Here is a 72,089-nt window from a genome sequence, read left to right as displayed (position 1 = left end):
TGTTAATTGTGTATGTTTTCTGCGAGCAAGTGGCCATATATGTTGTGGTATACAGTGCACATGTATCTAAGAATATTTGCCAGCGCACATAATTGTTTTCCAAATAATCTCTTGCCATCAATTTTTGTTTACTATCAGTAGCACCTGTCTTTTCCTTTGGTGGTGATTTACTGCTACATTCAGTGTGTAAAAAAACAACAACCCCACAACACAATCTACAATTATTCAATAATTAATGGAAAAAGGGGTTTAGGTATTTAGTGGTTGCTTTGTATCTGACATTAATAAGAAACATAGAAAATTGAATTCCCAATCTTTCAATAGTCTCATTTTCTAAAATTCAAATCGCAGATCTGTGGTAGGTCCGTGATTGGTACAGATCACAAAATGAAGTTGAATGCCCTTTTCCCTTTTAACCTTTTGACTACTGAGTGAATTCTGCCATTCCATAGAGTGATCATCAGGTTCCAGTAAGCCATGGGTTAACCAATGATGAATAGTGCCACACATGTAGATAATTAGAAAATTCAGATGGCTATTTTACATGTATACTGTATGTACATGTATATCTTACAAATATTGTTCTAAAACATTTATTGGCTTTACGAATGATTTATTTATAAAGCAAAATGATTCTGTGGTCTAATTTACTGTTTTTATGAAAATGAAATATTCAATACACCTTGCTTTTCAATGCAATCTCTTATAGTCTTTGTCCCAGCATCATGATTGACTCTTGATTGCAAATGGTACAGATTATATATTTACCACATGTTTATAGATTTTAGATTATATTATAGCATGCTCTATAACAGAATTTGATCTGCTGCAGAGCTGTTCAGTTTTCAAAGGATTTTGAATAGTTTTCCTGATCAATTCGTTCTTTTCATATTTAAAAAAAAAAGCCAGCCAGACTGACTTGAAAGCCTGGGCCTTCAAGGACGAACGATGGTTCAGTGCATATATACAATATGCAAAAAATGTATAGAATGTTGTTTGATTTTCCATCAGAAGTATTAATTCTTGTTATTGTTGTCTTCGATTGGGTTTGAAAGGCTGGTGTACATGTTTAGTGCCATGTACTGTATATGTATGTATACTCTGAAATATAGGGAGTTTTGGGAACTACTGGTGATTTAATCATGCTTGAGAAATTGTAAAAATTTTGTTATATTCTTCTAGTCCAAAGAGATGTGTTGATTTATATGTACGGATAAGGCCTTGTTACTAAACATTTTGAAGACAGTGTAGGAAATACATGGACTTGAGGGATTCCGGATTTCACCCTCATGAGTGACTTCACCCTCTCCGAAATCACTATCGAAATTCTCCAAATGGAATGCTTTTTGATGACCATCTTTTTTCCCCCCAGATTTGCCCCAAGATCTGCCACAAACAATAAATTTAAAGATATTCAGAAATTTGATATTCTAAAAATGAGAGTGGCAGATTTCTGATATTTGCATTTACTGCATAATTGCGTGTGCAAAATACATAAGTAACCCTTGAAGTGAGAGACCGAAATAGTTTTTGTCTCACCTGCGAAGCAAGTGAGACTATAGGCGCCGCTTTTCCGACGGCGACGGCGGCGGCGGCGGCGTCAACATCAAATCTTAACCTGAGGTTAAGTTTTTGAAATGACATCATAACTTAGAAAGTATATGGACCTAGTTAATAAAACTTGGCCATAAGGTTAATCAAGTATTACTGAACAGCCTATTAGAGTTTCATGTCACATGACCAAGGTCAAAGGTCATTTAGGGTCAATGAACTTAGACCATGTTGGAGGAATCAACATCGCAATCTTAACCTGAGGTTAAGTTTTTGAAATGTCATCATAACTTAGAAAATATATGGACCTAGTTCATGAAACTTGGACATAAGGTTAATCAAGTATCACTGAACATCCTGCATGAGTTTCACGTCACATGACCAAGGTCAAAGGTCATTTAGGGTCAATGAACTTTGGACGAATTGGGGATATCTGTTGAATTCCCATCATAACTTTGAAAGTTTATGGATCTGATTCATGAAACTTGGACATAATAGTAATCAAGCATCACTGAACATTTTGTGCAAGTTTCAGGTCACATGATCAAGGTCAAAGGTCATTTAGGGTCAATGAACTTTGGCCGAATTGGGGATATCTGTTGAATTCCCATCATAACTTTGAAAGTTTATGGATCTGATTCATGAAACTTGGACATAATAGTAATCAAGCATCACTGAACATTTTGTGCAAGTTTCAGGTCTCATGATTAAGGTCAAAGGTCATTTAGGGTCAATGAACTTTGGCCGAATCGGGGATATCTGTTGAATTACCATCATAACTTTGAAAGTTTATTGGTCTAGTTCGTTAAACTTGGACATTAGAGTAATCAAGTATCACTGAACATCCTGTGCGTGTTTCAGGTCACATGTCCAAGGTCAAAGGTCAATGAACTTTAGCCGAATTGGGTGTATCTGTTGAATTACCATCATAACTTTGAAAGTTTATGGATCTGATTCATGAAACTTGTACATAAGAGTAATCAAGTATCACTGAACATCCTGTTCCAGTTTCAGGTCACATGATCAAGGTCAAAGGTCATGTAAGGTCAATGAACTTTGGCCATGTTGGGGTTTTTTGTTGAATAACCATCATATCTCTGTAAGTTTATTGGTCTAGTTCATAAAAAGAGGACATAAGAGTAACCATGTATCACTGAACATCTTGTGCGAGTCAGAGTAGTATGCAAAGTCAGCACTGCTGCTATATTGAACCGCGTGATGCAGGTGAGACGGCCAGAGGCATTCCACTTGTTTAACAATCAGCAATTGTCCCATTGAAAAAAATCCAAATTGCACTTGAAAATATTGTACAATACCTGAACCCTGTTTGAGGAAGTTATTATCTTTTGGGTAATTTTGTTGCTAGGGATGTAAAATTTACAATGTCTGAATGTCATGTGTCAAAATGTCAAGATAAAGTCACTCTCTCTTGGAGCAAGTGAAGGTTAGATCTACGGGGGGTAATGAACAGTGTATGAACAGACGAAACCATATTCAGCACAAGTTGAGAATTCTTGCTTGACCAAGGAATATGCCTTGTGCTACAACTGTATATTGCTGGTTCACACCAGTTGGGCTATTATCGATAACCTCATGAAAAAAATGAGTCTAAATGGCTCATCTCCAGTAAAATGTATGATCTCATTACAAATGTAAAGTCTACATGTACATGTATGTACAAACAGTAATAGCATTTTAGTATTGGGTTCTGCTGATACATGTATGTCACAATCCGCACATCAAAACGTAATAGACTATAATGCTATAAAGGTGTGTTATACATGTACTGTATGAATAGAATTAATCAATAATGCATCTATGTGGAATGAAATGAATCAATAATGCATGTTTGTGTAGTCAGGTGCACAAACTGTTGACCTGGACTTGGTACACAAAGCTTGGTCATTAATTGTAGGATAATTTGCGTGATCGAATGCTTTGATCAAATCATTACTTGCAATCAATCAATCATAGTTTACAATATCTGCCTGTTATGAAAGCGCACAAAAAACATTTTGGAAAAGGATTTAGTAACGAATCCTGTTTATTTGTTTTACACCATGCTTGATCTGTCAGTGATGTGACAAAGCACTGTATATGTATATCAGTAGATGCACATTGTCCACTCTCTGGGGAGTGTTACAGCTTGACAGTATGGCCTTTTCCTTGCTGATTTAACCCACGTGCAGAGCTGCCAAGTAGTACTGATTTTCAGTATTTAGTACTGAAAAGTGAGGAGAATACTGATAGTTTCTTGTAAAGTACTGATTTCTAAAGTTTCAGTTGTATGTGTGGTCCTATGGTATTTTTTTTAAATACTAATTTCCTCACTGAAATACTGATTTTCAGCTTCAAAAATACTGAAATTTTCCTTTTCAGGTTGGTAGCTCTGCACATGTAGTACCAGGTCTTAAACACATAAAAAACCTGGGTGGTGAGAGGCAAACATGTATCATTGCCAAGCAAACCCATTAGTGTTTTTAACATACATGTACCAGGTACCACTCCACACATTGCAACATGAGCTAGGTGGAGGGAGGCAAACATACGTATATAATACATGTATTTTGTCTTGCCAGAGCATGCCTGATTGTACCACCCTATTATGCACACTCTCCACGCTCTGGGGAGTATTCCAGACAGTGTAGTGTTGTGACACTATCCTTGCCAAGCAAACCCCATTGGCGTTTCTACCCTACCAGGTATATGAAACACCTGGGTTGAGAGAGGTAAATACAGATAAATTGCCTTGCCAGAGTCTGCTTGTTTCTACCACGCCATTATGGACATTATCCACTCACTGGGGAGTATTCCAGCAGAGCACTGGGGCACTTTCCTTGCCAAACAAAGTCCTTTGTCTTTTCCACAGTGCCATACATGTACATTGGAGAGTGGCAAGTGTACATGTGATTTAATTTGATCTTGCCATGACATGCTTGCAATGTGGTGGGATTTGATCCCTTGACCTTCCGATTTGCATGTCCATGGAATATTCTCATACAAACAATATGAGAGTAGGAAAAATCTGCCAAATATGATGAAAATGTGAATGATTTACTGTAGGCATTTATCACTGTGATAAGATTTTTTTCTCCATTAGTGATGTTTGCAATCAGATCAAGTGTGTACAAATAGACATCTTCATAATTTGATGTCAGTGTAGAGTGTATCATTTTGCAGGTCACTCATATCATTGCTTTCCACTACACGTATGTGTTTCAGTGTGGAAATAACTCATATCTTCCTCATATCTCACGTGGAAGTGTTTGCGTATGCACTCTCCTACTGATAGCACCTATCTCTTGACAGTGTAAACATAGACTTTGATCTGTTCACACAAATTTGTAGAGCGATACCTTTGCCACACTTTTGCTCTGAAGCTGAATCTATTATAGCAATCTAGAGTTGTTCTTCAACCCCTCATTGACAAGTATAAAGTGTCTCCTTGATACCGGGAATCAGGAATGAAATATGATATTCAAGATAAATACCAGTTGTGGTAACGACCTCAAAATGAGTTTAAACAGAATCCAATAACACATGGACCTACCCCATGAATAAAATAACCACCCGAGTTTTTGTAATAATGTGTAATATGAAATAAAGAATATGTACCAAATGGCTGTGAAATAAAATGCGTAATTGCTGAGAAATGAGCAAAATAATCACAGAATTTTAATAAAGATCTAGTTGTGCCTCAATATACTCTCCATAATTAAACTACAACTTTAAACCAGGGTTTGATTTAAATCTGAGTTCAGAATATGGGCCATGGTGCTTTTTTTTCTGTTCACACTCTTTAACAATTACTCATGTTTACATACATGTGTGGAGAGTGGCAAGTATAGATAAATGCCTACAAAGGACGCTGGTGCTACAGTGGGAATCGATTCAGGTGGGTGTTTCATAAAGCTGTTGAAGAATGACTGGTGATCCTTTCTTGTGGAAAATGGTATATTCATTAGCGATGGTTAAGCACATAAGACAGGTTCACCAGTCGTTCTTTAAGTCGCTCTTAACTTACAAACAGCTTTATGAAACGGCACCCAGGACCGTACGGTTTGATCATAGTGGGAGACTTTTCCATGAGTCCACGCAAGGGTCCTGTTACTAGTACATTTAGATTAAAATCGCATTGCTATCAGTTGTGATTACCCTGGAGACACAGGCTCAGCAACTAATTAAAAATCAAAGAATTGCCGGTAGAACATCATTGGCCAAGTTATTGTGAATATATGTTAGACAGGAATAACCATCTTATCTGGGGATTTATTAATAACAATTTCTGACGTTTTACTCATGCAGCCAATGTATTTTAGCAGAGACTGAAGCTTTTGGTGTACCTACCTGTACATGTACATGTATGCAGTAGGATCTTGCTAACATTCATTTATCTTTTAAGAATTTAAGTTATGATATTTGAGGCTTCATGTTCAAGAACTCTCGTGTCAATCAAACTTATGCAATCGAGCACTGGTACAATGTGCAGGTAGGATGGGCCAGAGTATATTGACATGTTCACACGGTACCTTTTTTCAATTACATGTAATTCTATAGGTTCACATGGTAATCTGATACTCTGTATGTACCTTTAACTTGCAGCTTGCTTGAAAAAGCTGTCTTAAAGAGAAATGCCAGTACAGTAGTTGCAGTTAACACTGATTTCATCAAACAGTCTGTAAAACCAGGCTTATTTGTCAGTATATCATCGAGGATCTAGATCTGGTACAGTTACATGTACATAAACTGAACTTTGTGAAATCTTGAAAACTACGCTGAAAAATGTTCACACTGAAGATCACCAACACATATAAGTGCACGTGGGACAGTGTATTATTATTGCTTTGACTGTGCTTATTTGCTAATTTCTAAGCAATTACACAATTTCTTCCAGAATCATTTTTGCACATATTGTTTATTCATACAAAATTCATGTACAAACAGACACTTTGGTGGCAATTTCATTGGATTCTGTACGAACTCATTTCGATATTGTTACCACAACTGGCATTTACCTTTAACATGTATGAACTTCTTCATGAGATGTGTGGTATCAGTTGGCAAATTTTGCATTTTAAGAATTATCCTGATTTGATTTGCATGACCTTTGCAGATACATGTAGGTTTAAATCTTTATGTGAACTTTACTAATTGCTTGATGGATATGTTGGTATCATGATACACAAAAAGCTCTCTTCCTGAAATTGACAGATTAGAATCTCTTCTCTGAAGGTCTTGTATTTTCGGTCCCAGTATTCCAATGCCAACCTAGTTTGGAGGATCTTGTTCTGTAATTTTCCAAAGAACAGATTTTTGGTGCCACATAATACTGTCTGTATGAAATGCTGATAGCACAGTTTTATAAAAACTGATGAAATAATTACTTTGGATATACAAAATGATTGTGATCATTATTTTGGGGGACCTCAGGTATGACTTAAGGTTATTATTTAAATTATTCAGTCATAAAATACATGTCTATTCTACTTTGTATGTTTAAAGCTTTAGCACCTACTCGTATTTTCACCCTGATTTATATCAGTTTTATTATCTAATAGAATGGGGCCAACTTCCATGGCATAGCTCCATCAGTTTACTGTGTCCAATCATCTTGCTTCTGAGGGATCATCTAGACTAGAATAATTTCCTGTTTGGAATTATAATTTCATACATTCTTTCACTACCTCTCTGCAGAGTATCATTTCTTTATCATATTCTGTAGTTCTTTGTTCCTCTTTATTTATAATATAATGTTTGGGAGATGCTGGTGTCACCACGGTACATTTGAGACATACATTGCATACACGTATGTGCATTATAAAGTTGTATTCTATAGATGAATGTACATTCTTTTTTCTGGTACATAGCATTCCAGATGTACTTGATTTATTATTGATAAAATTTTCACGAGTTCAAGTACTTTGACATTTTATCAATTTTAGTGTTATTCACCAACATGTCGATCTTGCAATGGCACATTATGAATTTGTCAAAAACCCATACTTTGTGTGTTCTCTTCAATGTTTGTGGTTTGTTAAGATTAATTTATTTTTTGTGTACACCAGTGGATATATAAGTTATCATATGGGAGAAAAAAACCCAAACTTGCTTTTTCCACACATTATGGATCCCTTGGTTTAACCGAAAAAAGTTTTAATTTTTTTAAGAGGATTGACAAGACTCTTTCGAAGTGGCATTGTCTGTTGGTATTAAATATGAAACACGTGGGTCTTGTTTCATGACTAAACCGGATACATCAAACCCTAAACAATCCCACAATCAGCCAATCAACTTGCATAATTTCAACATCTCAGATGATAACATGTAACTAAATTGCTGAATTGTATTGATTAAAAGTTTTATGAAATATGGTCCTAAGGCGAAATAGAGGGAAATTGAGCATAAGAGCCCCATGTACAAAAACTTGCAACTCCTTGCACTTGCACAATAAGAATGATGTTGATTATTTTTATACCACACTGCATACTATATGAACATTAGTACATGTAGTTGTTTAAACAGTGAAAAGAAGTGTTTAAAATCCTTAAGCAGCAAAATTTAAGTTTTGATATTTCTCAATAAATTAAGCACTTAAAATAAACTGTTTTAAAACTACTGAAAATTTAATGTACTAAACATAATTGTGTAAAATTTTAAACAATGTTTTTACTGTGTACAGTTGATTAATAATTGGTAAAAGTCAATCGAAATCCTTATTCCATGCGCTTATAGTGTATGATCAGTCAATATACTATCAATCAATAGGAATTGTTGGAATATGTAATCGATTGCAAATATTTTTTACTTTTGTGTATATCTTTCAAAATTATATTGTCAGACATTATTACGTACATGCCAATGTTTTGGGGTGAGAATGCGGAATAATTTAAACTTGTAGTCGGCCAATTTGTCTTTCCATTACATCAACTGATATAGGATGTAACTGCAATCCATTTGATTTATTTTGTTGAATTTTATTTTCAATGTTTTATTAATGGTGGCGGGATTTGCAATATATTTGAGTGACTATATGATTGATTATTGATAAAGTAAATGTAAGGAACATGTATAGGAAAAGGTTTTGCAAAGGTAGGTGCACAAAGTCAACATGTTTAATCCACGCGTATGATTTCTCTCGTCTTTATTTGTCCTTAAAAAGAGTGTAATCTGACTCATTTCCTTTACTATAAAGCTTGTTGAATTTGGCCTTATGAGCAATGTGGTGGCAATTACCTGTAGCGGATTATGCTGGTATGCCCGTTTTGGTTGACAGAATTTCCTCTAAATTACATGTACATTTGTAAATGTATTACAAGTGTATTACAAATGTCATAAGTCAGAATGATTGTCATGCTTGGTTTTGACCTACAATCCAAGTATGGATGCTTTCAATTCCCAGGGTTAAAGTGATTGATTTTGAGTAAATCAAGTAAACTTAGGATTTTTTATCCTTTTTTTGGGGGGGGGGGAGAAGAGGTGGCAGTATCCATCTAATCAGACCCATTGTTGTACAAGGAAATGCATTGCTATTTTTATTTCATTGGTAAACAATAATATATTTTTTTATTAGAAGCTATCTAATTTTATTTTCTTGCGTAGAATACAGAGATATTTTTGAAGGGTGGGGAAAATCCCCTGGTGACTTCAGAAAGCAAGTCAGCTTGCATGTCATTCCTGTACAATATTTGGATAAGTGACAAAAAGTCCCGATTTGAATTGAGATTATAAAAGTCCTTTTCAGCTTAATTTCATGAAATGGAAATCTCCTTCCATTTATGAATGAAAATGAGACTGGAAATAAGGAAATCAATAACCAAGTGGTTTCATATATCTTATTTTACTTTGATTTTAAAGGAAATTGATTGAATTTGAAGGAAGTTTATTTGATAAGGTATTCCTTGTTTCTATCACGTCGCATTTTATACTTCATTGAATTCGTAGTAGATATGACATGAAATGACATAATGTTTGTAAAGTCTGTCTTAATGAGAACAGAACTGTGTGATGAATTAATGGAACACATCGGGCAGAAATCTAGGGCATAATTTTGCACTTTAAACATTTAAACTCTAACTCGTTGGTTCAATTATATTATTCTATTAACTTCGAAATATTTTTTAGTTACATTCGACTAGAACATAGCCATTTTTTGAGTGAATACGGTAAGGTGTATGTTTCAATGCCTCAGTTGCATCCATTATTCTTTATATGTAGTGAATTTAACTAATTTTTGTATAATATATGTATGGGAAGATTTGTCCAGATAATTTTGTTTTTGGTGTGCTTTTCGGATTTTGAAAAGACCTAAATACAATGCCTTTTACTTATGTACATGTAATTATACAGGCACTTTTATGAAGAGGTTTGTCTGAATGCAGACTAGAATTGTAGGGATTCGATCTTTTCATCTATGAAATCGAAGCTATAAATAGAAATGATGCTCTTAGATGAGTCTGAAAGATGAATGTTTGCAAAAAAATGTCCCCAGCTCAAAATTAAAAGGAAAAAGCTCAGTTATAAATAGCTCTGACAGCATAGCAGTATCTGTATGTAGAAATCGATACTGAAATTGAATGGCCAACCACTTCATGTTGAATTTATTCTGTCCACTTCACGCTATGGTCTTGCACTACATCCTGATTATTAAACACTGTGTGGTTGATACTGGAGGAAAATTGAGGGCAATGTCCAAGGTTTATGTTATGTTATATGGTTCTCATTCAGGGAAAAAAATACATAGGGGCCAAGGGCAATTATTCCCCCAATTTAATAATACAAAAAATAAAAAAGAGCCTAAGGAAATCCTCACTGTAATGTTGCAGTTTTAGAAAGTAGGTTGGGAAATTTAGCCCCTGAAAATCAACAATTATTTTGTTGCCTGCTTGCATTATTTTCAAGTACATGTACTTGTCTGAATGTACAGTAAGTACATGTAAGTTGCATCAATTGTGTTGTAGTGGTCGTTCACAATATGGTTCAAGTTCAACGCTAAAAACTGACACCCGTTGTGGTCTGTCGATGGCCGCCACTCAGGTGTTAAAATTACACCCTAGAGATTGAACATAGCCTCAAAAAGTTTTAAAAGTAACACCAAAAGTGTTGTAATTACACCATGGGTGTTGAACTACATGTACATGCACCACTGTAAATCTAACTCTGGACTAAAGTACACTGGTTAACACCATTTTCGTTGATTGTCACATCCCTTTTAAATCTTAAAGAAGGGTGTGTACAAAGTTATTTCAGAAATACAGACAGTGTATCACAATTACAACTTCAATGCAATTATCACAAACTCAAGAAATATCTGTAAATGTATGTCCATGCACTGCTAGAATAGTTTTCAGGGGCCGATTGCACGAAAGGGTCTTTGCAAGGACCGTCTTTCGTGTCGCCCATCTTTTATGATGCGCCATGTGAAATGCATTTTAAATAAATCATCTGCAAACATATTTCATTCGTCCGTTAAATAAACAAAATATTTGTTTATAAAATGATGTGATATATCGTGAAATTGTATAAAATTTGATTTAAAAGCAAGCTAACGAATCTTATTCTTTATCATAAATTTCAGAAACACCCCCTCTTATTGCGTATCATAAAAGATGGGCGACACTAAAGACGGTCCTTGGAAAGACCCTTTCGTCCAATCGGCCCCAGGTTCCATTTAAAGTTGAATAGTTCCCTCTCAGTGGATCTCCATTTTTTCGATTCACCCTTCTTGATAATTTTCGGACCACAAAACACCTTTTCATGGTACTCTTAATCATAGCAGCTGATTTTATTTCACCTCGCCACCAGGAACAGCTTTTATTCCAAATTTCAAAATCATTATTTGATAATTTTTAACCTTTATATAGTATATTTATTGTATTTATTGTGTAACAGTGGTACATGTATGTCTCCGAGAATGATGTAAACAACTTTTCCTTGCACATTTCATGCAGGGTGATTTCACAATATTACTGTTGTTTTATTTGAATCAAGATAGTCATGATAGTTATAACATTGTTTCAAAATTGATTTCAAATATATTTTTTATTATGCATGTATACTATTTGATCATTTGTTTGAAAAATTACTTTTGTGATTGAAATGAGTTCAGTAAAGAGCAGTACCTCTTACATGTACATGTATGCTATCCAGCTATCACAGCAATATCATTATGTTGACTTTCTTTCCCATTAAAATACATTGGATGTATTAGTACAATAAAGATGGGAGAACATTATGAAACGTTCACCAGTGATGTATATCATTAAAATAGTTTTAGATCAGTAGGCGTTAAAGCATTTTCATTTCGTTTACGAACATAATCATAATCTGAACAGGTAATAGAAATCATTTAGTCATATCAACATTTAGTGTTCTTTCTGTCAATGATACTTGTCCTGCAATGAATATTATTTTACCACGTGTGTTTTCTTGTCTCACCCGATCTTGTTTGAAACAACAAATTGCTTCCACTATACTTTGCTGTAAGTATATAGCCAAACTATTCCGTTACTGAGGGCTAAATTCACGTATTTTATATTTCTGAAATTTGAATCGTGTCAGATTGTGAATTTACTTGATGTGCTCAAATAAACTTCACTGGTATCAATGCAATGTTACGTGTATGTTGCTTTTGCTGTTTCACTGTTTAATGGTTTAGAAACAGATTACACTCTAAACACACTGAGTAAAATTTTACCAAATATTGGGTAGAAAGGGAACATGCATGTTTGCAGGGTATTTTTTTTTACCACATATTGGGCTATTTCAATGCAACTTTGCGTAAAATAAAAAAAATATTGGCTTACCTTTTTATCTTTTTACCCAACCAGCATGCATGTTCCCATTTTACCCAATATTGAGTAAACTTTTTTTTAGAGTGCACTGATTTTGGGTTTAAAACAGATTAACGACAGACAAATACGAAAATATGACTGTGTAGTTTAGTGCAGAATATTGAAAAAAAAGTATCAAAGAAGAGAAGGAAATTACAAGAGAATTGCTAATATTGATTTTTGTACACTCAAAATGTTGGGAAATATACTGTCCTCACAACAATTGGTTCAAACTTTATGCAATTCTGAGTAGTTTTAAACCAATAATGAGTGTTTTGGGTGAAAACTACACAGTATTGTTTGAAAACTACCCATAGTTGGATAAAGTTTTTTTAACCAATATTATTGTTGTGTAGACAGTATGTTGCCCAACAAGAGTGTAATATCATGGACTATTTCGGGATACCCTGTCTGCAATGGGGGAAAGAAATGGAGGGGGGTAGGACATGGGAGAGATTCAGGGGGACACTGCCCCTGTGTGACTCAAAAGTCGTGCGCAATAAGTACCCTACGTAAAATACCCTCTTGTGCCCCCCCTGGCAATGAGGACGGAAATACAAATGTTTCTTGTTGCTGTGAAAACCTTTTTTTATTTTTTGCTTGCGAGACTTTTGGGGAAAGTTTAAGCAGCCCACAATACTTTGGCAGTGATCTGTACCGCATGCACGTTCGAGATTTTGTGTTTGTTGGAAACAGATTATAGTTCAGGGGCTCAGTTCGGGGGAAAAATATCCCCCAAATCGTTGAAATCGGGGGTCTTATATTTTGCGTTTTCCTCAGAAATACAATCATTTCCGGGTTGTTTACAAACTCTCCCCCAAGTATTCCAGAAATTGGTTCCAAATAGGGTTTGAATTTCACGCCGGTTCCTTTGTTTCAGTACATGCAGTAGGGGATAACTTGTCACTTTCCAAAACCTGTAATTTTGCTTGACCCCCCCTTCTTAAAGCCAGTGATCACGATAGAGGATATACCCCCAAACACAATTTCCATCCTTACTGGAGGGGGGTATCTCTTAAATCTGGAACAAAAAATAAGTGTGATCGCTTCAACCAGCTGAGTGGGCGGGGGGGGGGGGGGGAGGTAGCTATTATCTTTAGCCCCCCCCCCCCCTCGAATCCAGTGACCATATCAGCTGTTTCTTTACCTAACGGGACGATCACGTTGTTTGGCAACAGCATAACCTCTTTCCCTCATTAAACATGCGTTAACCAGGAATACCTAACAAAATGGGGTCAATTTTTCTGCTCCCCCTCCTCGACTATGAAATCCTTTAGATCCACCCCTGGAAATGCATGATTGAGGGTTATGATGTTGAATGTTGACCCATGTGTGTCATGAGCTAATAACAGCACACTACACAAACATACCGGCGCACTAATCGATCATCACTTTGATCATGTGCCTTGTAAACAGGTAATTCTAGTATGTCTCCACGCTCATGTTTCGGATATATCACATTTATTAGCTTCGTTATTATTTCGTGGGCTGGGTTCGAAACTTTCCCTTGGAAGGAGGGGGGGGGGGGGGGGGGTAGTTAAACGTGCCTTTAAATCGCCTACTAAATATTAGGAATCAACAACATTATGCACATCAAGAATAGGGTTCAATTTTGCGCACTAGATGTAACATTCGCAGCATCTGTTTGGATGAATCTGATTCACAATTAAGGTGAAAAAAAAATGAAAATAAATATATACCCCCCTCCTTGCACCCAGAAGCATGAGAAGTTGCCAATTTGCATCCTCAAATATATACTATTGAACATTTTACGTTGCATACATTTCAGTGTTCAAAATGTGCAGATTTGCACCTTCCCTAAAACGAAAGGATAGGCCCAAACTCTAAATAAAGAAGAAGTGAATAATGGATCTATCTGTGCCCTTAAAGTAGCATCCCACCTTCTTCGGAAGCAAAGTTGAACCACGGGAGGAGCTCCCGGTGGTGCACGATTTTGAATGACTCAAACTTACATCTTTTTCTTCCATGTAGTTTGTGGTAGGATGTGTTTTGTTATTTCATTTTTTTTCAATTAGCCATTATCACTTAAGAACATTATGGTGCAAAATGTTATCCCAAGGGACGAGAATAGAAGATTTCGAAGAACATAATAAGCTACCTACACAGTACAGTAAAAAAAGAATTATACAACGCTGTTTACTATATGAACCTTACAGTAATTGTTTAAACAGTTTAAACAGGTGTTTAAATATTAAGCAACAATGTTTAATTTTCAACATCTAATCTTCAATGAATTTAACATGATTGTTTAAACGGTTAAACATATGAGGTTCATATAGTAAACAGCGTTGTGTAAAATCTTAAACAGCGTTTTTACTGTGTAGCAGGCAAGTTAATTGACATTCAAAGAATAGAGCAAGCTTTGAAATGAATTAAAACAATATATCAATACAAATTTTCTTTCGGGGGCGTTAAGCATTAAGTTTTAGATCCAAGAATGGGCAAGTATACATGTATAGCTATAGGTGGGGATGAGGGGGGGGGGGGGTAGGGCTGTGACCCCGTTACACGACCTTTCGTATCGGAAAGCGATATGATTACGAAGGGTTTATTACTACTGCCCCAATATTTGGATAAAGTAATGTATCGTTTACAGGGCTACGTGTCTCTTGTACGTGAATTATGTCTGCAAAATTTACATCCAGACTTACATCAGTCTCAAAAACTCTGCATTGTTTTGAGCTGTCGCAACATGGGGGTGTAGGCTATAGCTAAATTAAGGGTGAGCCCCCGACCGCTACACACCAGCTAGCTTGGCCCCATTTATCACTCTAACATGCCTATCTACACCGTCACCATCTTAGATTTTGATTTGGGACAAAGTCCTATTTTCCGTTTCAGGCCTTGGATATTATAAAAAAATAAAGTTTATAGACAAAGGGCAACTGTGTTCAATGTTGTATTCTCATAACGGCAGAGACAGAGTATTTCTGGATCCATACACTCCAAAATCAGCTGATACAAGTGAAATATTGGAGAAGAATCTTTACTCCTGGGTCGTCAGGACCGGTATCGATACCATCAACAAAATCGTCTGCGGGATCAGAGCGAAAAGTCACCATGAAGTACCTCCTGTTTGCGTGCACTGTTTTTGGCGCCATTTTAGCCTTCATTTTCCGTACACCTGTCCCCGATGGGCTGACGGAACCTTGGAAATATCGTCTGCTGATAGCTACCACGTCAGTACAGGCTCTATTGGTAAGGAATAGATAGGGGAATGTTTCTTATTTTCCAGTTATAATGATATGAAAAAAGAAAGAAAGGAAAGGAATAGGGCTATAATAGTAGTCAGGAGTATGTCCATTGTTTTAGAAAATCTTACATAGAAAAAAAAAACAACACATCGTTTAGGCCGGTCACTCTAACAACAAGTTAAACTTTTAATTGTTTAAACTAAAGAAAAAATACAAATCGGTGTCTCTACTCGGCCATTTTAAGGGGTGATTTACCCCGGCTTCACACCCTTTTATTTTTGAGAGTGTAGACTGTGTAGTCCTATATGAAGACTAAATTTAAGTACTTTTATCTGTATTATGCCTGTATGAATACAAACAAGATTAGGTATTTCATGTAATATGAGCAAGCGCGAATCGCGAGCTGATATTTTTCTTCAATATGATTATATCGACCTGAAAACGGGACCCCTAATCATCATCATTTGAATTCAAGAACAAGATAGGTGTATCACTAAACAACCTAACGCGAGCACATCATGTCCTCATAATAGCTCTATGATTTCCTGTATAATGTATACTGAAAAGAACAGTAGATTTTAAGGACGAACTTATAGAGAGGTTAGTAAAAAATGCGAGAACACGATACTCTCAAACGATTTGATAAAAACAAATCATAAGGAATCAATTGGCATTATGATATATACAACGTGCTGTACAAAATATGTATAGATATAACGTATAAAATGAAAATATAGATAAACTAGCGTAAATACTATACTGATACATAAATAATTCTAATAAATGAAGCTTATTCCAATTATGAATCCTCCGAGTAGAAGTCATGTTCCAACAGTACATCTCATAATTATAAAATGGCGTCTGAAGTACAATATGGGCTACGACCTCGTTCTCACTGTGCATGCGATCCTTCAACAAGGTAACCCGTTCGTTACTGGTCGAAAACATCTTTGAAGCATTCAGAGAATGTTACGATCAAGACGATTGCCACGACCCATCTGATATGATACGATCTGATACGATCCGCTATGATCACTACGATTACTCCATGCACGATTAAGACCACTGTTTCAATCGTGGCGCAAAATATAATGACAGTGGGAACAATGGGTGATTTCAAGTTCGGTGTTGACCTTTTTGTGTTGGTGTAAGGTCAATTTTTACACGATTATCACACCAAACATAAAATGAAGATGGTCCCAAAACGTCACTCACTACTTGTTGAGATGTCAATAATGTGATCTGGGGCCCGTTGCAGAAAGAGTTGCGATCAAACGCAACTACAAAAATCTTGCGCAACTTGATTTTCAACCAACATGTATTTGGGACTTACGATTGCTGGTTTGACTTGTGTTTAAATGCAACTCTTTCTGCAACAGGCCCCTGGATCAGTTTTGCAAACTCTGAATAAGTTTTGGAGCTAAAGGGGAAGGAATCCAAATTTCAACACCAACACCGACACCAGGGCCAAAACCGGACTTGAAATCACTCAATAGGTATACGCCTATAACGTTATACGACTCGTGGCATCAATTGGCAATACTTGCCAAAGCACGTGCGATATGACACAGCTTTCCATAGGACTTTGGAATTGGAACTAAATCTGTTCATTATTTTGAACCTGGTGGATGCTTTGATTGAGTAATACCACGTGATGCAAGTTTACTGGGCTTTACAAACAGATCCAGAGAGTAAATTAGTTTGTTTATGTATAAAATACGATCACAGAATTATCTGTAATATAGATGCAAATCTTATACAACCACTTAAGTTCAGGAAGAGAAGAGCAAATATATCAGATAAGCTTATAGCTACTCGTAACCTATGGAGATGTTATCTCTATAATACCGCATCAGTTTATGTGCAAACATCTCGATTGGAAGTTGATTGTGATGATGTGAAGATAAAGATTGCATCAAGAAAAAAAAGGTAGTTTGATAAAAAAACGCGGACAAGGATGATGATGAGGGGGGGGGGGGGGGTGCAACCTCAAAACAAATCAGTCAAAATGACTAGTTAATTGGGTCAGCTGGGTGCAACTGCTATTCTAGTGATATTTGACCCTTTTCTAGGCGTATTTGAGCAGAACAGAGTTATTTTACTATCGCTTCAAAAATGTAACTAGACATATCAATTGCACCACGCTGACTACTGAACTAGTCAATTTAACTGATTTAGTTGTATAGTGTAGAGTAGATAGAGGTGGTGGTGCCACACAGGGTAGGGGCGAGCGCTCCTATATGATTTTTTTCTTTTAAATGGTGAAAAAACGGGAAAAGACACAAAAGAGGGACAAAGGAAAATCGGAAGAATATCATAAAAATGTGAGGTATTCAATTCAATTGTCATAATCATTTATTTTCTTCCATTTGTCACAATATAACAACTTATAACATATAATTTATCATAAAAGACTTTAAAGATATAAAAGATTTGTTAACAGAAGAAGGCACACAGCAAAAACTGTGGTGTTAACCGGTGTACATAGAGGACCACACCAGTTATTTTACACCGGTGTTAAATTTGTGGTGTTAGTTTTACACCTATAGGTGTTATTACAACACATTTTGTTGTTACATTTACACTCTTTGGTGTTATGTTTTTCTCTAGGGTGTAATTTTAACACATCAGGGTGTGGTCCTGTATTAACACCAATTAGTGTCAGTTTTAACACCGCAGTTTTTACAGTGCACGATTCCCTAAAAGCGTATATAACACGTATTCTACCGAGATTATACCGAGACATTTTTTTTTTAAATGTGACGTCTCCTTTCGATCGCGTTGCCCGTCCCCATAAAAAAAGACATCCTGGCATTGCAATTGCCCCTGATACGAGGTAGCCAAGAGGATCTCCCCATTTTTGCGACAATGAGCTATCATGGCTAAAATCTTGCCAGTGGGAATCTATTCTGGGTGTGTTACCAGAAAAAAAGGCAAAATCAAATTTCTTTTTTTTTATAGGCCCAGCCCTTCTATAGTGCTGGATTCGCAACTTGAATCATAAACGCATGACTTCAATTTTGAAAACCCCATCATGCATGATAAGCTATTGCTGATGATCGTGATCAGAAAGAAGAATCTGAAATCATACACCAACAGATGGCGTCATGTTATGTTAATCCATTTACCTACTGAGATACATGCTTCATGACAGAGCAGCAATGCAAGAGGGGAGGGGGTGACGAACGTGGGCGGACTGGGGGGGGGGGGGGAGGATGAGTGGAAATAGTATAAAATATTATATTTTTATTATTATTTGTTTGGCGTCACCTGGGCCTGGGAGGCGAAAAGCGAACTGGATCACTGTGACCCGCAGGTCTCTCCTCCCGATATAACTGATTGGGGGGAATGCAGGTGGACCACAGCTACACCGGTGTTTCCCCCTACTCTTATACGAATAGTGCAATGGGTTCTTAACGTGCAAAGGTGGCGACTCTCCTCTACACGGGGCCTCAATTTAACGTCCTATCCGAGGGACGGAGTGTTTTCTATTGTAACATAGCCTGCATCTACACTCTAAAAACAAATCAGTCAAAAATGACTGGTTAAAAGGGTCAGCTGGGAGCAACTGTTATTCTAGTCATATTTAACTATTTTCTAGTCATATTTTACTAGAACAGAGTTATTTCTGACTAGAATATATGTCAGAAATGTGAATATCAGTGATTACCATATCAGTTGCTCCCAGCTGACTACTGGTCTAGTCAATTTGACTGATTTGTTTTAAGAGTGTATGAAACATGGGAGAGACGTTTACACACAACGCACTGGCTTCAGTCATCCGCCCGGGGTGGACTCGAACCCACGATCTTTGGTTCGACGGGCAGACGCGTTACTGACTGAGCCAACACCGCTCTCACTGAGATCACAAATAAAGATCCCATGTCCATAGATATACCCCATCGAAATCCACTCCTCTGCAATTTGATCTTTATATACCTTTAATGTATTTGTATTTAAAAAAATAATGTCTATATTATCTAAAGATAGTTATTTGTTTTTGAATTTATTAGATTCAATGCATCTGTTATTTTGTTATTCATTTTTAAATGATAATCATATTTTTTTTATATACCTTTAATGTATTTGCATTTCAAAAAATAATGTCTATATTATCTAAAGATAGTTATTTGTTTTTGAATTTATTAGATTCAAGGCATCTGTTATTTTGTTATTCATTTTTTAAATGATAATCATTTTTTTGCATGACCTAAATGTATCCTTACTTACACAATTAATCTCACTTATTACTAGATAAACTGAGTACAAATTTGCATACATATTTTCCCAACATTTATATCAACCTACATTTTGGGGTCAGGACCTATTTTATTCATACATTTTTTTTTCATTCTCTTCTCTCTGTCCAGGCTAGGATTAGTGCCTACTTCCAACCGGATAATCCACACGCGTACATCCAAGCATTCAGGTCAATCCGGGACCTTACCAACGTACCTTCACCTTCAGAGGTCAAGGGGTCAAACATCAGGTCAAAGGTCACGACATTCGATGGAGTCAGGGTACGCCTCTACGAACTGATCAAGAAGAAAGAATTTCTTCAGCCGGCTTTGATATACATTCACGGGGGAGGATATGCTTTGGGATCACCTGGTAAGTTAATTAAAAAACAACAACAACAGCAACGAATGGGACAAGTTAAAGGGGAATGAAACCTTTGGAAAAAGTAGGCTTGCGTGGAAACAAAAAAAATCAAAGAATAAGAACAACGAAAGTTTGAAAAAAATCGGACGAATAATTAGAAAGTTATGAGCATTTCAATATTGCAATCACTATCCGCCCTTTGGCAATGCGACAATGATGTGTGATGTCACATGTGAACAACTTTGCCTTTGATGGACTATAAAATACCCCAAAAATGTCTCTTTTTACTTATTCTTATGGTGATACAAACTCTTTATCCATGACGTATTCTGCAAAAATCTGTTTTACATGCCCTCCTATAAAAGAACACATGATCTTCTGATAGGTGTGATAAAAGAGGCAGTTTAAGTGAAATATATACTAAAGTAATGGGGAGAATTATTCACAAGTGACATCACACATCTTTGTCGCATTGCCAATATGAAGATCTCCATAGCATTAGTGATCGCAATATCTAAATGCTCATAACTTTCTCATTATTTGTCCGAATTTTCTCAAACTTTCCTTTTGTTGTTACATTTACACTCTTTGGTGTTATGTTTAATCTCTAGGGTGTAATTTTAACACCTCAGGGTGTGGTCTTCTATTAACCCCAATTGGTGTCAGTTTTAACACCGCAGTTTTTACAGTGCAGAATATCCTCTGCTAGATCTTCTTGTTGGTATTGATCCAAAACTTTCACCCATGCACATACAATTCCTCCAGATATCAGAATCATCTACTTGAAGAGATTTCTTTTTATGTTTAAATGGCAGATGGATACGACAGACTGACAAGAGACTTGGCAGAGCGTCTCAACATGGTCGTAGTCTCGATAGAGTAAGTAGGTAGTGCAGTTGCCCAATTTATTATCTTGTTTAGGAAACAAGCTTGGAAAAATGAATGTAATACCCGGCCAGATTACGAGAAAAATCATATGTATATTGCAAAAGTCATTGATCTTCCAAAAATTTCAAAAACCAATATTAGATATGTATTTATGAGATCATGATGTATTTTTTTTTATTTCATCCATCAATGCTTCGGGTGGCAGACTATAATCAAATTCAGAGACCACTGACGGAAATAACGCTAATTTGATTGAATAATAATAATAAAAACTTGACGGATAAGATGTAGTGCAGTAGCGTTCTTACGCAGAAAACATGAAACAATTATCATTTGTTGGTATTATATGAGATTCAGCCAAGAAGGTGTGTTCTATAGAAGCCTAATAATGTATAAACTACAATGAATCAATGTTTCCTAGTGGAATTGTGCCATTGGCACCCTCAAAACCTAACTGAAATAATTCTAGCACTTAATAATTAATCTTATTTTCGTGATTATTTTTTATCTCTACTGCAGCTATCGTCTGGCCCCTGAGCATCCTTTCCCTGCTGGGCACCTAGATTGTCTTCATGCCACCTCTTGGTTCCTGCGAAACGCTCAAGACTTTGGCGTAGATGCCAACAGAATAGCCATCTCTGGAGACAGCGGTGGGGGCCACATGAGCGCTACTGTGTCTCAGGTTATCAACGATGACCCAACTCTTCCCAACTTGAAACTTCAGATCTTGATTTACCCTGCTACTCAGACCTTGGATCTGCTAACCCCATCTTACCAGAAGTACGACCAGGACTTCGGTGATGAGGGTATTCTACCTAGGAAGCGCGTAGCAGCATTCATCAGCATGTACGACCTGGGAAGGTCGGACCCACTCTACATGCAGCAGATCCTGTCCAACGAGCATATCATCAGGGAATTCAGGTTGAACTCTCCTTATATGAACTACGTGGATCACAGTGTCATCCCGTCTAACCTGCGCAAGGAGACGCGACTTTATCGACCTCCAAAACAAGGACCAGGAAACGAGTCTTTATGGCGTCAGGTCGAAAGCAAATATCTTGATTCACGCTGGGCACCCTTGCTTCGTCAAGACCTATCCGGACTTCCGCAGGCATTTGTTACAACGTGTGGTTTTGATAGCATTCGAGATGATGGAATCTTCTACGCGAAGCGACTGGAGGAGGCGGGTGTGAAAACTCAATGGAAACATTATCCTTCAGCTTTTCATGGTGTGATGTTCATAAACAATTTCTTTTGGTTTCAGGTTGGGGAAGAAATGACGAATGATATTGTAGAGTTTGTTCAAAAGAATATCTAGGAAATTATTTTTCCTTTGAGAAAATTGTGCATAAAGTAAATGGCTATGACATGTATGAGCAGGGGCATCGCTTGAATCCTGTTAAAAGTGCAATAAAAGCTCTATACTTTAAGATTAGTGAAAAATATAAATTACCAATTTCTGACTTAATACATCGGCTACATCCGCCTTCTAAAAATAATATTGTGTGCCTGTGGAAGCTTAACTTTAGACCATGTACAAAAACTAGAAAGAATCCAGAAAAGAGTTTGTAAAAATTATCTCAGGCAAAAGTTATTTAAATTATGAAGATGCTTTAAAACGATGCAAACTGGAAACATACAAAGATAGACGCGAACAATTATGTTAAGTTTTTACCTATGAGCAAAAATCTACTTTGTCAAAACTGGTTACCTGAAAAGAACGTTGTTGGTATGACTTTACGCAGTAAACAAAAGTATTTGCTATAAAAATGCAGGATCTCTCTTGAAGTGCAGATTTTCATTGTAATTGCATGTTATATGCTGGATTTTTCTTAATGTACCATTAGTTTCACCATTATTACATTATTGTTTTATGTTACATTTGCAGTTGTTATACATTTTTTGTAGATACATGCTATTCAGCTCTTTAGCTGCAGTATGTGTATGATTGTTTTACTGGCAATAAATAAACCATTAAATGAAATGATTCGTGATGGGATGTTATCCCCGGATAATTACAGTCTATTAACTTTATCATAGGAGTATTTGCCACATTCGATGAATCCGAGTGTGCATGTCTTGTATATTTTCAAAAGTAAGATTTAGAAATGGAGGAAATTCGATACATCCAAAATAAATGTCTGCATGTTTTGCACATCTTTAAAAGATTCAGTGATTCTCTATAAGGCGGTTCGTCAGTTATGGTAAATGCACATGGAAAGCACTGCCAATGACGATGGCAGATACAGAGGTTAAAGGCCTGGTCACACCGCCCGAGCGTTGTTGGAGCGGTCGTGGAGCGGTAGGGAGAGAGGATCGAATTTTGCTCACAAAATTTGGGAAAAAATTCGAAAACAAAAATCGAAAATGGTGAACGGTAGCGAGCGGTGATGATTTTTCTCTCCGCTCCACGACCGCTCCAACAACGCTCGGGCGGTGTGACCAGGCCCTAAAGGCATGGTCACACCGCCCGGGCGTTGTTGGAGCGGAAAGATAAATTTGTCCTAGGAGTTAGGAATGTCATGGGCACCCCCACCCCCCAAAAATGGTGAAATCGTGCACCCTTAAATATGGCATTAGACTAAATGAAAGTAGACCATATTGCGAGTGGACGAGTTGGCAGTAGACGAATTGGCAATTTACCGCCTGACTGTACATGGGAAGTCCGGGGTTCGATTCCCGGCCACGGCACCTATTCCTGTGAGCAAGGCATTTAATCGGCAATGCTCTTTTCTTTTATCCTACATTCAAATATGAGAATGCTATACGCATTCTAGATAACTAAGAGTGCACTTGTTAAAAAAAAACATAAGGATCTATGATTATGATCCAAACTCGGAAAGAGGTTTTATTCCCCCCTCCCCTCATATTCGGATAACGCATTGCAGGTCCATGGATAAAGACATAATAGGGAGTTATCGCTTCCACACCGACCAACGGATTCAAGTACAAACAAAATGTATTGTCGAATACCCTTCGTGACGAGGCACAACCAATCAGTCTTTGTCCAAACTTTGTGAGTCAACATGGCAACTTCGCCCCGGACTCGGAACAAATGATATTTCAATTTCACGTCAGCTCCGAAACTTGTATATTAATTTGTTTTTGGTCAATCTTTGTTTTCCTGGGCTATAGGGCAAAGCTGCTATTCCGGTCCACCAATTTTGGACAAAGACCTTTGAGCTGGGGATGTCTGTTGTGATCTGACCTGTTATGCAGTAATAAAAGGCACACTAAAATTGATATACATATCAAGTTCACTATCAGCCAATACAATTGCATGATTTCAGTATAGCTTCAAATCGTCATCTCATATTTGTTTTGATAACACGTTTTATCAACCGCGACCTATTATGGCCTTGGCTTATATATATATATATATATATATATATATATATATATAAAATCGAGTTTATATGGATTGAGATATTTCTATATTGTGGCCACTGTGTTTGAATGTCGTATTCTCATGCTGACAAAGCCAGTGCGAATCACCCCAAAACCGGCTCATATATTGATCGAGGAGTTAAATTGGATCAATATATTTATTGCATCGTCAAGACCAAAAAAGTCGTATTCAACGCCCTGTCTCGATTTCGAAATTTTCACCATGAAGAAGCTCCTGTTCGCGTGCATTCTTTTTGGCGCCTTTTTGGCCTTCCTGCTTCACACGCCTGTCCCCGACGGGCTGACGGAACCTTGGAAATATCGTCTGCTGATAGCTACCATGACAGTACAGGCTCTATTGGTAAGGAGTCAATCGGTGTTTCTTAATCCAAGTTAGGCGACTCGGGGGGGGGGGGGGGGGTGTTAAAAAAGACATCCTCGGGGGGGGGGGTGGGTCGGATTTGGAAAGGGTATGGGTGTTCTGTGGCCCCAAAATTTGACACAATGCCTTTAAAGGTCAAGTCCATCCCAGGACAATGTTGAATTGAATTAATAGAGAAAATTCAAACCAGCATAATGCTGAAAATTTAATCAAAATGGGTGGTAAAATAAAAAAGTTATGACATTTTAGACTTTCGCTAAGCGAAACTTTAAAATGTCATAACTTTCTTATTTTACATTCGATTTTGATGAAATATTCAGTGTTATGCTTGATGGATGTTTCTATTTTTTATTCAAATCAAATTTCTGTTGGGGTGGACTCGTCCTTTAACAACGAAAGTTGCTTATGAAGTACCAGTGGTGGTTGGGAACTGGAATTTAACATGAAAATGGGGGTCTAAATTGGAAACTAATACCAGGAATGAAGGGCTCAGAATCGGGGAGAACGGGTTGGTCAATGAAATGGGTGGAAATTAATTAATGATCTTAATGACTGCACATACACACACCGCCATTATTATGTGAGTGTCCCCACCCCCGGTGACATATTTGCATTATCATAAAAGATTTCTTATATAAAAAACAATCTGTCAAGCAATTTCATGATCATAACATTACAGATACTGAACTTTATCAATGAAACATTTAGTGATACCCATTCAATAAAGCTACCCTCGCCCCCATCTTTATGAAGATAGATACAAGAAAAAAAAATCGTGATCATGGATACAGAATCGCCCTCAAAATACTTCATTGATTCAATGAAGCGTTGTGGCCCAGTGGATTAGTCTTCGGACTTTGAAACAGAGGGTCGTGGGTTCGAATCCCAGCCATGGCGTAATTTCCTTCAGCAAGAAATTTATCCACACTGTGCTGCACTCAACCCAGGTGAGATGAATGGGTACCCGGTAGGAAGAAATTCCTTGAATGCTTTGAGCGCCTAGGCAGCCCAGCTAAAGCCGGGGTAATAATAATAGCAGGGCCCGCTGAGAGAACAGTTTTCGGAACTGAAGCGGCTTCCCTGGGTAAATATACCTATATTATTATTATTATTATTATTATTGATTGTATGGATAATTATCATTATTTTTTTTTTAATTTATTGTTTATTCATATATGTTTATTGCTATGTATTTATTCATGCATCTTTTATGGAGCAAGGCCTCATAGAAACATTATTTTCATACATACATTTTAAGAATCATTTTGTAGGATATTCTAGCATACATAATCCTACGTCTCTCTCTTTCTCTGTCCAGGCCAAGACAATTGCCTATTTTCAATCAGACAGTCCACGCGCTTACATCCAAGCATCCAGGTACATCCTTGCCCTGACCAACGTACCTTCACCTTCAGAGGTCAAGGGGTCAAACATCAGGTCAAAGGTCACGACATTCGATGGAGTAAGGGTACGCCTCTACGAACTGATCAAGAAGAAAGAATTTCTTCAGCCAGCTTTGATATACATTCACGGGGGAGGATATGTTTTCAATTCACCGGGTAGGCATAATCATCAGAAGTTAACTGACCGATCCAAGATTTAAGATATAAGAGGTCACAGAAAAAAAATCAGTTTCTTGAATATATAATAATGGAAATGATTAAGGACATCATTGATTAAGTTGGACGTAGTGACTGCTTTTGAGTTTCAGTTGAGTAAAAAAAGTATGGCGAGAAAGAAAGTTCTCATTTCCTTAATTGTGTGCCTTTTTGTGGCGGGGGTGTCCCATAAGATCCGCATGAAACATTAAGAAATGTAGTTTGCCGATAAGGTGCCAATAATGCCAATATTCGCGTCGGACGTGTTGCTATTGTCCCAAATCCTACTTACTCCTTCACTTATTTCTTGCCACATCTAGTTGAAAAAAAAAACTTAAAAGAAAATTCATTTCAATTTTTGTTTAATAACAGATACCTATGACAGGCTTACGAGGGATTTATCAGAGCGTCTCAACATGGTCGTAGTTTCAATCGAGTAAGTATTTAGTGTATTGGCACACTTAAGAGGAAATTTGACTGTACAAAACAAACAGGGAAACATTCAATCTTTAAAATATTTTACCTCCAAAGTCTTCAGGCAAAATTGTATAAAAGAGATTATAAATGCATATCTGAAACCATGCCAGTCATCTATCTTATTTATTCCACCTTTCTTAAATCTTTAAAAACATACTTGTTCTCATGTTAGATCATTTGGTTTAGGATAGGTATGTTGCAATGTTTTGTTAATCTTTCATTTAGTATTTATGTATTTTATTCTAAGTATACTTGTATTAGACTTCATTACCTCCTTTGTAAAGCGCATAGAGATTCTGTAGAATATTATGCGCTATATAAGCATCTACTATTATTATTATTATTATTCACTTTTTAACAGTCATTAATGTTCCCAACGATAGAATGAACAGAATCCATGGCAAGACCAGCACTATACAGCAAACACGCAAAAAACAAAGCAAAACAAAAACGCTGTTTAATTACTCTAATTATGAACCTAGTTTAAAAGTTTAAACAACCATGCTATTATTGAGAATTAGATATTAAAATCAGACCTTTAGACAGTTGTTTAGACTGTTGAAACAACTACTCTAAAAGGTTTATAACGTAAACAGCGTTTTACGGTGTGTTTTATCTGAATTGTATCATGAAAAACATTAAGGCGGAATGGGGTATGTTCTCGCAAGCGCAGAAGATTATAGTTTGTTCTATAGTATTTGGCTGATCTATGTGCTGCATGCAGCCAGGAATAAGTGACCTAGTGCTTCAAAATTGAAGTATTACGTGTAAATGGTGTCATGAGCAAAAACCTAAATGTAAGTGAGATATTCGAGGAATAAGTAATGCATCCAATATAAAATGGATCTATCTGTACACTGCAGCTATCGTCTGGCTCCTGAGCATCCTTTCCCTGCTGGGCACCTGGATTGTCTTCATGCCACCTCTTGGTTCCTGCGAAACGCTCAAGACTTCGGCGTAGATGCCAACAGAGTAGCCATCTCTGGAGACAGCGCTGGTGGAATCTTCAGTGCCACCGTGTCACAGGTTATTCATGATGACCCAACTCTTCCAAACTTAAAGCTTCAGATCTTGGTTTACCCTGCCACCCAGATCTTGGACTTTTTAACCCCATCCTACCAAAAGTATGATCAGGACTTTGGTGATGGAGGTGTTCTCCCTAGGAAACGCGTTGCGGCATTCCTAAGCATGTACGATCTGGGGCGATTGGACCAACTCTACATGCAGCAGGTACTGTCCAACGAGCACATCACCAAGGAATTCAGGTTGAACTCTCCATTTATGGGCTATGTGGATCACAGTGTCATTCCGTCCGAGCTACGTGAGAAGACCCGAATCTACATCCCTCCAAAGCAAGGCCCCGGGAACGAGTCTCTATGGCGTCAGGTCAAAGGCAAATATCTGGATGCACGCTTTAAACCTCTGATTCGTGAAGACCTATCGGGACTTCCACAAGCATTTGTAGCAACGTGTGGTTTTGATGGCGTCCGAGACGATGGAATCTTCTACGCGAAGCGACTGGAGGAGGCGGGTGTGAAAACTCATTGGAAACATTACCCTTCTGCTTTTCATGGTGTGATGTTCATAAACAATTTCATTTGGTTTCAAGTTGGGGAAGAAATGAGGAAGGATATTGTAGAATTTGTCCAAAAGAATGTCTAGGAAGTTCTCTAGACCTATTGAGAAGACTGTTCATGACAATGAGCATGGGACAACGTCTCGGGGGAGGGGGGGGGGGGGATGAGAGGGGGAATCATTTCTCATTTCTAAAGGGGGTCTTTGACGTCTTCCCCGATAATTCTTTAATCATTTGCTTAAGCCAAAGCGATGTTTGGCTATCCCCTTTGTTGGAGCCATTTGATATTTTCTGGTGAATTCAAAACAAAAATCTGGTCACAATTTTTAAATACTTCTCAGACTATATATGTTTTTGTGCGTTTGATATAATATCGATCATCAATGGTTCAATGGCAATGTTTGAATTTATAGACTGTAAAAAAATCATCTGAAATAGTAGTTTACGTTGAATGTATATAAGTAGAATTTATTATTTGCAATTATTTCTCGAATTTTTTTTCCCAGCAGATTTAACTTCTCTTTTAATATACATGATTTACTTGATTTATTTCGGTTAAATATACATTTACGAAAATTCACGTTTTTTGTATTAAGAAGTTGTTCATTTGTCAAAAATTTCAATTCATATACAAAATAAAATACATATCAAATACGATATCTTATCTTTACAAATTACTATATGAATACATTGAAAACTTATATAATTAACACTTTACATTTTCTCTTTTATTTCCCTTTAGTGTTACAATATAACATGATAATTCAATCCATATACAAAATAAAATACATACATCAAATACGATATCATATGTTTACAAATTAATATACATTGAAAAACTCATATAATTAACACTTTACATTTTGTCTTTTTTTTCCTTTAGTGCATACTTGATAATTCAATTCATATACAAAATAAAATACATACATCAAATACGATATCATATGTTTACAAATTAATATACATTGAAAAACTCATATGATTAACACTTTACATTTTGTCTTTTTTTTTCCTTTAGTGCATACTTAATAATTCAATTCATATACAAAATAAAATACATACATCAAATACGATATCATATCTTTACAGATTAATATATGAATACATTGAAAACTAATATAATTAACATTCTACATTTTCTCCTTTTTTCCTTTAGTGTTATAAAACCTAATAAACTCAACGTACTCATTTTTTTTCTAGTGTCAAATATTCACAACATAAGAGATTTTCCAAATACACAAAATTAATACAACCTAGTCGAATTTTAAGTCATTAACAAGGATTTTCCATAACCTACCCCCACACCTTGGCCTCATTTCTCAAATATTTCATATCCTATAACAACATCAGTCTCGGCCCTGGACCCTACCTACCCCCTCCCCCATCCCCACTCCCGACCTTTTTTTGTTTAAAATAGCCAAAAAGCAAGAAAAAAAAACACGGAAGCAAAACAAAACAATAATACAAACCCCCTTCCAACCCAATGGCTTGTGCTCCCCTGCCCTCTACCCCTCCCCATAACCCCCATGCCCTTCGCCGTCACAACCTCCCCGTTCCAATCGTGTGGGGGCGGAAAATTATTTTTCTTCCTCGTCTGAATGATATAAGAATGAAATATATGTGTATACGAACATATTATATTTATGAAATACACTCTTATACCTTAACATTCAAACATTGTCTGTTTCTCATTATATGTTAAAATGAAGATAATCCAGTAAGCCCTATATGGATTTCAATAAAGTTTAATCTGAGTTTGAATTTAGGTGCGCCATACAGGAGCCCCTCAGGGGCTGCGTCACGGGGAGGTGACCGCCCCTCTAAACTTTCTTGAATAAAAAGCTGTCCTGTAGACAGTCATAAAATAAAAGGGAAGAGGATATCGATAATCAAGAGAAAAATTGAGAGAATAAAGAAAAACAACACATTTTCCGTATTACAAATATTCAATTAAGGAACAGCATTTCTTCACCTCTACAAATCCCATATCAAAAATAACGAAACTCCTCGCTAGGAACGAGGAAAAGACACGGAGAGGGAAAATGAATGGCGCGTGCTTTTATGAGCGCGGCGCCACCGTGACGAAAAGACGCCAGTTTTCGGGAGGGAGAATTATTGAATCTGGTACCATGGTGGAGCGCGCTGCAATAACTGTAGGGGATGTAGGGGCGCCGCAAACCACGTACTCTACTGTACAAGTCGCTCTATACTCGGTCGCTCGCTGATTATGATATGGATAGAGCATGAAGCTATAATAGCTCCAAGGATAAAGTATATACAATGTGCATGTGAACACTTGAATGGACTTGCATGGGCTTAATCCTCGCCTTAATCTACACTGTCACTGACTTCGGATTTGACAGCACTTTGAAAGTGCCTTGCATTATGCATAATACATGCTGCGATCAATTGGTTTCGTGTATCTATTCGTCCGGCTGCACCCGACATTGAACGCTCTGCCAATTTACTGAGCGAGCCGAGTCGTAGTCTTGCTAGTCTATCTGTCTATTGTCAATTGACTGACCATCTGTATAGTGTAAGTAGGCCTACTGCACGGCGAATAGTCATCGTGAAAGCACTTAAATCTCCCCTCTCGTGAAAGACTCATTGGCTATTGAAGCAAAATAGTTAAACGTCCAGCAACTACACACGCAGCATACACTACAGGAATAAGTCATTTTGGCGTGGCCCTTACGGTCGATGTGGTAAAGTTTACGGGGAAAGTGATCGGATGGACTGAGCTTGATGTCAATTGTCAGACCAACTTGTACCGTCAACAGAGAGCAGTGAATTGATCAAGGTAAGAATGCATAAATAATTGTTCTTGAGTTGGTCAAACGAATCTCAAGTACATCATACTTGAGTACATATGCATGTAACTTAGCATCATACTGTACATGTGCAGGAGCATATGCATATAAAGCCATATATGTTATCTTCTGAGGGACCTAATTTACAAGCTCTGCTTCTCCTGGTCACCTCATCTTTCTTCTCTTTCCCGGTTGTATATCGAAATGTACTGTTGTATGATTATGTATTGTACAATGATATGAAGGAAGATAAATAAATAAAAAATAAATGTCTAAATATATGAATATATGAATATATGTAGTATATGTATGTAGACTACGTCTACGCTTGATGGGTCAGTAATTTCTTACTGTATTGCTTTTCATAAGTTAGCAAAATTATTGTAAATTACATTTTGTAAAATTGTAGATTAGGCCCTATCAAATAAATGATAAAAATAATTGATCACATTCGAGGTCACATTAAAACAATAGAAGAACGTCTACATGTAGGTTGTTGAAATATTGATAACGTCTACAATTTTACATTTTAAAAGTCTGTGCCGGGCCAATGAGATCTAACTTTAGAACTAATGATAAAAAAAAATAAATCAAACTAACAGAAATGCCGAGATGTACGCGCTTGATATGTCTATAAAGTCATGCATAAATTTTCGTGCAAATAACGACAGTTCCCATGTAATAAGGAACATAGTAAATCAAAATGAATTCATTCGAGTGTCATACAAAATTGTATCACTCTGACCCCGAAAGCTGCATGTATATTGACGAATTTACGTCTGCATGTCCACCATTAAAGGGGTGGTCCCGGCTGGAGGCATTTATATCTCAATAAATAAAGTGAAATTCACAAAGCAAATGCAGACAATTTGATCAAAATCGGATAACAAATAACGAAGTTATTGAATTTTAAAGATTTGGATTATTCCGGTGAAACTTTTCTAGGCATGTCTTTATGAATATTTATTAGGTGGGCTGATGATGTCATATCCCCACTTGTTCTTTTGTATTATATTATATGAAATTAGGTTTATTCAAAATATTTCTACCAAGATCTAAAACAATGGGATTGACAACTTGGGTCTATTAAGTGCATTAGTTATTTATTGCCGCACCTTATTTCGTCATAATGGAGACACATCATTTCCACATATGAACAAATGAAACATTTAGTATTTCATGTAATAACATAAGAAAAAAGGAAAGTAGGGATGTGACATCATCAGCCCACCTAATGAATATTCATGACGATGTGCATATACTGTTTTCACAAAATATTGATAAACTTAGAAATAATAACTTCGTTATTTGTTATCCGATTTTTTGATGAAATTTTCAGCATTTTGCTTTGTGAATTTTACTCTATCGATGTAGATATAAATATTTTCAGCCCGGACTATCCCTCTAATATATTCCAATACAGACCAGGATGGCATAAGGTGCGTTGATATCAACACGGGGGACATGATAGCGGCATACACTGTAAAAACTGTGGTGTTAAAACTGACACAATTATTGGTGTTAATAGAGGACCACACCCTGAGGTGTTAAAATAACACCCTAGAGATTGAACATAACACCAAAGAGTGTAAATGTAACAACCATAGGTGTTGTAATAACACCTATAGGTGTAAAACTAACACCACCAATTTAACACCGGTGTAAAATAACTGGTGTGGTCCTCTATGTATGCAGTTAACACCACAGTTTTTGCTGTGTATAAACACTGCAGCACCGCCAATAATTTATCAAAACAAATGTTAGATTAGCTAAAGATAACAGTATAAACAGTAAGTTCATGAAAAGCGTAATCCCTTAACTATCTCCAAGCTCTTTAAATGTGGATTTATTTTGATAATAAGTTATCTTTTTTTCAATATGTATGTATTATTTAAAATGAACACTTTGCAATGATTTCTTTGAATCCTGATTTCCATACACAAGTCATGTAGGCATATTGCACCAACTACATTAATAGTATGTTACCCAAGACATACAACAATTCAATAGCTTTTCTAGTATAAAGATAAGGACAAAAAGCAATACGATTTTTAAATTTAATGTGCAAAATTGCAACATAACGCCTACATACTACAAAGACATCTTGAAAGGAAGTGATGAGACTCTTCTTACGTGAAACTGAAATTGAACTATATACCGAAAGCGGAAATACGCAGAACAAAATGATTGACAGGGGCCGACCCTTGCCCCCTTTTAGCGGAGGATTTTGTCAGAAAATGTCATTATACGCCGTTGGTCATATAAGTAACCAATCTGTTGTTAAAATGTAATTATGTCCAACCGATAAAAATGGTTTATATCAGCCCAAAATCAAGTGTAATCTAATTTCTAACCAATAAATTGGTTGATATTGATCATATTTTGTGGTCGGACACAACTCATAATCGCCAACAAATCCATTACCTCACCCGTTCCTAAATGCAATAACCACAGAGCCGCCATTAGAATTTGACAAGGAGGAAGATGATCTTCATAATATGATAATCATTATGTTGTTGAGATCAGACAAGTATGGCGACCGACTGCTCTGCTCTAAATAGACATGAAGGTGACTTTGAGATATGCACAGTGCAGTATAGACTTCCCTCGACAAACGTAACAAATGACTCACCTATCTGGGAATGTCAGATAAGAATCCCGTACCTCAAACGATTTTTGACGTTCTGGTTAAACATGTTAGATGTGATTTCTTTCTTTATCGGGGCCAATTCAAAGCACTGCAGATGTGCGGAGGGGTAATACTTATCACGACCAAGAGACAAATTAAAGGGAAAAAGAAATAAAAAAGAAAGGTAAAAGGGTGAAATGTACGATTTTCTGAATATTATGTCAAAATCTATCACAATTGGAATTAGATTAAAAAAAAATGTGCTCGCTCACAATTCTTTCTTGATTTTATAAATAGTTTGCCCCATGCCATGTCTGCCCCCTCAAAATTTTTCAAAGTATCAATATATCAAGTTTCTATGGGGCAGGGCCTGTATGATATCACGATTTGCCGAAATTTGTAGATGATGGTGGCTCATTCACAGCGAAAACTGTGGTGTTAACCGGTGTACATAGAGGACCACACCAGATATTTTACATTGGTGTTAAATTCACAGTGTTATTTTAACACCTAGGCCTATAGGTGTTATTGCAACACCATTGGTTGTTACATTTACACTCAGTTTGGTGTTATGGTGTAGAGGGTGTAATTTTAACACCTCAGGGTGTGGTCCTCTATTAACACCTACTGGTGTCAGTTTTAACACCACAGTTTTTACAGTGTTCTGATCTCCTCTCCCGCCTTACAGAAAACAATTTTTTCAAACAATATCACATCATTCAGAACAATATTGTCTTGGAAGCCTCATATCGATAGTATATGTAAAACATTTTTTCGAAACATTGGAATTATTAATGAACTCAAACATTTTCTTCCTTCTCGCACTTTGTTAGCATTATACTACACCCTTATTTTATATAATAATTACAGAATAATTGCCTGGGGATGTGCAATACAAACTCAACTAAATAGAATATAACTTCTCCAGAAAACAGCTCTAAACAAAAAGTTTTCAAACACACTTTAGATCACATACTGATATCTTATTTTTTTTTTCTAAATAACATTCTCAAAGTAAGTGATATATATCTTTTCGAACTTAGTCAATTTATGTTCATAAAGCAAGGACGATCTCCCCGCTATTTTCTCAAATATGTTCCGTAAAAATGCATCCGTACACTGCTACCCAACAAGGCAACGACAATATCATCACCATCCTTTAACAAGAACTTTATTTGCAAAGAATTAATTTGTCTTCTCCGGGCCTGCCTACTGGAAATTCCTTGCCTCAAGATTTTAAAGAATCCCCTAATATAATTATCTAAGATTATGTTATATATATTTTATTATGTCTTGCAGTATTTTCGACCTTGTTATGTTATATTTATCATAATTTTGTACAATTGTGAAACGGAAATCAGTAAATCAAATCAAATCAATATTGTTTTCAGTGATTATTATGTATATGTAGGTCCTATACCCCTTATCGATCCTTCGACGTAAGTATATACTCAAGCGAGCTAGCTAGTTTGTTCCCTCCATATCCCACCTTGAAAAGACCATTTGGTACTAAATTATAAGAAGTATAAAAGAAAAACAACTCAAACAAAATCCAATCTACAAAAGTAAACATGAATATCGTGAGTGACAACGATAGGTCGTTCAAAAAATAATCAGACATCTTAATCGTTGCCAAATATTAAAATCTTATCATAGTATGATAACTTTCTATATGATACAGATTCGGTGTTAAAAAAAACGACGAACATAATGCTAAACACAAAACAGACATGTTGGTGGATTATAAAAACATTTAAAACATAATTATGCGATGATCTAAAGTTCAAAGTTCAGATTTATTTGTCTTTCTTTTCACTTAACATGCCCAATTATAGAATATACAAAACTTTGAAATTGGTAACATAAAAAACAACAGAGTAAGTAAGAATAGAAAACAAATGAAGGCATGTACATGAAAAGAATATTAGAACATCATAATAATGAATGAGGAAGATGAAGAGACTATAAGAAAACATCTTTAAAAAAGCCCCCTCAACAATGTCTTACAAAGTTGATACATAAAAAAATGATACATGTAGTATTGCGATACGTAAATACGATAGGTTAAACCAGGGATATCCCTGGTTAAACAAAAAAAAAAGAAAAAAGTGTTCATAAAGAGAATCAAGATCTAAAATTTCGATATGAGTGCATTTTATTTGTTGAGTGCAGTCTTTAGAGTAAATAAGAATTCCAAATACTTAATTCTCATTCATTATGACATGTGTAGTCTTGACCTCAGGGGCGGATCCAGGATTTTCCTAAGGGGTAGGGGCACATTTTCCCGACAAAAATTGACAAGAAAAAAAGGGTTTTCAACCTAAAACTATGATATTTCGTCCACGAAAATCTTTGACAAGCAAGAAAAAAAAAAAGCTTTTCATTTTCAAGGGGGGGGGGCATTTCTTTTTAATGACATTTTTATATTACAAATTTTAATTGTACCTCTAAAGGGGGGGGGGGGGGCACGTGCTGTCTGTGCACCCCACTGGATCCGCCAGTGCTTGAACTGATCATTTATCCACCTTTCTGTAAATATTTCTCTTAATGCAGGCAAAATGGTTCTAATAATGATGACGTCATGCGTAGTGGTCGGATTAATCATCATGCACCTGCGCAGCATCCGGGTCCCAAAGGGACTGTCAGAACCTGGGAAATATCGTCTACTGATGGCATCGTTGGTCATACCCAAATTTTTTGTAAGCTCTCAACCTCATCTTATCCGTTTGTTTCAAACAAACTCCAAACCGATTAGAATTTACGTGATGGATTTGGTCGGTTTCAGACTAGTTTCACAGGTGTGACTGTGACATCATGAGGAAGTTTTCGCTCCGTTACTTACGGCGAGTTCAAGAACACAGGAAATGTATTGAAAATTGCCCGTCAAAAGACAATGAACAGCTGTGAGGTCTTTGTTGACCTGCCGACGAAAAATTGCAGATATGTCGTTTGTCAAGAGTCCAGGACGAAACTGCTGTTTTCGACAAACTTTCGACAAAGATTTCTTGGTTGTGCTTTGGCATAAAAGTGCATTTGACAGTACGTTTTCTATGTTCTTGAATCCGTCGTGTGACGTGGAAGCGAAAATTCCTGCCTATTTACAACATGAAGACGCCCCCAAAGTAGGAAATAAAGCAGCATGAATATTTTGAACGGATTCAAAGCAATCTCGGATATCCTTAAACAAACACATAATACGCCTTATTATATAGCACTCAAATTTCGAAGGTCCTCTGTCTTTCTCAAGAGTTCATACAGAATATGTTTAGTTTCATTCTTGTAGTAATGTTCACGAAATCGCGAGTATATCATGTTCATTCACTGTAACACGTTGTTTAAGCCTGGCACTCTTACAACTAGTGCCTAAAGTTTGAAATAAAAGTTGTTTCAATTTTCAAACAAGTTGTTTCAATTTTTAAACAAGTTGTGTAGAACTTTGATAGGTTGTTTAAAGTTTTAATCAATTATTGCTTAAATCTTTTCTTTCTGTTTTTTTTTTACAAAAACTTGTAAAACAGAAAGTTCAAACATCTTATAACAGTGACGGGCTTTAAACAGCGTGCTATTTTTTTTTCAGTGCTGGATCTGTTTATCAAAGTACTAGTACTCTTTTTCTACTTGCAGGAAAATCTATATGTACTCTATCACCAAGGCAACATTTTTGCCCGTGTCAGAGCCAGGCGATTCATCATCGAAAACATCGAGCCTAAACCACTGGAGAATGTCAAGGGGTCAAACATCAGGTCCAGGGTCACATACTTTGATGGGGTCAAAGTTCGTGTGTATGAACCCATCAAGAGGAAGGAAGGTCTGCAGCCGGGTGTTATTTTCATTCACGGCGGAGGCATGGTAACGGGGTCACCTGGTTAGTATATGTACTTTAATCAGGAGAAGTTAAATAAAACATATTTTGGGATAAGGCCTCCCTAAAGACTCGTTTTACCGTGTAGACCTTGATAATTTCAGTAAAAAACGTGTGTAAAGCGCCCCCAAACTTTAAGAAAGGCAATTCAAAATATAGAAGCATGAGACCCTATCAAAGTAGTTGTATGGTTTAACACATCCTCTGCCTAGCAATCAAATGATAAATATATGTACAATCCCACCGCTGCCACCGCAAATGTGACTGCCCGGCTGAAATCAAACAAGTCGACCAGATGATTTTGTTTGTATGTTGTTCCGAAAACACAAATTGTAATACAGTTTAGAACGCTATCAAACTTGTATAATATTGACCGATCTAGAGTTCTAGGCCCATTCCATGAGAAGACTTTTTATGGGATGTTCAGGGTACAAGCAAATACGGGTTTGAAAATTCTAGGTTCAAATCCCTCGAGCAAGAAATATGCATCATTTAAGATCTATCAAAAATTATTTCAGGAGTCAATGAAATTAGTCTCAAAGAAACCGATTTTCTTGTGTTTGGTGGGATTTCACGACTTCATATTTTGACATTGGTAAAAAATTCTTACTTTTTCACATTTGAATTTTTAAATTGTTTTTGAGGTCTAAATTAATATCTAAGATTATTACAGATAACTCTTTATGTTTTAAGCTCAGTGGTTATTTATTATTCTTTAGCTCACATGGGTCTGGCTTGAATGTGTTTTTTTTTAATCGGCACAATTGACTTTGTGAAGTTAAACATTCACTCTGCATCCTACTTTTTAAATAAATCTAATTGTATGACATGTACACGTACCAGTACATTCGAAACGCTGTAGTTCTAAAAATTGAGCAAAATTTATCAAAATTACATTAATCGAGAAAAGAAAGCTCATCAGATAAAGGGTAAACTCTATGTAGGCTAAAGGGTATACTTATAAATTCTTAAAACAAATCAGTCAAATTGACTAGACCAGTAGTCAGCTGGGAGCAACTGATATGGCAATCACTGATATTCACATTTCTGACATATATTCTAGTCAGAAATAACTCTTTTCTAGTACAATATGACTAGAAAATGGTCAAATATTACTAGAATAACATTTGCACCCAGCTGACCCTATTAACTAGTCATTTTTGGCTGATTTGTTTTTAGAGTGTACTGCACTGCAAAAACTTCGGTGCTGATTTAACACCAGCCCGGTATTTATAGATGTCCACACCAGAGATGTATTGAAACACCAATTTCGGATCAAACCGATGCTGTTTTAATACTAATTGGTGTTGTATAAACACCTATCTCTGGAAGAGCCGTGGTGTAGTGGTTCTGACTCTCGCCTTGTAAACAGAGGGTCGTGTGTTCGAATCCCACCGCGGTCTAGCGTCCTTTGGCAAGGCGTTAATCCACACTTTGCCACTCTCGACCCAGGTGGTAATTGGGTACCCGGTAGGATGCGAAAGATATTGTATGTTTGATTTTGCCAGCGCCATAATGTGGCTGCGATGAATGCAAGGAATGCTCCCCAGGGAGTGGAAATTGTGCACTTTTCGTGCGGGATTGAAATGAATCCAATGACCGGGGTAATAATATGCTGTAACGCGCTTTGGGCCATTCTGGGAAAAGCGCTATATAAAAATTGGCTATTATTATTATTATTATTATCTGGACTAAAACCAAACCGGTCTCTGGTGTGGACGTATTGAATTCTGGGCTGGTGGTAAATCAACACCGGAGTTTTTGCCGTGTGACTCGGTCTAAATACTTTGAGAGACACTTATTGTTCATTAAAGGTCAAGTACACCTCAGAAAAATGTTGATTTGAATCAATAGAGAAAAATCAGACAAGCACAATGCTGAACATTTCATCAAAATCAGATGTAAGATAAGAAAGTTATGACACTTCAAAGTTTCGCTTATTTTTAACAAAATAATTATATGAACGAGCCAGTTACATCCAAATGAGAGAGTTGATGATGTCACTCACTATTTCTTTTGTTTTTTATTGTTTGAATTGTACAATATTTCAATTTTTACGAATTTGATGATTAGGACGTCCTTGCCTGAAGCACAAAATGTTAAAATAATGGAATTCCACGTGTTCAGGGAGGAATGAAACTTAAGTGATGTCATCAGTTCCCTCATTTGCATACCGACCGAGATGTGCATATAACTATTTTGTGAAATGAAGCGAAACTTTAAAATGTCATTACTTTACGTTACAACCGATTTTGGTGAAATTTTCAGTGTTATGCTTGTTGAATTTTTCTCTCTTTATTCAAATCAAGTTTTTGTTGGGGTGGACTTGTCCTTTAGCGAAGAAATCAAGTTCAGTTTACCGATGATCAAACTCCAATGATGTAATATTATTGTATGCTACCGGCCAGACTACCGTATGCATACTTACTCGCAAGATAGCGATGATAATCATTCACCCTCTTGTAATCTTACAAGGGCATTCACTCTTGTTGACTCAGCTATCATTATCAGTCTCCTGTGTCAACTCCGTTTTGCTTATTCCCCTAATTAAATGATAATCATTGCATAAAGAGTGCCACCAAAGCTTTTTTTTTTTTTACCTCGGGGGGGGGGGGGATTCAACCCGAATTTCGTTGCCCGGAACTTTATAGCTGTACTTGTTAATTTCAGCCCCCTCCCTCAAGAAAAAATACATAGATGATAAATAACTATTGATCTTGATGTGAATGAAAAGAAAACAAAAATATGTACAAATGACACCGTTTCATGTTTTTTAATTCATATTTTCAGATTCCTATGACGGTCTGACGCGAACAATGGCAGAGCGACTCGACATGTTCCTTGTTTCAATCGAGTAAGAATTGTTGGACATTATTGGACAAGTTATTCATCTTGATAGCCATTCATAGCAAGCTAATTTCATGTTTCCTTTTTTTTTATAGAAACGATCATGTTCTCAATACTCCAATGATAGCATAAGTTCAATAATTTTTTTGGCGCATTCACTGGGAAGGTGCTTAAGGCACGTCATAACAAAATTTTGTAAGAGGGGTAAATAAAAGTTAATTCTCAGTTTTCTCAAATATCCTGCACTAATAATAAGTGCTATGATCTGTAAACCACACCCATCATAAAGGCTAACGTAGACTTGTTCTCTCTCTCTTCGTTTATCTTTAGCTATCGGTTGGCCCCTGAGCATCCTTTTCCCACCGGTTACTATGACAATCTGCGTGCCACCACGTGGTTCCTCAAGAACGCTCACACATTCGGCGTTGACGCGCAACGGATAGCCATTTCCGGTGACAGCGCGGGTGGGAACTTCGCTGCCGGAGTCTCCCAAGCGATCCACGATGACGCCACCCTTCCCAACATCAAGCTTCAAATTCTTCTCTACCCTGGGCTCCAGCAGCTTGACTTTTACTCGCACTCCTACCAGAAGTACGAGGCGGAGTTCGGCGATCATGGTGCGTTGACGCGGGGGAGAGTTAGCGACTTCGTTGCGCTGTATCTGCACGGGAAGATCGACTCGACAATGGTGCACCGATCGGTGCTCCTGAACGATCACGTCTCGCAGGATCTGCTGGACACCTCGCCCGTCTTCAAGTACGTCGATCGGGATCTGATCCCGAAGGAGATGCGCGTTTCCGAGAAGCACGCCAAACAGCGGGAGGAGATGGAGCGCCGAGCCGGGTCGGACGAAGTGTGGAACCACGTTCAGGAGTTCTATCTCGATCCGCGTTTCGCGCCGATTGTCAGAGATGACCTGAAAGGCTTACCTCAGGCAATGATAGTCACGTGCGGGTTCGATTGTCTCAGAGACGATGGGGTGCATTACGCGAGGAGGCTGAGTGATGCTGGGGTGAAAGTACACCACAAGGACTATGAGTCGGCTTTTCATGGTGTGATATGGGCAACCAAAAATGTGCAATTCGAAGTCGGGAAAGAAATGCTTAGTGACGTCATTGATTTTATCTCAAAACACGTATAAAGTATATGAAGGAATTAATTTGTAGTCGAATTACTGAAGATCACAATCATGTGACTCATATACAGGCCTACTCACCGCGATGCCATTTGAGTGGTGACTGAAGGTGGAATTGTTGAATCACGAAGTCCCACCTCCCTCCTAGAATTCAATAACGCGTCGTATAACACTCTGGAGCTGTTTCCTCCAAATGTTTAATTATCGGGAGTTTCCGCTTTTACTCCGGAGAAACTCTTTGAAAATGCAATTGAAATCACAATAGAGAGCTGGGAGGCTTTCGTCGAAAGTTGGTGGACTGGGGCAGCACATCATCAGAAGATTTGCCTTGAAAGAACAATTGCAAATATGTCGTTGTCCAGAGTCAAGAGATTCTGATGCCGTCCCGGTCCTCCAATTTTTGACAAAATCCTCTCACCTCATCATTGTGATTTGACTTGTATTTTCAAAGGAATTGGTGCGTTGAAGAGAGTGTCCTCCTCGGAAATGCGAAAAGTTTTGCACCCCGGATGCTAAGCGTCATCGCAAGTTTCTACAAGACAACATACAAGGTATCACGAACTTAGCCTACATAACTATGTGATGGCATGATAATGTACAGCGGGTCACAAATAATTATCAAGAAATGACAAGGAACTTCATTGGCAATAACTCATTAGTAAAAAAAAAACGTACACTGGTACAAGTTGTAGTCTTGCCCAATAAGGTTAAATTTAATATAACTTAACTTGCTCAGCAATTTGAGCTCCACACCGCATTTTAGGAGTTCACCCCCACGGAGTGGATATCGTGTAAGTCTATGCATTGTTTGTATACTGAATGAATTTGCAAATCGTACCATGAATTCTCTAAGGGATTTAAATAAAGTTACTTGCTCTTCGAGCCAAAATGAATTAATACTTTAAGTGGACCAAATTTGTGTCACAATGGCTTAAAAGTATTAAAATCCTTATGTATGTTATTTAGAATTTATTGTGCTGTATGTTTAGGTTTAACAGTGCATCCTATTGTTAAATACAGTATATTTATAAAAATATATATATATTACCATTAAATAGCGAGTTGATACTATTTTATGCAATATCAAGCCTTTGAACACAAATAATCGCCGAGGCTTCTGAAATGTTTCTAAAATATACGTATGAAAAAACAGTACTCGAAGCAATTTATTATCACTATATATGTTTTGTGATGAGGACGTGGTAATTACACGTCAATCATTTTCCTTTTGTGTGTTTATACATGTGTCTTTCCAATTAGATAAAAACATGTACGAACAAATTGAACTTTATTTTTAACTATTCAGAAAGTCTCATTTAGGACTGTGTGTCTGGAAAACGAAGACCCGGGACCCGTAGCGCACTCGTATGAACATTCAACACTCTGTGTGATCCCCGGTCTTCGTTTTCCAGGAATCCAAAACCAGTTTGAAAAACGAAAGTCGAAGACTGGGGACCACATGACGTGTTCACACGAGAGCGCTACGCGCCCGGGTCTTAGGCTAAGGTCACCCCCCCAAAAAAAATAGCCTGCTCGGCGACCGGGCGGGGAATTTCTAGTCAATTTCGCCCGGGCGCCGAGCGGCGGCCGTCCGGGCACCAGTGGCTTTGGGGGCATCGCTCTGTCGCCGCTCAAGATTTAGCGCGGAGTTAAAATTCTGGCGACTACTGCTCGCTTTTTTACTCGTCGCTCGGTGTCTGGGTGGTCGCCGTCCGGGCGCCGACCTAATCGAGCGATCGATTTGATTGAAGCCTATGGTCTTCGTTTTCCAGAAACCCTGATAAGACTTGCTATCGAGTTTTTGATTTTCTATTTGATCGTATTGCGTGTGTAATTCATGCACACAGTATTGTATTCATGTTTTTGATTTCGATGTAATGTGGAAAAGGAATAGATTATGTTCTATTATTTTCTGTTCTTTTCTATATTCTACTCTGTTCTATCCTATTCTATTCTAATCTTATCTATATTTTGTCTGTTCTCTTCTTTTCTGATAAATGCATTAATAGAGCACTTATGTATTGTGTAAATGATATCTGAGACTTTGTTTCTCATCGATTGATACCTACATGTAATCATACTTTGAATACATTAGAATAGTTTAGAATTATGATCAACAATGACTGATATATCCCTCTCATTTCACGAGCCTTTCAAGATGAATGTACACGTATTTTTGGAATAGTGTGTGATGTCAATGTTACTTTTAAAAGGTGTGTGAAATTCAATTAAAATTAATGTAGCACTTATTGATTTTTGTCCATTATTATTATTACAGGTGGGCTATACAGAAATAATAATAACAATTTTCTATACCGCAAAATCGCAAAATTGCCTCTAAGCGGTTAAGAGAGAGGAAAATGAAGTATAAAGGAAATAGAAATACTTTGCACAACAAAATGTATCAAAACTAATATTACAATTTACAACTTTCTCACCAGATCATGAATAAATAAAGAAATACCATCAAATGGGCCAATAAACATATGATATGATCAATTTAAGATTTAAAAAGATGAGTTTTAAGCATAACTTTCAATGTATTAACACTATTAGCATTGCGAATTCGAATTGTTCCAAAGAAATGAAGCTGCATAAGAGAAAGAACGCTGACCGTATTGTTTGTGAGAAGTATGAGATCGAGAAAGAAGAGATTGAGAAGCAGAACGTAGATCTCGAACTGGCTGATATCGAGGAAGGAGTTCAGAAAAGTATGAAGGAGCTAGACCATGATATGACTTGAAAGCAAGAAGAATTTTGAAGGTGATACGAGAAGTAATAGGAAGCCAGTGGAGTTTGCGAAGCACAGGAGTAATGTGGGAAGAACGAGGGACACAAGAAACAAGACGAGCCGCGGTGTTTTGGATGCGCTGCAGCTTTGAGGTCATTTTTGTGGAAAGGCCAAAGGGAATTACAATTATCTAAGCGAGATGTGACAAAAGCATGAATAAGACGATGGGATGTATTCTGATCAAGAAACCTACGAATTTTACTTATTTTTCTTAAAGCTACAAAGGCAGACTTACATATAACATCAACATTTTGAGACATGTAAATAATAACAAAAAAGAGTGACGTTTCAGATTACTTCGCGCACTGTCTTATTTGATGTAGTGTCATCACCTTATCCTCAGGTTAAACTTCCCCCTTTAACTGTTCAGGAAAAATGAGAGAAATATTAGTGGCGCATGTTTTTTATTATTAATAGTATTTTTATCTATTTTATTAATTATCATTATTTTATTTTAATTTATTTTCTTTCTTTATTATTTATTATTATTATTATTATTTTTTCTTTCAATCTTTATTGATCAAAAAAATAAATCACAGTACAAATCAACAAGCTATTTACATGATTAAACAGAGCAGCACTTACATACATGTAGGTATATACTTGTCAAGACAGATACATAAATCAAATTAGATATCGAATCTCCACTTTTTAAAATGTACAGTTAATTTACCATTCTTCTTCGCCAAAACATATTCAATATCCTTAATACCTTTGATACGAGCTTTGAATTCCACAATATTTGGGGTTTTGTTATCAAATTTACAAAAGTGAACATAGTATTTGAAAGCAAGGAAAATGAATGTTAGAAAATTATCACCTTGAATACCAAAAATCTTTACAAAGGGGGAAAGAATAATATCCGAATGTTGTTTTTGGTTTATTATCGATAAAAGATCGTCCCATAAATGTTAACCACCGGACAATCACAAAATATACAGCGCGTCCCCCAAAAAATGTCCCTCTGATATGCGGCTTAATAACTTCCAAAAATAAAAATTATTCTCAATGAAATGAATGGATATAGGAAGCCCATCTCATGTACTAACTTCTATAAAAATTTCATTGATCTCGCTTCAGTGGTTTTGAATACACAGCCTATTATGTAACAGTGGTGCATTTCAGCCCATTCCAAGTTTGTATACATGCAACACTGCTTTGTGTTCTGCAATTTCTTGCATATCAACCCCCCTTGACCATTCTGAGCAAGGAGATATCACCTCTATCTCCTTGTTCTGACCAAGGAATTCCCTGATCTGAAAAGGGAAATCTCCATGATCTAACCAGGCTCATCAAATCATAACCTTCAGCCTGTTCAGAAGGGCAAAAACAGTATTTGACAGTTCATTTCATGTTTGATAAACGGGAGATGCACAATGATTGAGACAACGGGTCATGTCTGTTTCATGCATAATTCCAACAATACTGTATTTTTGTTTTCATTTCTATTTTTGGTTTAATTAGATACTGAGGTCAAATTCAATAATTCAGTGTAACTTTTTAAAAGAAAAAAGTCAAAATTTTCTTTGGTATAGTTCCTTTTCGCAAAGGGTGATTAACTTGTGGATTCCCCCTTTTTCAGCTTATTTTACTTATCCATCATTCACATTTTCTTTCAAGTTGGTGCACTGATTCCCCTATCAATCATCAAACAAACTAATTTTTTATGCTTCTTGTCCTTCTGAACATGCCCAAGTTTATTATTTGATGAGCCTAGATATGATTAGGGAATTATCCCTGCTCAGATCCTGGATGTAAGAATGGGGGTTAACATGCCATAGACAATGAAGAAATGCATCACTGCTGCAAACTTGGAATGAGCTAAAATGCACCACTGTTACGTAACAGAGTGTGTATTCAAAACCGCTGAAGCGTGACCAATGAAATTTTCATAGAAGTTCGAACATGAAATGAGCTTTCTACTCATGAACATTTATTTGAGAATCCTACCACATTTTAGAATTAATTCAGTCCTATGTCAGAGGGACATTTTTTTTGGGACGCGCTGTATGTACAATTGTTTCAGGGTCTCTTTTACAGAATGAACAGTTTGGGGAATCTTTTCTCTTGATTTTAAACAAAAATGCATTTAGGGCGATTGTCTTATGAAACACCTTGAAATAAAATGATCTGAGGCGGCTATCAATAGTACTCTTAAAATTCAGCAAATGTATTTTCTCCCAGTCTACTTTGTCGTTAGGAGGGCAGGAGGGCATGACTCTTCCCAAAAGGAAATACAATTATCTGGGAGACATCGATCGAAATATATCGAGTATGCATAACTGCTAACTTTCCTTTTCTCTAATAATTTATCTACAACTTCGGAATGGATATCTAAATCTGGATTATTATGCCAATCTAGCCATGGACCAGGAATATTTTGTAATAAAAAATTATATTTTCTTCTATCTTTTGCTGAAATTACAAAGTCGAGAACTAATTCCTCAAATAACTTGTAACCTGGATGGGGTGGATTAAAGAGATCACTTATAAAAACTATGCCCTTATTAAACCAATTTTCATAAAAGAAAAATTGTTTAGATTTGGATCTGATGTTTCTATTAAACCAAATACAATGTGAATAACCCAAGTACAAATAATCATAACCGAACTCTTTTCTGGAAGCTTTATCTCTAAACAAGTACCAGGTCCGGATTGAGTCTGCAAGTAGGGAACAATTTAAATTATTCAAAATTTGTTCAGGTGCATGGGCCTTCCACAAAATGTCCCTCATTGCATTAAACTTGTCTAAAAAGGAAACTTCAATTAATTTCCATCCACTATTGTAATTATCATTTAACAAAAATTTTACCCAAATCATTTTCTGAGCCAATGAAAATGTATAGGGATCAACCATCTTGAGCCCACAGGCAGAAAAGTCATTACAAAAATATTTCCTCTTTACTCTGTCCTTACCTCCATTCCAAATAAATCTGTAAAATAAAGTATTTAGATCTTTAAAAAAATTTGCTTGGAATTTTGATACACAAAACAGATAATAAATACAGCAACTGAGGCATTAATAAAGTTTTAATAACACAGATTTTTCCAACAAAAGACAAATTTCTTGAGCGCCAACAATTCAATATATTCTCTATCTGCCTCAGTTTAGGAACATAGTTAAGACTATACAGTGAATTAAAATTCAATGAGAATTGAATACCCAATGTTTTGAAAGAATTACCTCTCCATGTTATTATTATTATTATTATTTTTTTTGGGGGGGGAGGTAAGGTTCTCGTTGATTTGCAATTGACATTTTTTTTCAGTCACATTTCCCCGATCGGCACTCGAGGTTGATGTTTGTTTCTTTGAAGGGGTAGTCTTAATAGTCACTTCTAAGCTTTTTTCTTATAAATCAACATAGATTTACAATAATCTCATAAGCATTGTTTAAATGGCGCGAAGCGCGAGATATTTTTTTAGTTTTTCCATGTAATTTGTCCTAGTTTTTAAACATTTTGGACAATGTTTTTGATCCTAAACAAAAAGTGTATCCAACTTCGTTTTGATCTGATCAAAAAATTATCTGTTAACAGCAGCAGCTTGCAGTTATCCATAAAGATGGTACACATTTCTATCGGCAAATAATGCGAGCGCGAAGCGCGAGCTAAAAAATGTAACATTTTTAACCAAAGAATGGAAATTCTAATCACTTTTTGTAATCGTGAAAAGGATAAGTATACAACTGAACAATCGATTCGAAGCTCGAGCGGAAAAAAATAAGATTTACTCTCAAAATGGGTCACTCTATTCATGTTTTGTAAATCATGAATAGGAATAGTAACAGGAAATCTTCCAACATTAAAAATGCGAGCGGAAAGCACGAGCAAAAAATATTTGATGTTGTGATCTGTAACTGGATAATGATTTGATTAGAGAACAAGCTGCGTATCTGAATAAGCATGCGCGCGTGTTTCAGATTTCGATATAGAATTTGGGCATTCGAAATACATTTTTATCATGAAAAATCAATAATAAAGCGAGCGCGAAGCACGAGCTTAAAATTTTTGATATTCTGATCTCAAGAATCAATTTAAGCTGTTCCCAAGCTTTCTGTAGGAAAATTGTGAGGTGGATATGGATCACAGTTAAAGGGATGGTCCGGGCTGAAAGTATTTATAGCTTAATTATATAGACGAGAATTCACTGAGCAAAATGCCGAAAATTTCATCAAAATCGGATGACAAATAACAAAGTTATTGAATTTCAAAAATTAAGCAATGTTTTATGAAACAGTCGTCATGAATATTTTCATATCAGGTGGGCTAAAGATGTCATATCCCTACTTGCAGAGATGCCAAATTCAAAAAAATTTTATGCGTGAGATTTTCATGACTCGACGTCTCTGTGCGCGTGCGGCCAGTACTTACACTCATACGTTGCGAAAAGTCGCGCGCGCAACGCGCGCGCTCATGAGATATGGGCTTCAAAACCATGCAGTGCATGCACGCAATTCAACGTATCATGTACTAGCTGCGCTGACTGCACTCTCGATTCGTCTCGCGTGCCGGGCCAGACGCGAAGGCGGTCGGCCAGTCGTTTAAATATGCTACTTTTTTTTCTTTTTTTTTCTGTCGGGTCCCGATGCGTGAGAAAAATGGGTGCCATGCGTGAGATCGTGAGATGGACCCTGAATGCGTGAGTCTCACGCACAATGCGTGAGACTTGGTAGCTCTGTACTTGTTCTTTTGTATTTTATCATATGAACTTAGGTTTATTCAAAATCTTTCCTCCAAGAACTGGAAAAATTGGATTGACAACTGATTATTGCATTAGATATTTATTGCTGCAACTTATTTCATGATAAACAATAAGGGAGACATATTATTCACACAAGTATGAAATAATGAAAATGTTATTTTATGCAATAACATAACAAAACGGAAAGTGGGGATGTGACATCAGTCCAACTTTTGAATATCTATGACGACTGTTTTCACAAAATATTGCTTAACTTTAAACTTCAATAATTTTTTTGTTATCCGATTTTGATGAATATTTGGGCCTTTTGCTCAGTGAATTCTACTCTCTGTATTAAGCTATAAATATTTTCAGCCCGGACCATCCCTTTAAAATGAGCTGATATGTTTCATCATTATTACTTTGAATTTTGACATAGGACCGGGACATTCTAAGAAAATTATGTCACCCTATGGAAAATTTTTTTGCCACATCTTCCTGTGGATCTCTTCATCTCTTCTCCTGAAGAAATTTTGCTCAATTTACGTCGTTTCGACGTAAGTCAAACTAACACACATTACATCAAACTCATTACAACAGCCTCGCGCAGTAAAACTGAACATATACCATGCATGATATATATTTTTTGACATTTCATCTTAATCCCTTCCCAAAAACCCCAACATTGACGAATTGAAAGAAAGGTGGTTTCTCTTCAATGTTATAATATCGTTTGGAAATGGTGAACAGGCTCTTTATTTTCATTTTGTGATTCAATAATATTGTTAAAATTTGTTCAGTGGTATTTTAGGAAGAATTTTCACCAACAAAAGAATTAGGCCTATATCTTGTGATTTTTTTTTCATTTCTTTAGTAAAAAGTGTGTGTGGTGTGTGTGTGTGTGAGGGTGTGTGTGTGTGTGTGTGGGGGGGGTGTTTGTACAGGTCATCCCCCCCTTCCCGAAAAGTGGGGGATATATTCCAGTGATAGTACCTGATAGAAAATGCTTATATTCAGACCCTAAAACATAAATTTTTACAGAGCAGTTAAAAAAATTGTAAATCAAAGTTCGATTTCTAAGCTGAAATACTTTTTGTATATTGACTTAAAAAATTGATATTTTAAGCTCCATATAGTGTATGTAAATCACATACAAGGAAATGTGAGCGCGAGTGAAAATTTTTATATAGTGACATTGAACCTTAAAAAAAAATATTTTCCAAGTCTCCCCCGTCTTATTTTATGCACTCGCCATCTTCCTCTCTTTTCCCTTTTATTTTTCTTGTTTTTCTTTCTTTCCCCATTTTTGGGCTCCTCCAATGCGGGGGGGGGGGGGGGGGGGCTCGCCCCCTGGATCCGTCTATGGGTTAAGGAAAGCTGCGTGTCGTTAACCATCCTTACAGGGAAGGTCGATCATCCACTCTACACCTCCAGCAGATTGTGGCCTCATCAGAATAGTCTTCAAGACCTCGTCCTTTCTTCCAAGAACTTTTGCAATTGGAGTCGAGTTCCCGCTTAGACCAAGCTGAAAGACGCCATCTGTATTTAATTCAATCCAGTAGGAATCAAATCCTGATTGACCACAATTAACGTTGAGATGGCCAGACTCGGCGGTACGCAGTAGACGCTTTTGATCCTGAATGGCTAACGTAGCAACGTAATATCCTCGTGCAATCTGATGACAAAAGTCTGTATAATGCAGAAAAGATGAAAATAATCGTTAGAGTAAGATATTTAATTGTTGATTTCAATTTATTTATTTTCCACAGCTCAATAAAAGTAAAATAAATTAAAAAATAAAAAAAAATAAATAATCAAATTAAAATAATTGATAAACGAATATGGTACCTGTACAAAATACATTAAACATGGAGGGCCAAACAAAGCCCAGGGGTCTAATACAATGGCTTGTCCTCAACAAATAAATATAACTTTCAAATGATTATAAACAAACTAACAGACAAACTTCTACCAGACTCGACGCACGGGAGATGTTCTCAGACTAAACTAATAATCGCGTGTTCATGAAGCTCAATGTGTTGTTGGAGCGGTCGTGGAGCGGAGAGAACAAAACATCACCGGTGACCGCTCGCTATCACCACCGTCATGACCGTTTAACCAAAGTTGGCCTCCGTTAAGCCAACGCCGAATACACTCGGATACCGCTGATGGTCCTTCCTACCGCTCCGAAAGTTTTGAGCTGCTCAAAATATTGCGAGCGTGAGGAGCGGGCAATTTTCCATTTGTGATGGAACACCCTATCAACAAAAGTTGATTTTCGCTGGGGTCCTTTTATGTCATGTGTTAAAAAATATCATAAACATAAACATTTCATTCTTTTTCATCTTGAACCTCCACCCATCTGTTAAATAGTCCTGAAAAAAGAATGTTTTTATTTAATAACAATATACATAAATTGAGAGGGAAACAAACTGATTGATGGCATACTATAATCATCACTATAATCATCATGATTAAACTTTTCATTTTTTTCATCATCATTATAATTTTTCTACCCTAAATTATTTGGGGGGGGGGATGATAATACAGGCCATCCCCCACTGGAAATATTGGGGGGATATATCCCCCCATCCCCCCGTGATCGACACCCATGGCTCTAACAATGCCCAGTCAAAGTTTAGCACCGCTAGACGAAAATTCGTGAACGCTTGGGTCCGCTAGGCCAACGCAGAAATCTTAAACGCTGGACAACTGCTGCTTCGCCAGCGTTGCTCGGCCGGTGATTAAACGGTTCTCAAACTTCGGTGGAGCTGTTGTAAGCGTTTTCCGAGCGGACATTGGATTGCTGGAACGGTGCATTCATCCAATCATTGTTGAATAATAGCAATGAAGGAATGTACTTTTGTCTACCAGAGTAATAGTCCACCTCCTGGACTGTTGTTATTTTGAATCAGGGTACTAATGGATAATTCGTTTTTCATACCCGTTCAGCGTACAGCGAAAACGGAAAATCAGTACGTGGTTCGGTCTTTGAAAACAAAAAACGAAATCACAGCGTGAAAACCCGTGCTCGGGCCCGTGCTGTGATTTCGTTTTTGTTGCTCAAAAACAGAATATTGAAATCAGAAATGTTTTGGGCTCTCTCTGATTTCTCATTTTATATTTGTGTTTTTATGTATCAAAAACAAAACCAGAACACGATTTTCGCTCTGTGACTTGTGTTTTCATGCATCAAAAACAAAATCAGAACACGCTCTCCGCTCCGTGATTCCGTTTGTAAAAACGAAAACAGCGAAGACGAGATCAGAGACTCCCTTTTCCAGTCCCTGCAACGTGATTTCGTTTTTCGTACAACCTCCAACCTACAGGCATATTAAAGAGCGCCCTCCAGGAGGTGAGGCAAGTTTCAATGGAGGTTTTAATAAACTGTACCACACATATTATGTTGAAGCCAGTTTAAAAGGAGGTGAGGCAAGTTTCAATGGAGGTTTTTATAACTGTACTCTAAATTATGTTGAAGCCAATTTAAATGGAGGTGAGGCAGGTTTCAATGGAGCTCAGTTTTTTAAAAAGAATAAACTGTACCACACATTATGGTGAAGCCACTTTAAAAGGAGGTGAGGCAAGTTTCAATGGAGATTTTTATAACTGTACTCTAAATTATGGTGAAACCAATTTTAAAGGTGAGGCAAGTTTTAAAGGAAGTTCTTTCTAACCGTACTCCAAATTATGGTGTAGCCAAGTTAAAAGGAGGTGAGGCAAGTTCCAATGGAGTTTGTTATAACTGTACTACAAATGATGGTGAAGCCAATTTAAAAGGAGGTGAGGCAAGTTTCAATGGAGGTTTTTATAACTGTACTCTAAATTATGTTGAAGCCAATTTAAAAGGAGGTGAGGCAATTTCAATGGAGGTTTTCTTTTAATAGAATTAAATGTATTACACATTATGGTGAAGCCAGTTTAAATGAAGGCGAGGCAAGTTTCAATTAATGGAGGTTTTTTAAAAAGAATAAACTGTACCGGTATTATGGTGAAACCAATTTTAAAGGAGGTGAGGCAAGTTTTAAAGGAAGTTTTTTATAACCTTACTACAAATGATGGTGAAGCCAATTGAAAAGGAGGTGAGGCAAGTTTCAATGTAGGTTTTTGAAAAGAATAATTTATGGTGAAGCCAGTTTGAAAGGAGGTGAGGCAAGTTTCAATGGAGATTTTTAAAAAGAAAAAACTGTACTGGTATTATTTAAAGGAGGTGAGGCAAGTTTTAAAGGAAGTTCTTTATAACCGTACTCCAAATTATGGTGAAGCCAATTTAAAAGGAGGTGAGGCAAGTTTCAATGGACACACTTGAAAAAGCCATCTTGTAGCTTCTTGTCAACTTCTTGATTCACAATCACGCACGTGGTAGTAAAAAAAAATGCCTGCACTGTATGTACTGACTCGATGCAAGCGCTGCGTTCACGTGTATAATTATCGTGAAGGGTGCTCTTTAATATTGCCTGTAGCTCATACAAAAAAACCAAATCATGGTGCAGGAAGTGGAACCTCCATTGAAACTTGCCTCACCTCCTTTTAAACTGTCTGCACCATAATGTGTGGTACAGTTTATTCCTTTTAAGAAACCTACATTGAAACTTTCCTCACCTCCTTTTCAATTGGCTTCACACTCATGTGTAGTACAGTTATAAAAAAAAACTCCATTGGCACTTGCCTCACCTCCTTTTAAATTGGCTACACCATAATTTGGAGTACGGTTATAAAAAACTTCCTTTAAAACTTGCCTCACCTCCTTTAAAATTGGTTTCACTATAATACCGGTACAGTTCTTTCTTTTTAAACATCTCCATTGAAACTTGCCTCACCTCCTTTTAAACTGGCTTCAACATAATATGTGTGGTACAGTTTATTCTTTTTAAAAAACCTGCATATGGAAAACTAGCGGACAGAAGGTCCTCGCTGCACGCGCGCACCCTTATAACACGCAGAATTCCCTGGCATCATACCCCTTTTTCACAAACTAATGTGTATCAAGGACAAGCGTTGATTCAGATAAAATTTCCGCCTCCCTGAAATGAATGTTAACAACTTCTTCTATCAGATGACCATAATTTTTTTTACATTCAATTGGTAGGAAATATGGCACTTTATTACATTAAAATCACTCAAAACCATCCATAGTCAGGAATATGTATTGGGATAATGGGTTTGGGGGACATTTTTATAGTACCCGGGTGGATTATATCCGTCGTCACATCGCTGGGTGATGATATCAAGAATTTCCGCCCAGTTTATAATAAAGGGCACATTGTAAGGCAAATACTCATGAAAGAATCATGGAGATTGGTTAATAAGGAAATAGTGCACTTTTATCATCAAATCAGAGGACATTTTCTTTGTGATACTGATGTCCGAGAGCAAACCTACACTCGGCGTGCATTCAACACATGGGGCTGGACAGAGCTTTTGTGTACGTCGGTGTGTTGTTCGAGTCACATCGGTTTTCTAGCTCTTTCCATTGCAGTGCTGAATATTTTATTAGGAATATATAAATATATATACCTTGTCAGTCCGAACTATGGATATAAATATATCAGATACCATTATTTTTGCCAACAAAAATCGATTTTATTCTCTGAAAGTTGGATATGTCTCTGAATAATATTGTGACGGGTCCATTATGTATATGAGGGGTGCATCCTAGCTTATCACTGCATTGGTAAGTCTGAAATTTAAGTTTTGCTTATTCATTTAACTTTAAATGATGTTTTAAATGTTCAAACAAGAATTATTTATGAAATTGACACAAGATATTGCGAATCAACGCTGAAGCATTATTTGTGAAGACATTTTATCCCTCTGTAATGCTACTTCCCCCATAAAGCCGCAATGGAACATTCTGCACCACTAGTCATACGATGATCGCGAGGTCTGCAAACGTCGTCTGCTATGTTTTTTACATGTCCGGTACACTGTATGCAAGTTTTCGATATGCATTGAAACTTGCCTCACCTCCTTTCAAACTGGCTTCACCATAATTTAGAGTAGTTATAAAAACCTCCATTAAAACTTGCCTCACCTCCTTTTTTTTAAACTGGCTTCAACATAATATGTGTGGTACAGTTTATTCTTTTTAAAAAACCTCCATTGAAACTTGCCTCACCTCCTTTTAAACTGGCTTCACCATAATGTGTGGTACAGTTTATTCTTTTTAAAAAACCTCCATTGAAACTTGCCTTGCCTCCATTTAAACTGGCTTCACCATAATGTGAAGTACAGTTTAATTTATTCTTTTTTTAAAAAAACCTCCATTTGAACTTGCCTCACCTCCTTTCAAACTGGCTTCACCATAATGTGTGGTACATGCAGTTTATTCTTTTTAAAAAACCTCCATTGAAACTTGCCTCACCTCCATTCAAATTGGCTTCACCATAATTTAGAGTATGTTATAAAAACCTCCATTGAAACTTGCCTCGCCTCCATTTAAACTGGTGCCGCTTCACCATAATGTGTAGTACAGTTTATTCGAAAAAACCTCCATTGAAACTTGCCTCACCTCCATTCAAATTTGCTTCACCATAATTTAGAGTATGTTATAAAAACCTCCATTGAAACTTGCCTCGCCTCCATTTAAACTGGTGCCGCTTCACCATAATGTGTAGTACAGTTTATTCGAAAAAACCTCCATTGAAACCTGCCTCACCTCCATTTAAATTGGCTTTACCATAATTTAGAGTACAGTTATAAAAACCTCCATTGAAACTTGCCTAGCTCACCATTTAAACTGGCTGGCTTCACTATAATGTGTAGTAGGCCTACATAGTTTATTATTTTGAAAAAAACCTCCATTGACACTTGCCTCACCTCCTTTTAAACTGGCTTCACCATAATGTGTGGTACAGTTGATTCTTTTTAAATAACTGAGCTTCATTGAAACCTGCATGCCTCACCTCCATTTAAATTGGCTTCAACATAATTTAGAGTACAGTTATAAAAACCTCCATTGAAACTTGCCTCACCTCCTTTTAAACTGGCTTCAACATAATATGTGTGGTACAGTTTATTAAAATCTCCATTGAAACTTGCCTCACCTCCTGGAGGGCGCTCTTTAATATGCCTGTAGGTTGTACGAAAAACGAAATCACGTTGCAGGGACTGGAAAAGGGAGTCTCTGATCTCGTCTTCGCTGCTTTCGTTTTTACAAACGGAATCACGGAGCGGAGAGCGTGTTCTGGTTTTGTTTTTGATACATAAAAACACAAATATAAAATGAGAAATCAGAGAGAGCCCAAAACATTTCTGATTTCCTATTCTGTTTTTGATCAACAAAAACGAAATCACAGCACGGGTTTTCACGCTGTGATTTCGTTTTTTGTTTTCAAAGACCGAACCACGTACTGATTTTCCGTTTTCGCTGTACGCTGAACGGGTATGAAAAACGAATTATCCATTAGTACCCTGATTATTTTGTACAACACGACTACCAAACACCCAGCACACTACAACCCCATAACAGTACACGCATACACACACCCTGAATAGTCATATGATTTTTTTTTTCGGGGAAAGTGAGTGGGTAAGGTGAATCACTGGGGGTAAATAAGTGAATCAGTGGAGGGCGCGGGCCAGGAATTAGGGTACTAATGGATAATTCGTTTTTCATACCCGTTCAGCGTACAGCGAAAACGGAAAATCAGTACGTGGTTCGGTCTTTGAAAACAAAAAACGAAATCACAGCGTGAAAACCCGTGCTGTGATTTCGTTTTTGTTGATCAAAAACAGAATAGGAAATCAGAAATGTTTTGGGCTCTCTCTTTTTTGTATTTATATGTTTTATTGGGTCCACACTGACCAAAAATAAACAAAACTAACAAATCAAACATAATTAAAATATTTACAAGTGATCATAACATCATTAGAAAAAAAAAAAAACATATATAATAATAAAAAGAGTAAATAAGAAAAAAGTAAATAATAAAGAAAAAAAGAGCGGAAAGATTTATGCAATGGCACAGACATGATAACTTATACAACTTTGATGGCAAGTATTTGTATGCATATATACAGGGTAAACATGATACATATAATGATACATGTAAAGATGACAAAAATTATAATTCAAACTTCCATTTCTTAAAATGAGCCGTGAGTTTATGTCTTTTTTTGGCCACACAATATTCAATTTCCCTTTGCTTTTTAACAAATGATCTGAAGGCTCCAAAGTTTGGATCAACTTTGCTGAATTTACAAATGAAAATGAAGTACTTCAACAATAAACATAAGTAGGAAATGAACTTTTCATCCGGATCACCAAACATTTTACTAAAATTAGATAAAGTAAAATTGGAATCAAACTTCTGTATTAAAATAGTCAATAAATCTTGCCACAGGGGTAAAACCTTTTCACAAACACAAAATATATGAACCGATGTTTCAGGGAATTTGTTGCAAAATTCACACAAAGGGGAATCTTTCCTTTTTATCTTGAAAAGAAAATCATTAAAAGCAATGCATTTGTGAAAAATTTTGAAATAAAAGGAACGAATTTTAGTGTCTATCGAACATTTGAAGTTATTGCAATGTATTTTCTCCCATGAAATATTGTCAGGAATGGGTAAGATACTGCTCCAATATTCATAACGTGCGTCAGGGCTAGATTTGCCACTCAAGATATTATAGGCGTAGCTGGGTAATTTTTTAATACCTATCAATTTGAGAATTAACATATGATGAACATCATCATTGTCATGGACGTCAGCTTTTTGAAGATTGGGAATAAGCCAGTCTTTAGGGATATTTTGGATTAGAAAATTAAATTTTCTTCTGTCAGAACGAGGTATATTAAAATCCAAGATAAGTTCTTCAAACAATTTATGGCCAGGGAGGGGTGGATTAAGCAAATCTGATATCGTGTGAACATTGTTATCATACCATGTACCATAATAAAAATATTGTTTGGATTTAGAACGAATCAATCTGTTAAACCATAATGATTGACATTCCCCTAAATCAGAGAAACTACAATCAAAGATATCAAAAGTGGCTTGTTCTCGATATATATACCAGGTGCGTAAAGAATCAGCAAGTTGTGTACATCCCAGAGATCTTAAAACACATTCAGGGGCATATGCTTTCCAAAGAATATTTGAATCTTGATGAAAAGATTCCAAAAAGGACAACTCAATATATTTCCATGTCGAAGTATATCTGTCATCAAGAAGATATTGCACCCAATACATCCTTTGAGCAAGGGCAAATGCATAAGGGTCTACCATTCGAAGGCCACATTGGCTATAATCATTGCACATCAGTTTTCTTTTAACCCTGTCCTTGCCTCCTTTCCAAATAAATCTAAAAAACATTTTATTCAAGTCCTTATAAAATTTATAAGGAACTTTGATACCAAGAACAGAAAAAAGGTATAAAAGTTGAGGCAAAATAAGAGACTTGATAACACAAATTCTACCAATCAGAGAAAGATTCCTCATTTGCCAGCAGTTAATAGTCTGTTCCATTCTTTTCAACTTTACCTTATAATTGAGATCAAACAGTGAACCAAAATTAAGTGAAAAATGAATTCCCAAAGATTTAAATGTATTTGTCTTCCACGTTATTCCCCGGTTAGCAAGGGGAAATTCTTGGCAACCCCGCTTAGAACCAATCCAGATGGCTTCTGTTTTAGATAAATTAATTCTACATCCAGAATGCACTCCAAATATATGTAAAGTATCAAAAAGGTGATTAAAAGAATTATTAGAACCGTCCAAAAATACAACAGAATCATCTGCAAAAAGAGAAATCTTTACTTCATGCCCGTTAACAGGAATTCCTTTGATTTGATCATTTTGGCGAATAGAAAGAGCCATTATCTCGATTACAAGAAGAAATAAATATGGTGAAATCGGGCATCCTTGAAAAATACCTCTTTGCATAGAAATACGGTCTGTTAAAAATCCATTATTTAAAACATAAGTCTGCCGCGAAGAATACAGAGTCTTGATCCAATTTATAAAATTATTCCCAAAATTAAAATGTTGTAATGTTTGAATTAAAAACCTGTGGGACACACTGTCAAATGCCTTTTCAATATCCAAGAGTACAATTGAACCAGGAATATCTTTAAAATCACAGTATTCAATAATATCTAAAATCAGGCGAACATTACCACTTATATTTCTTCCCTTCAAAAATCCAGATTGGTCAGAATGGATAAGAGAATAAATACAACGTTTTAATCTATTAGCTAGACATTTTGCTAAAATCTTATAATCAACACTTAAGAGGGTAATGGGCCTATAATTCTTGATAAATAGGGGGTCTCTATCCTTTTTCGGAAGGAGACTAATAACACCATTTCTTTGGGACATGGACATCACTCCATTAAGCAAAGAAAAATTAAAAGAATCTAAAAGCATATCACAGATATCAGGCCAAAAAGTCACGTAAAATTCAGCAGGAAGACCGTCAAGTCCGGGAGTTTTATTTGCTTTCATTGACTTGATTACATCAAATAGTTCTTGCTTCGTTAAGGGATTGTCTAAAAGCGATCTATCATCCTCAGACAACTTTTTAATTTCTATTTTCCCAAAAATATCTTCGTTAAAATTTTCACCTGAGGTTCCAATAGCAGGGTCATGATTGGCATAGAGTTTACTATAAAAGTTTTGAATTTCCTTTAATATTTCATGTGGATCAGTAATAAGGTTGCCTGAAGAATCCTGAAGTTTGCTTATATTTTTTTTCTGCCAAGATCTGTTTTCTAAATTACAAAAATACTTAGAATTCTTCTCCCCTTCCTCTAACCACCTAGCTCTAGATCTTATAATGAGGCCTTTTGTTTCATAATCAAAAATTTTGTTCAAATTATTTTCTGCCTCCTCAAGCTGTGAGAAAATAGAGTTATCAGTGCCAGAGGATTGGTGGGATAACAGTAATTTTAATTTTTCTATATCTGCCAGTAACTTGATTTTTTCCTTATTTCTTTCTTTCTTCTTTCTTGCTGAATACTCGATGCAAAATCCTGTTAAAAAACATTTGAGTGAATCCCACAATAAATTTGGGTTAAGTCCAGAGTTTTCATGTACTTCCTTAAATTCTTTAATTTTGTCCTTAATCAAGTCAATAAAATCATTATTGTGATCAAGAAAATGGCAATTCAATTTCCAATAACCCCTACCTCTAAGTGGTTGATTATCTTTAAATTGCAAAAGAACAATAGAATGATCAGACTGTACCCCGGGTAAAATTTTGGACTTCACACAATTATTTAAAAAGTTACTTGAAACAAAAATATAATCCAATCTAGATAAAACTCTTGGAGATTTTTGATGCCTTGTATACTGCCTTAAATTAGGGTGAAAATTTCTCCATATATCATGTAAATCATATTCTTCCATAATAATTGACAGCATTTCGCTATTTTTCTTATTAAAATGTTCCCGCTTAGATCCTTGGTAATCAAGGGGGCTGATTACAGCGTTAAAATCTCCACCCACAATTAAAATAGGACTATATAATTTGTCAACTTCTGCAAAAACTTGCAGCAAAAAATCAGGGTTATCTTTGTTAGGGGCATATATATTGACTATTGTAACCTTCAATTCATTTAACACTGCCTTCAAGATCAAAAATCTACCTTGTGGGTCTTTAAAAATAGAAATCACATTAACACTAACCGAGTTCCTAATAAAGATACCTACACCCCTACTGTTAGAAGAATAATTCGCAAACCATGCTAAATCACCCCATTGAGATTTCCAGAGATTCTCATCTCTGTTGTCTGCATGCGTTTCCTGTAACAAAAATATGTCGCTCTCAATACTTCTCATATAATGAAATATTTTTTTCCTCTTGTAGAAATCCTGTAAACCGCGACAATTGAAGGAGTGTAATTTTAAAACCATATTCTCAAATATAAAAATAAGTCACACTTGAACATCCTGTATATAAAAATGTATGAAACTATAATACCGCCATTCTCATTAATGGACAGCAAAGTCAGGAAAAAACCTAAGTGCATACATGTACCTATGACATCACAAGGATACCTATTATAAACCTGAGTAGAAAAATATAGATATGAAAAATAAATTCCGCTATAATAAATGTAACAACACAATAAATATGTAAAAAAACATAACAAGTGAATTAAAATCACAAAAAGAAAAAGAAACGCAAGCGTGCAGGATGGAGAGCGGGGCTTCAAATCAAACACAGCCCCGCTCGCACGCGCAGCATAATCTGCACACAAAAAAGTATTACTCATGTTTTCGGAGTAGGTCGACGTCTCTAAAAAGTAAACAACCTGCACGGACCTTCCAAACAGATTGACCAGAGTGTGCACAATCATATGACAAGAAATAGAAACATGATATATAGAGATTATAAACATAGTTGTCATGCGCACCATGAATTTGAGCCAAGATAGCTAAAACATTATACATGTAAAACACATCTTTAAAGTAGAGCATCGAGCAGTGAAATAGAAAAAGTATTAATCTAGAATGACATAAATCAAGTCACATTGGCAAACATTATTGATATTGGTTTAGAAAAGATAGATACAAGTAAAAATCTACAATGCCAGCCTGGGGAGGGGGGGGAGGAAGTCAGAGAAAGTTACAATTAAGAAAATTTAGACATCCAAAAAGAAAATTAGATCAAAGCCAAATAAGGCCTACAGAGCATATTTTGACGGAAACAATTTTCAAGTTAAAAACAAACGAACAAAAAAAAAAAAAAAAACCAAAACAACAACAACAAAAAAAAAAAAAAAAGTTGCACTTCTCAATTAAGCACCTAAAAAACATATATGAAGCTACACTGAGTGGAAGTGTGATTTTTAGATATCAAAACTACTTGACAAAGTTTAAGAAGCTAAACAAAGTTCATTTTTTAGGCTTTGATTCTCGGACCACGATCTTCGCTGGAAACACAAAAAAGGCATTCTTTCCTTGTTCCCGTAGTAGTTTTAACTCTGGCAGTTTTTCTTTCCTTAGCAGCTGAACTCTCCGAGAAAAATCATCAGACACGAAGAATCTCTTTTCCTTCTCTTTCTTGAAGCATTCCACTAGGGCCTTTTTACTTTTTTCCTTTTCCACATAAGAAGAGAAGCCGACATGAATTGGTCTTGGACGTTGGTTTTTTCCCGTGGATGTTGCAGACTTGGCATCATTCTGTGGTCCAGTTCTGTGAGCTCTCTGAATAGTAGCTAAGACATTGGATGACTTCAGAAAATTGGATACAAACTTACTGCAATCAGATCCCTCTTGCCCTTCAGGAATATTGTAGATAACCAGGTTGTTGCGCCTGCTTCTGTTCTCTAAGTCATCAATCTTGGATTCCGCCAAGGCAAGCTTCTTATTAACTTCAGTAACCTCCTCCTTCAGTGTATCCATCTCGAATTTCAAGGCTGCCTGTTCTTGTCGAAACAAATCAACAATACGATCGAGTCGTGCCTGCTGCCGCTTTTCGAATTCTGCAAACCAAGGAGGGGGAGTATTCTCCACAGCAGCGCCAGAGCTAGCGGCCGCGCTCTCGTTGTTGGCATCGTGTAAATCCCCCAAAATCTCATAGCGATTCTCACTACTCAAAGAAGGTCTTTTCTTTACAGGTGACTCACCTGGATCCCTTTGGCTTTGGTGTTTAAGGTGACTCATGATGTTTAACAGAATATATCTAATAAGTTAAAGGTCCGTGAAAGTGTAAAAAGAATAAACTAAGGCTGAATAAAAACAGACGTCCACCGTGCGAGACTACCTCAGCTTGCCGCCATGTTCCGAATTGTTTTGGGCTCTCTCTGATTTCTCATTTTATATTTGTGTTTTTATGTATCAAAAACAAAACCAGAACACGCTCTCCGCTCCGTGATTCCGTTTGTAAAAACGAAAACAGCGAAGACGAGATCAGAGACTCCCTTTTCCAGTCCCTGCAACGTGATTTCGTTTTTCGTACAACCTACAGGCATATTAAAGAGCGCCCTCCAGGAGGTGAGGCAAGTTTCAATGGAGATTTTAATAAACTGTACCACACATATTATGTTGAAGCCAGTTTAAAAGGAGGTGAGGCAAGTTTCAATGGAGGTTTTTATAACTGTACTCTAAATTATGTTGAAGCCAATTTAAATGGAGGTGAGGCAGGTTTCAATGGAGCTCAGTTTTTTTAAAAGAATCAACTGTACCACACATTATGGTGAAGCCAGTTTAAAAGGAGGTGAGGCAAGTTTCAATGGAGGTTTTTTTCAAAAGAATAAACTGTAGGCCTACTACACATTATAGTGAAGCCAGTTTAAAAGGAGGTGAGCTAGGCAAGTTTCAATGGAGGTTTTTATAACTGTACTCTAAATTACGGTAAAGCCAATTTAAATGGAGGTGAGGCAGGTTTCACCCTCATGGAGGTTTTTTTCAAAAAAGAATAACTATACCACACATTATGGTGAAGCAGTTTAAAAGGAGGTGAGGCAAATTTCAATGGAGGTTTTTATAACTGTACTCTAAATTATGTTGAAGCCAATTTAAATGGAGGTGAGGCAGGTTTCAATGGAGCTCAGTTTTTAAAAAGAATCAACTGTACCACACATTATGAAGCCAGTTTAAAAGGAGGTGAGGCAAGTTTCAAAGGAGGTTTTTATAACTGTACTCTAAATTACGGTAAAGCCAATTTTAATGGAGGTGAGGCAGGTTTCAATGGAGGTTTTTTCGAATAAACTGTACTACACATTATGGTGAAGCGGCACCAGTTTAAATGGAGGCGAGGAAAGTTTCAATGGAAGTTTTTATAACATACTCTAAATTATGGTGAAGCCAATTTGAATGGAGGTGAGGCAAGTTTCAATGGAGGTTTTTTAAAAAGAATAAACTGCATGTAGGCCCTACCACATGGTGAAGCCAGTTTGAAAGGAGGTGAGGCAAGTTTCAATGGAGGTTTTTTAAAAAGAATAAACTGTACTTCACATTATGGTGAAGCCAGTTTAAATGGAGGCGAGGCAAGTTTCAATGGAGGTTTTTTTAAAAAGAATAAACTGTACCACACATTATGGTGAAGCCAGTTTAAAAGGAGGTGAGGCAAGTTTCAATGGAGGTTTTTTAAAAAGAATAAACTGTACCACACATATTATGTTGAAGCGAGTTTAAAAAAAGGAGGTGAGGCAAGTTTTAATGGAGGTTTTTATAACTGTACTCTAAATTATGGTGAAGCCAGTTTGAAAGGAGGTGAGGCAAGTTTCAATGGAGGTTTTTTAAAAAGAATAAACTGTACCACACATATTATGTTGAAGCCAGTTTAAAAGGAGGTGAGGCAAGTTTTAATGGAGGTTTTTATAACTGTACTCTAAATTATGGTGAAGCCAGTTTGAAAGGAGGTGAGGCAAGTTTCAATGGAGGTTTTTTAAAAAGAATAAACTGTACCACACATTAGGGTGAAGCCAATTTAAATGGAGGTGAGGCAGGTTTCAATGGAGTTTTTTTTTTAAAAAGAATAAACTATACAACACATTATGGTGAAGCAGTTTAAAAATAGGTGAGGCAAATTTCAATGGAGGTTTTTTCGAAAGAATAAACTGTACTACACATTATAGTGAAGCCAGTTTTAAAGGAGGTGAGGCAAGTTTCAATGGAGGTTTTTTTCAAAAGAATAAACTGTACTACACATTATGGTGAAGCCAGTTTAAAAGGAGGTGAGGCAAGTTTCAATGGAGGTTTTTTTTAAAAAGAATAAACTGTACAACACATATTATGTTGAAGCCAGTTTAAAAAAAGGAGGTGAGGCAAGTTTTAATGGAGGTTTTTATAACTGTACTCTAAATTATGGTGAAGCCAGTTTGAAAGGAGGGGAGGCAAGTTTCAATGGAGGTTTTTTAAAAAGAATAAACTGTACCACACATATTATGTTGAAGCCAGTTTAAAAGGAGGTGAGGCAAGTTTTAATGGAGGTTTTTATAACTGTACTCTAAATTATGGTGAAGCCAGTTTGAAAGGAGGTGAGGCAAGTTTCAATGGAGGTTTTTTAAAAAGAATAAACTGTACCACACATTATGGTGAAGCCAATTTAAATGGAGGTGAGGCAGGTTTCAATGGAGGTTTTTTAAAAAGAATAAACTATACCACACATTATGGTGAAGCAGTTTAAGAGGTGAGGCAAATTTCAATGGAGGTTTTTTCAAAAGAATAAACTGTACTACACATTATAGTGAAGCCAGTTTTAAAGGAGGTGAGGCAAGTTTCAATGGAGGTTTTTTTCAAAAGAATAAACTGTACTACACATTATGGTGAAGCCAGTTTAAATGGAGGTGAGGCAAGTTTCAATGGAGGTTTTTTTTTAAAGAATAAACTGTACCACACATTTTGGTGAAGCCAGTTTGAAAGGAGGTGAGGCAAGTTTCAATGGAGGTTTTTTAAAAGGAATAAACTGTACCATACATTATGGTGCAGACAGTTTAAAAGGAGGTGAGGCAAGTTTCAATGGAGGTTTTTTAAAAAGAATAAACTGTACCACACATTCTGTTGAAGCCAGTTTTAAAGGAGGTGAGGCAAGTTTCAATGGAGGTTTTTATAATTGTACTCTAAATTATGGTGAAGCCAATTTAAATGGAGGTGAGGCAGGTTTCAATGGAGCTCAGTTTTTTAAAAAGAAAGAACTGTACCGGTATTATAGTGAAACCAATTTTAAAGGAGGTGAGGCAAGTTTTAAAGGAAGTTTTTTATAACCGTACTCCAAATTATGGTGTAGCCAATTTAAAAGGAGGTGAGGCAAGTTCCAATGGAGTTTTTTTATAACTGTACTGCACATGATGGTGAAGCCAATTGAAAAGGAGGTGAGGAAAGTTTCAATGTAGGTTTCTTAAAAGGAATAAACTGTACCACACATTATGGTGCAGACAGTTTAAAAGGAGGTGAGGCAAGTTTCAATGGAGGTTCCACTTCCTGCACCGTGATTTGGTTTTTTGTACGAGCTACAGGCAATATTAAAGAGCATCCTTTACGATAATTATACACGTGAACGCAGCGCTTGCATCAAGTCAGTACATACAGTGCAGGCATTTTTTGATACTACCACGTGCGTGATTGTGAATCAAGAAGTTGACAAGAAGCTACAAGATGGCCTTTTCAAGTGTGTCCATTGAAACTTGCCTCACCTCCTTTTAAATTGGCTTCACCATAATTTAAAGTACAGTTATAAAAACCTCCATTGAAACTTGCCTCACCTCCTTTTAAATTGGCTACACCATAATTTATTCTTTTTAAAAAACCTCCATTGAAACCTGCCTCACCTTTTAAATTGGCTTCACCATCATTTGTAGTACAGTTATAACAAACTCCATTGGAACTTGCCTCACCTCCTTTTAACTTGGCTACACCATAATTTGGAGTACGGTTATAAAGAACTTCCTTTAAAACTTGCCTCACCTCCTTTAAATAATACCAGTACAGTTTTTTCTTTTTAAAAATCTCCATTGAAACTTGCCTCACCTCCTTTCAAACTGGCTTCACCATGAATTATTCTTTTCAAAAACCTACATTGAAACTTGCCTCACCTCCTTTTCAATTGGCTTCACCATCATTTGTAGTACAGTTATAAAAAACTCCATTGGAACTTGCCTCACCTCCTTTTAAATTGGCTACACCATAATTTGGAGTACGGTTATAAAAAACTTCCTTTAAAACTTGCCTCACCTCCTTTAAAATTGGTTTCACCATAATACCGGTACAGTTTTTTCTTTTTAAAAATCTCCATTGAAACTTGCCTCACCTCCTTTTAAACTGGCTTCACCATAATGTGTGGTACAGTTTATTCTTTTTTATAAAAAAAACTCCATTGAAACTTGCCTCACCTCCTTTTAAATTGGCTTCACCATAATTTGTAGTACAGTTATAAAAACCTCCATTGAAACTTGCCTCTCCTCCATTTAAACTGGCTTCATCAAAATGTGTAGTACAGTTTATTCTTGCCTCACCTCCTTTTAAACTGGCTTCACCATAATGTGTGGTACAGTTTATTCTTTAAAAAAAAACGAGCTCCATTGAAACTTGCCTCACCTCCATTTAAATTGGCTTCAACATAATTTAGGGTACAGTTATAAAAACCTCCATTGAAACTTGCCTCACCTCCATTTAAATTGGCTTCAACATAATTTAGGGTACAGTTATAAAAACCTCCATTGAAACTTGCCTCACCTCCATTTAAACTGGCTTCACCAAAATGTGTAGTTCAGTTTATTCTTGCCTCACCTCCTTTTAAACTGGCTTCACCATAATGTGTGGTACAGTTTATTCTTTTTAAAAAACCTCCATTGAAACTTGCCTCACCTCCTTTCAAACTGGCTTTACCATAATGTGTGGTACAGTTTATTCTTTTGAAAAAACCTCCATTGAAACTAATTGCCTCACCTCCTTTTATGGCTTCATCATAATGTGTGATACAGTTTATTCTTTAAAAAAAAACTCCATTGAAACTTGCCTCACCTCCTTTTAAACTGGCTTCACCATAATGTGTGGTACAGTTTATTCTTTTTAAAAAACCTCCATTGAAACTTGCCTCACCTCCTTTCAAACTGGCTTCACCATAATGTGTGGTACATGCAGTTTATTCTTTTTAAAAAACCTCCATTGAAACTTGCCTCACCTCCATTCAAATTGGCTTCACCATAATTTAGAGTATGTTATAAAAACCTCCATTGAAACTTTCCTCGCCTCCATTTAAACTGGTGCCGCTTCACCATAATGTGTAGTACAGTTTATTCGAAAAAACCTCCATTGAAACCTGCCTCACCTCCATTTAAATTGGCTTTACCGTAATTTAGAGTACAGTTATAAAAACCTCCATTGAAACTTGCCTAGCTCACCTCCTTTTAAACTGGCTTCACTATAATGTGTAGTAGGCCTACAGTTTATTCTTTTGAAAAAAACCTCCATTGAAACTTGCCTCCTTTTAAACTGGCTTCACCATAATGTGTGGTACAGTTGATTCTTTTTAAAAAACTGAGCTCCATTGAAACCTGCCTCACCTCCATTTAAATTGGCTTCAACATAATTTAGAGTACAGTTATAAAAACCTCCATTGAAACTTGCCTCACCTCCTTTTAAACTGGCTTCAACATAATATGTGTGGTACAGTTTATTAAAATCTCCATTGAAACTTGCCTCACCTCCTGGAGGGCGCTCTTTAATATGCCTGTAGGTTGTACGAAAAACGAAATCACGTTGCAGGGACTGGAAAAGGGAGTCTCTGAAATCAGGGTACTAATGGATAATTCGTTTTTCATACCCGTTCAGCGTACAGCGAAAACGGAAAATCAGTACGTGGTTCGGTCTTTGAAAACAAAAAACGAAATCACAGCGTGAAAACCCGTGCTGTGATTTCGTTTTTGTTGATCAAAAACAGAATATTGAAATCAGAAATGTTTTGGGCTCTCTCTGATTTCTCATTTTATATTTGTGTTTTTATGTATCAAAAACAAAACCAAAACAATCTCTCCGCTCCGTGATTCCGTTTGTAAAAACGAAAACAGCGAAGACGAGATCAGAGACTCCCGTTTCCAGTCCCGGATCCCTGCAACGTGATTTCGTTTTTCGTACAACCTACAGGCATATTAAAGAGCGCCCTCCAAGAGGTGAGGCAAGTTTCAATGGAGGTTTTCATAAAATGTACCACACATATTATGTTGAAGCCAGTTTAAAAGGAGGTGAAGCAAGTTTGAATGGAGGTTTTTATAACTGTACTCTAAATTATGTTGAAGCCAATTTAAATGGAGGTGAGACAGGTTTCAATGGAGCTCAGTTTTTTAAAAAGAATAAAACTGCACCGCATTATGGTGAAGCCACTTTAAAAGGAGGTGAGGCAAGTTTCAATGGAGGTTTTTATAACTGTACTCTAAATTATGGTGAAGCCAATTTGAATGAAGGTGAGGCAAGTTTCAATGGAGGGGTTTTTTTTAGAATAAACTGTACCACACATTATGGTGAAGCCAGTTTGAAAGGATCGAGGTCGAGGCAGGTTTCAATGGAGGTGTTTTCGAATAAATTGTACTACACATTATGGTGAAGCCAGTTTAAATGGAGGTGAGGCAGGTTTCAATGGAGGTTTTTTTCGAATAAACTGTACCACACATTATGGTGAAGCCAGTTTAAATGGAGGTGAGGCAAGTTTCAATGGAGGTTTTTTTTTAAGAATAAACTGTACGTACCACACATTATGGTGAAGCCAGTTTGAAAGGAGGTGAGGCAGGTTTCAATGGAGGTTTTTTTCAAAAGAATAAACTGTACTACACATGGTGAAGCCAGTTTAAATGGAGGTGAGGCAAGTTTCAATGGAGGGTTTTTTTTAGAATAAACTGTACCACACATTATGGTGAAGCCAGTTTGAAAGGAGGTGAGGCAGGTTTCAATGGAGGTTTTTTTCGAATAAACTGTACTACACATTATGGTGAAGCCAGTTTAAATGGAGGTGAGGCAAGTTTCAATGGAGGTTTTTTTTTTAAAGAAGAAACTGTACCACGTACACATTATGGTGAAGCCAGTTTAAATGGAGGTGAGGCAAGTTTCAATGGAGGTTTTTTTTTTAAGAATAAACTGTACATACCACACATTATGGTGAAGCCAGTTTGAAAGGAGGTGAGGCAGGTTTCAATGGAGGTTTTTTCGAATAAACTGTACTACACATTATGGTGAAGCCAGTTTAAATGGAGGTGAGGCAAGTTTCAATGGAGGGTTTTTTTTAGAATAAACTGTACCACACATTATGGTGAAGCCAGTTTGAAAGGAGGTCGAGGCAGGTTTCAATGGAGGTTTTTTCGAATAAATTGTACTACACATTATGGTGAAGCCAGTTTAAATGGAGGTGAGGCAAGTTTCAATGGAGGGGTTTTTTTTAGAATAAACTGTACCACACAATATTGTGAAGCCAGTTTGAAAGGACGTGAGGCAGGTTTCAATGGAGGTTTTTTTCAAAAGAATAAACTGTACTACACATTATGGTGAAGCCAGTTTAAATGGAGGTGAGGCAAGTTTCAATGGAGGTTTTTTTTAAGAATAAACTGTACCACACATTATGGTGAAGCCAGTTTGAAAGGAGGTGAGGCAGGTTTCAATGGAGGTTTTTTTCAAAAGAATAAACTGTACTACACATTATGGTGAAACCACTTTAAAAGGAGGTGAGGCAAGTTTCAATGGAGGTTTTTTTTCAAAAGAAGACCACACATTATGGTGAAGCCAGTTTGAAAGGAGGTGAGGCAATTTTCAATGGAGGTTTTGTAACTGTACTCTAAATTATGGTGAAGCCAGTTTAAAAGGAGGTGAGGCAAGTTTCAATGGACACACTTGAAAAGGCCATCTTGTAGCTTCTCGTCAACTTCTTGATTCACGATCACGCACGTGGTAGTATCAAAAAATGCCTGCACGGTATGTACTGACTCGATGCAGGCGCTGCGTTCACGTGTATAATTATCGTAGAGGGCCCGGGGGGGGGGGGGCCACTTCCATTCACGAGTGGATACCATGCGCGACCATGGGGTCTCGAAAAGCACCCTAAACACGTAATTTCCATATTCTGAAAATGCACCCCTTAACAAGTATTGGCGTGTGAAACCCTACCCTTAACAAGTATTGGAAACAAAACGATACTCTTGGCAAATATTCTCTGAAATGAACCCCTAAACAAGTACAGGAATGTTTTATTGTTACGGGTCCTTTGGTTGTCGGCTTTACCTTATTTGGTTTAGTACGACCCATCTACACCTCGCGCAAATAGGACTCTAAACACGTAGTGTTGGGGCAAAAAAGACATCCTTTATAAAACATTTTAATTTTGTTTTATCATCCCCGCAAATTCGACCCTAAACACGTAATTTTCCTAGCGAAATAGATACCCTTTTTTCATTATTTTTGTGTTTTTGACACCCTTTTCACGTTACGTACGTAACGTGCCCTATCGTGAAAAGGACATCCTTTTTACGTGTTTTTTTGGTCGCGCATGGTATCCACTCGTCAATGTAAGTGCCCCCCCCCCCTCGGTGTAGAGGGTGCTCTTTAATATGCCTGTACGTATAGCTCATACAAAAAACGAAATCACGGTGCAGGAAGTGGAGACTCCATTGAAACTTGCTTCACCTCCTTTTAAACTGTCTGCACCATAATGTGTGGTCAGTTTATTCCTTTTAAGAAACCTACATTGAAACTTTCCTCACCTCCTTTTCAATTGGCTTCACCATCATTTGTAGTACAGTTATAAAAAAACTCCATTGAAACTTGCCTCACCTCCTTTTAAAGTGGCTTCACCATAATGTGTGGTACAGTTTATTCTGTTTAAAAAACTGAGCTCCATTGAAACCTGCCTCACCTCCATTTAAATTGGCTTCACCATAATTCAGAGTACAATTATAAAAACCTCCATTGAAACTTGCCTCACCTCCTTTCAAACTGGCTTCACCATAATGTGTGGTACAGTTTATTCTTTTTAAAAAACCTCCATTGAAACTTGCCTCACCTCCTTTCAAACTGGCCTCACCTCCTTTCAAACTGGCTTTACCATGTATGGTACAGTTTATTCTTTTTAAAAAACCTCCATTGAAACTTGCCTCACCTCCATTCAAATTGGCTTCACCATAATTTAGAGTACAGTTATAAAAACATTCATTAAACTTGCCTCACCTCCTTTTAAAGTGGCTTCACCATAATGTGTGGTACAGTTTATTCTTTTTAAAAAACCTCCATTGAAACTTGCCTCACCTCCATTCAAATTGGCTTCACCATAATTTAGAATACAATTATAAAAACCTCCATTGAAACTTGCCTCACCTCCTTTAAAACTGGCTTCAACAGAATATGTGTGGTTTTAAAAAACCTCCAATTTGCCTCAATGTGTGGTACAGTTTATTCTTTT

General features: G+C 36.7%; 4 protein-coding genes across 4 annotated transcripts in view; all 4 read left to right on the top strand.

Moving 5' to 3' along the window:
* Nucleotides 1-184, top strand: part of LOC121430044 (neutral cholesterol ester hydrolase 1-like) — a 10,142-nt gene extending 9,958 nt beyond the window's left edge. Inside the window, exon 5 of the mRNA XM_041627315.1 lies at nucleotides 1-184. This exon is cut by the window's left edge and continues 945 nt beyond it. The gene's annotated coding sequence lies outside the window, so the exon portion shown is untranslated.
* A 15,026-nt stretch (nucleotides 185-15,210) lies between these two features.
* On the top strand, nucleotides 15,211-23,240 carry LOC121429947 (arylacetamide deacetylase-like). The gene is made up of 4 exons (XM_041627208.1): nucleotides 15,211-15,599; nucleotides 19,966-20,206; nucleotides 21,013-21,076; nucleotides 21,605-23,240. The coding sequence occupies exons 1-4, from the start codon at nucleotides 15,462-15,464 to the stop codon at nucleotides 22,401-22,403; spliced, it is 1,242 nt and encodes a 413-aa protein (XP_041483142.1). The 5' UTR covers nucleotides 15,211-15,461; the 3' UTR covers nucleotides 22,404-23,240.
* A 1,269-nt stretch (nucleotides 23,241-24,509) lies between these two features.
* On the top strand, nucleotides 24,510-28,906 carry LOC121430119 (arylacetamide deacetylase-like). The gene is made up of 4 exons (XM_041627396.1): nucleotides 24,510-24,833; nucleotides 26,173-26,413; nucleotides 26,825-26,888; nucleotides 27,793-28,906. The coding sequence occupies exons 1-4, from the start codon at nucleotides 24,555-24,557 to the stop codon at nucleotides 28,589-28,591; spliced, it is 1,383 nt and encodes a 460-aa protein (XP_041483330.1). The 5' UTR covers nucleotides 24,510-24,554; the 3' UTR covers nucleotides 28,592-28,906.
* Nucleotides 28,907-30,989: 2,083 nt separating this feature from the next.
* LOC121429682 (arylacetamide deacetylase-like) lies at nucleotides 30,990-42,167 on the top strand. Its single transcript, XM_041626842.1, has 5 exons — nucleotides 30,990-31,305; nucleotides 36,498-36,643; nucleotides 37,569-37,809; nucleotides 40,597-40,660; nucleotides 40,984-42,167. Exons 2-5 carry the CDS (start codon nucleotides 36,503-36,505, stop codon nucleotides 41,792-41,794), a joined length of 1,257 nt encoding a protein of 418 aa, XP_041482776.1. The 5' UTR covers nucleotides 30,990-31,305; nucleotides 36,498-36,502; the 3' UTR covers nucleotides 41,795-42,167.
* The last annotated feature ends 29,922 nt before the right edge of the window (nucleotides 42,168-72,089 follow it).

Source organism: Lytechinus variegatus, chromosome 16, assembly GCF_018143015.1.
Source record: "Lytechinus variegatus isolate NC3 chromosome 16, Lvar_3.0, whole genome shotgun sequence".
In the NCBI taxonomy this organism is placed as follows: domain Eukaryota; kingdom Metazoa; phylum Echinodermata; class Echinoidea; order Temnopleuroida; family Toxopneustidae; genus Lytechinus; species Lytechinus variegatus.
This window is presented reverse-complemented; position numbering and strand designations above follow the sequence as displayed.

Coding starts and splice junctions, on each gene's coding strand:
- LOC121429947 (XM_041627208.1), top strand. CDS start 15,462: ATGAAGTACCTCCTGTTTGCGTGCACTGTTTTTGGCGCCATTTTAGCC. Junction 15,600..19,965: donor CGTCAGTACAGGCTCTATTG/GTAAGGAATAGA, acceptor CTCTCTGTCCAG/GCTAGGATTAGTGCCTACTT. Junction 20,207..21,012: donor ATATGCTTTGGGATCACCTG/GTAAGTTAATTA, acceptor TTTAAATGGCAG/ATGGATACGACAGACTGACA.
- LOC121430119 (XM_041627396.1), top strand. CDS start 24,555: ATGCTGACAAAGCCAGTGCGAATCACCCCAAAACCGGCTCATATATTG. Junction 24,834..26,172: donor TGACAGTACAGGCTCTATTG/GTAAGGAGTCAA, acceptor TTCTCTGTCCAG/GCCAAGACAATTGCCTATTT. Junction 26,889..27,792: donor ATGGTCGTAGTTTCAATCGA/GTAAGTATTTAG, acceptor TGTACACTGCAG/CTATCGTCTGGCTCCTGAGC.
- LOC121429682 (XM_041626842.1), top strand. CDS start 36,503: ATGGTTCTAATAATGATGACGTCATGCGTAGTGGTCGGATTAATCATC. Junction 37,810..40,596: donor CATGGTAACGGGGTCACCTG/GTTAGTATATGT, acceptor TCATATTTTCAG/ATTCCTATGACGGTCTGACG. Junction 40,661..40,983: donor ATGTTCCTTGTTTCAATCGA/GTAAGAATTGTT, acceptor GTTTATCTTTAG/CTATCGGTTGGCCCCTGAGC.